The sequence below is a fragment of the Dreissena polymorpha genome, chromosome 14, assembly GCF_020536995.1.
Source record: "Dreissena polymorpha isolate Duluth1 chromosome 14, UMN_Dpol_1.0, whole genome shotgun sequence".
Classification (NCBI taxonomy): domain Eukaryota; kingdom Metazoa; phylum Mollusca; class Bivalvia; order Myida; family Dreissenidae; genus Dreissena; species Dreissena polymorpha.
Window position 1 is genome coordinate 48,117,237 of NC_068368.1, and position 72,089 is coordinate 48,189,325.

The 72,089-nt window shown below is 37.3% G+C and overlaps 4 protein-coding genes across 12 annotated transcripts in view; 3 read left to right on the forward strand and 1 right to left on the reverse strand.

Annotated features, from left to right (window-relative positions):
- Positions 1-539: 539 nt before the first annotated feature.
- On the reverse strand, positions 540-22,135 carry LOC127856984 (diphosphomevalonate decarboxylase-like). 7 transcript variants are annotated; one of them, XM_052393219.1, is made up of 15 exons: positions 21,879-21,948; positions 20,564-20,901; positions 18,860-18,958; positions 18,363-18,545; positions 17,773-17,832; positions 16,083-16,153; positions 15,742-15,809; positions 15,021-15,067; positions 14,483-14,614; positions 13,532-13,586; positions 12,934-13,078; positions 11,057-11,224; positions 10,311-10,433; positions 3,498-3,656; positions 540-2,728 (listed from the first exon to the last, which is right to left on the reverse strand). In XM_052393219.1, exons 2-15 carry the CDS (start codon positions 20,874-20,876, stop codon positions 2,543-2,545), a joined length of 1,809 nt encoding a protein of 602 aa, XP_052249179.1. In that variant the 5' UTR covers positions 20,877-20,901; positions 21,879-21,948; the 3' UTR covers positions 540-2,542. The 7 variants fall into 7 exon arrangements, with proteins under 7 accessions (XP_052249179.1, XP_052249180.1, XP_052249178.1 ...); XM_052393220.1 differs by having other exon boundaries at positions 21,909-21,947; XM_052393218.1 differs by having other exon boundaries at positions 21,753-21,886.
- LOC127856985 (methyltransferase-like protein 17, mitochondrial) lies at positions 21,776-48,514 on the forward strand. Of its 2 annotated transcripts, none has more exons than XM_052393224.1 (16): positions 21,776-22,062; positions 28,592-28,636; positions 28,947-29,154; positions 33,225-33,362; positions 34,075-34,204; positions 36,684-36,765; positions 37,560-37,633; positions 37,923-38,020; positions 38,550-38,617; positions 41,563-41,679; positions 42,847-42,915; positions 43,777-43,821; positions 44,652-44,744; positions 46,064-46,145; positions 47,018-47,132; positions 48,225-48,514. In XM_052393224.1, the coding sequence occupies exons 1-16, from the start codon at positions 21,988-21,990 to the stop codon at positions 48,433-48,435; spliced, it is 1,650 nt and encodes a 549-aa protein (XP_052249184.1). In that variant the 5' UTR covers positions 21,776-21,987; the 3' UTR covers positions 48,436-48,514. The 2 variants fall into 2 exon arrangements, with proteins under 2 accessions (XP_052249184.1, XP_052249185.1); XM_052393225.1 differs by having other exon boundaries at positions 21,776-22,011.
- LOC127856986 (uncharacterized) lies at positions 47,166-48,188 on the forward strand. 2 transcript variants are annotated; one of them, XR_008038273.1, is made up of 2 exons: positions 47,166-47,363; positions 47,444-47,523. XR_008038273.1 is itself a non-coding variant. In XM_052393226.1 (2 exons), exons 1-2 carry the CDS (start codon positions 47,183-47,185, stop codon positions 48,007-48,009), a joined length of 627 nt encoding a protein of 208 aa, XP_052249186.1. In that variant the 5' UTR covers positions 47,166-47,182; the 3' UTR covers positions 48,010-48,188. The 2 variants fall into 2 exon arrangements, 1 of the variants encoding a protein (XP_052249186.1); XM_052393226.1 differs by lacking the exon at positions 47,444-47,523 and adding an exon at positions 47,564-48,188.
- Positions 48,515-70,213: 21,699 nt separating the features above from the next.
- LOC127857346 (A disintegrin and metalloproteinase with thrombospondin motifs adt-2-like) overlaps positions 70,214-72,089 on the forward strand; it is a 41,127-nt gene continuing 39,251 nt past the window's right edge. Inside the window, exons 1-2 of the mRNA XM_052393746.1 lie at positions 70,214-70,268; positions 70,984-71,036. Of these exons, the coding sequence (XP_052249706.1) occupies positions 70,214-70,268; positions 70,984-71,036 (108 nt within the window). The remainder of the gene's footprint in view (positions 70,269-70,983; positions 71,037-72,089) is intronic.

Below are 72,089 nucleotides of genomic sequence, written 5' to 3' on the forward strand. Positions count from 1 at the left end.
ATATAGCATTTTTGTTGTTGTCTATAGTATACCTGTAATAATTGGTGAACTCATGTTCAACATTTCATTTATTAAAACTGTAAATGTAAACAAACTTAACCTTTTACAGTTGCATTGTTAGTACCCGTGAATACAAAAGATTGCCGCTTTGTGTTGAGAACAAAAGAATGTTTCCCAGGCATATCAAATTTAACCCCGATGTAGCAGCATGCACTATGAATGAGTTTACACAACATCCCACTATACTTGTTTATCGGCATCTACATGTATTAATAGCCTCAGATGGCAGATGCGGCGGTTATCGTTCTTAGGGTAGGATGCGGTGGTTATCATTCTTTGCGTAGTAAAAAGCAGGCTGACTTGCAAAACTTGCTCTGTAAAATTAGTTGTCCGCTAACGCGACCAACTAAAAGCAACAAAAAATATTTTAGTTTTTTTTTTATTGCAGAGACTGTTTTTTTTAATAAAATTCCCTGTACGAAAAATCACGATTACATAAATTTTATCTCATATTTGTACATTGTATGTACTTTTTAAAAATTAATTCGTAATAAACTGGTATTTGACCTCAACAAAGATGATGGGAACCTGCAAACTGTCATTCTTAAAATAAAACATGTATTCATCTTATTCCTCATATTAAAATGTCTGTTTAACAGGCAAACATAAAGCTCATATCAATTTTCTGTGCTTTAACCCTTTCCCCCATAAGAAGCAAAGTGAAAATGGCTTTTGCAATCAGCATAAAACCAGAACAGCCTGCGAGTAACTCGCAGTCTGTTCAGGTTTTATGCTGCTTGCTGCTCATCGGTAACTAAGGGTTAAAAATGAAGCCTTTAAAACTTGAATCTAGTAAGAGAGGTATTTAATTAAATGTTACTAAGGGACTACAAATGCGTCAAAATACGTGTCTAAGTTAAATTTCAAGTGTAACACTTAGAGGTCAGATCTATGTCTAGTCATAAATCATTTGATTGGATTGAATAGAGGATACCACACTGCTTTGCAAGCGTCGAATATTAACCCTTTACCACTTAGATACATATTTAACCCTTTACCACTTAGATATGTATTTAACCCTTTACCACTTAGATACATATTTTGAAACATTTGTGGTCCCTTTAAAAGTGTACTTTAATTTAAGACCTTCCTTGATAGATTCAAGTTTTAAAGATTTCATTTCCAACCTTTAGATACTAATGAGCAGCAAAAAATGTAAAACCTGAACAGACTGCGAGTTACTGGCAGGCTGTTCTGGTTTTATGCTGTTTGCAAATAGCCATTTTAATTTGCTTATGAGTGTGAAAGGTTTAATACATCAACTTACTGTCTCAAGGCCTGAAATTTTGGAAAACACTTGCTAGCACTAAATCCCATTGACTTAAAAATAGTCTTAAAATATCTTGTTTTCCAGACAAACTGGTTCATATGCACTTTTATTAAAAGTCTACTCAAGCATGCACTCCGTCCAGTAAGAAGTATGCCTTCTTGGTTATAAGTTTGGACCAATTAATAAAGGTAAACTGGTGTAAAGCAGCGAGCTTTGTTTATTGTAAGCATGCAAAGATTTTGAATGTCCACTAGTGAGAGGGCCAACTTCATTGGTCAGCATGTACATATTTTGAATGTGAGAGGGCCAACTTCATTTGTGAGAGGGCCAACTTCATTGGTCAGCATGTACATATTTTGAATGTGAACTAGTGAGAGGGCCAACTTTGGTCAGCATGTACATATTTTGAATGTCCACTAGTGAGAGGGCCAACTTCATTGGTCAGCATGTACATATTTTGAATGTGCACTAGTGAGAGGGCCAACTTCATTGGTCAGCATGTACATATTTTGAATGTCCACTAGTGAGAGGGCCAACTTCATTGGCCAGCATGTACATATTTTGAATGTCCACTAGTGAGAGGGCCAACTTCATTGGTCAGCATGTACATATTTTGAATGTGCACTAGTGGGAGGGCCAACTTCATTGGTCAGCATGTACATATTTTGAATGTCCACTAGTGAGAGGGCCAACTTCATTGGTCAGCATGTACATATTTTGAATTTCCACTAGTGAGAGGGCCAACTTCATTGGTCAGCATGTACATATTTTGAATGTCCACTAGTGAGAGGGCCAACTTCATTTTTCAGTATGTGCAGATTTTGGCTGTCCACTAGTAAGAGTACACACTTTATTGATCAGCTGGCATAGATTTTGGCTGTCCACTAGTAAGAGAACACACTTTATTGATCAGTTGTCATAGATTTTGGCTGTCCACTAGTAAGAGAACACACTTTATTGATCAGTTGTCATAGATTTTGGCTGTCCACTAGTAAGAGAACACACTTTATTGATCAGTTGTCATAGATTTTGGCTGTCCACTAGTAAGAGAACACACTTTATTGATCAGTTGGCGTAGATTTTGGCTGTCCACTAGTAAGAGAACACACTTTATTGATCAGTTGGCATAGATTTTGGCTGTCCACTAGTAACAGAACCAACTTTATTAGTCAGTTGTCACAGATTATCTGTCCACTAGTAAGAGAGACACATTTATTGGTCAGTTGTCACAGATTTTGGCTCTCCACGTGTGTCATATTTGGGGTGTCCACTAATGTCCAGAAGGGAGTCTACCTTCTTGGTCAGAACACATGGGCCAGGGCCTGGCTTGGTGTGGATCACATACTTGATGGCACCAGGCTGCTTGGGCAGATTGATTTGAGAGGCAATAACCTGAAACTGACCATAAATACTTGTCATTATGGCAAATGGTTCACAAGTAATTCAAATGGGCCACTCTCTGTGAAAGTTTTTTTTCCATAATATTTATGTACCAGGGGCGACATTTTGCGCCTAAACTTAATTTTTGCTAAGAAGAGACTTTCTTTAAAGGAAAAATATCACAAAAGCGGAAAGTGTCGTCCCTGATTACCTAGCCTGTGCGGATGTTTTACAGAGTACGGTCCATGTTAATGACAACAACGCTTCAACAAATGTTCACAGGATGAACAAACATTAATCCCTCATTTGTTTTGCAAGTCTGTTTAATCATGCAATCAAACTTGTGAAACATTAGTAATTTCTGCTTGAATTAATAATTATAGTATACCATAATTATTACATGTTTTAGTAAGTTCAGATATTTCCTGTATCCTAATTTACAGTGAACAATCAAAACAAAACACAGACTTGCAGGATGGCCGCATTGAGAACTTTATTCCAGTATACACCACTTCAAACTTTGTTTTGCGTGGGATATTATAAGAACTTGTTATGAAACGCAAATAGAACTCATCACACTTGTGACAAAAACACCATGATATTTTATGTTGTCATATGAAGGTGGAAGCAAGTTGTTGAAAACATTCAATTTTACAGAAAAACAAACAAACAGGTGTCATTCGACTCGATAGAAAATTCTGCAAACCCTCATATACATTATTGCTGGTTAACAAAGATAAGGAATCTTTTCCAAACATTAAAATATTGTGATTTAAAACATCAATACCTGATCCAGTGCTACTGAGCCGGTAGGCAATCCAGTGTAAAACTCTTCAGTAGGCCCAATAGGAGGGAAGAAATGTGTGACAAGGGAGACTACTTCAGCTACATCTTCCTCAATAAGGTAGAGACAAGCATTGGGACCAGCATCAAATGTGTAAGCCACCTAGGAAATACCAACAAAAATTCAACATATGGTTGATAAAGCCCTTAATAAATTAAGGCGTAATCAAACCACAATAAAACACCATGAAAATATGTTAACACAAATTTTTTTAAATAAAATTCATTTTAATTATTAAATACTTACCTGTTATCTCATGCTTATACTTTCCAAGGGGAAATAACTCATCCGGAATTTTAACTGGGAATCCGCCACCTCAATACCGTAATACAGGCCAGGTTAAACATAGTGCAATGCAACCTAGCCAAAAATCGGTAACCAACCCTCAATATTCTTTCAATATATATACAAAAATATTAATCGAATAGCGGGGTGGGAGGTGGGACTTACCGATAACAGGTAAGTATTTAATAATTAAAATGAATTTTATTTAAAAAAATTTGTTTTAATGTCATAAATACGGACCTGTTATCTCATGCTGATTTTGCAGCTGCGGTGGGAAGGTTCGTATATATTTTCCCAACACAGTAGAACCCATAAACAGGGTTATCAGCTAATGATATCAAGTAATCTTCGTTAAAACGGTATTAATTATGACTTCTCGGACAGAGTAATATGTCTATGTCGTAAAGAAGACACTACCGTTAGTGAAACCACAACAAGCCCAAACGTATACAAATTGTATTGTTGGCACTTCAGAAAACGAAGATAAAAAGATGACAAGGTGGTCGGATTCCTCCAGTAAACAGCTTAGAGCACGTCAAAAAGTGGGGTGTGATTAATATATGCCCACAAAACAGACAGAGCTCTTAATTCATGCGGTCAGATCCTAAAAAGGAATGAATCCTTAGATAGGATAAGATTAACTTTCCTTAGTCGAGGTCTAACCCCGAGAAATAGAAGCCGCAGACACATCTCCCCCCCCCTTTTTGGGGAAATGAAGAGTGTCTTTGAGAACCTCGAATGGACTTCTGACTAACACTGCTGAGATAGAACTTCAAAGCCCTGATTGCCCAAAGAAGTTTATCCTCATCTTCATGACTACCAGTTTAAGAAAACTTGGAAACTTGAAGGTAGAAGCCATATAGAGGACTTGATATTAAGCAAGGAATCCTGGCTGACACAACAAAGTGAAAATGACAATAGATCCAACTGGAATTGGTCGTATTCAACAGAAAAAGCATGAATTTCACTTCTCCGTATGGTAAAAGCCATAATAAGAAGGAAAACCGTCTTAAAATTATATTGGAACTGTTAATAAGCCTGATGAAAAAGGTTCATAGGGAGCTCATTAAGCATCCCAACATGTTACACAAGTCAAAACCGCTTAAGAAGGTAAAGGAACGAAAAACATAGTGTTGACGTTCCATAGTTTGGATCAGTTCCAAAATAGGTAAGACAGCACAGAGTTGCGATGACTTACACAAAGGTATACGAAAGCATAATCTCTATCCTTTGATGAAGAAAAGAACAAATTTCTTATCATCAAGAAAAAGATGAGAAAAACCTCTATGTATCTAGCAGAGTGATTAAGGTAATAACTATGCTCTCAATTACCCAGTAAAAAATGAATTTCCATAGAACCTTTATACAGTTCTGATGGAATTATCTTTGCACAAGTAACAAGGATTGAAACTCTAACAGAAAAACGTTCTTCTGTAGAGATAACTAAAAGTTATTAATGGCCAGACATGAAGTGGCACATGTTTGGATCAGTAAAAATATGTCTCAGTGAGATATGATATTTGACCTGTGAAGAAGTTTCCTGAAAATAATTGTACAGGAGACTTAAAAGGTCGTAGAACCATAATCCCATGGTTCATTAAGTATATTTCATGAAATTATGGCAAAAACTCAGTTATTGCAAAAACTCACCAAGAAGGCAAGATATTCCAGTTTATGTCAATGGACGAATGTATAACAATCGCACACCCTGCTGGATCGATTTCTGTGAACTGCATTGTTGACGTTGTTCAGCATACCGGTATACACTGCGATATACGATCGCATAACGCTAATAACTAGCGTTTGATGATAAACAACATTCTTTGATATACTATGTACACCATGCAACTCGTCTGCAACTTCACTGCCGCGCATGCGCAATTACATTATTGAACTCAACGGAAAAATAATTCGAAAGAAAGAACTGCAGGACAAAAGGTCCAACAGGGCGTTGAGACGAACTGGTATGAGAAAGACGATAGAGAAAATTTGTTGTTCTTGCAAAGAACGAATAAGTTCCTGATTTCCAGTTACAAGGAGTGATAATATGATCACCTCCGTGTCTGTAAGTAAACCACGACCGATGTGTGATAGTTGAAACCATCACAAAGGAATCGTGAAAATGTGTTGTAAATGAAAAACAGCTAAAAAGAATTTTCGCTTTTCAAGATGTAGATGTGCAGGTGATATTCGTTAGGATACCACATAATTGAGAAAATCAAGATACGTTGTTCTATGTGATCGTCCATAACCTTATCTGCTCACATCTGTATAAGATGTAAGGAAGGTTGTGGTAGAATAAACTATATTCTTGCCAAGATAATCTTCTAGTCTAGACACCACTGAATAGTGGTAAATAATGACAAAAAGATGGAAATCTGTGTCATTAAATAATCCCGAGATTAATACAATTATCTTAAAAATAAAGCTGAAACGGACGTAAGAAAAGACGTCTCAGCAGAAGGACCGGTGACCGGACCGGTAAATACCGACCGGTGACCGGAACCATTTGTCAAGGATGGGTGGGCAAAGAAACCACGGCAAGTCGAACTTTCCCACTCCAAATACACTTGAAAATTGGTAGAATAGGACAGTGTTTAACACTTATAAGTTAATGACCTATCTACAGAATATAGCCTCTTCTTGAACCAATAACAGGCGCCTTTAAAATCCTGGATAATACAGGTCGCGAAGTCATCGATTTGCGAAGTACGGAAATATGATTGATAGTGGTAGCTCCGGAATCGGAGGTGTGATGGCAGAAAAAGGTGAAAACCCTAGGGGTAACCTTAAGCGGGTCCACGCTTGCCGGTAGAATGCATGGAAGTCTTAAATTCTGACTTGATTAATCCATTTACTTCAAGACTTCTAACCTGGACGAATTCCGAAAGGAATACGACCAGTTATAGGAAGACGGCCTGTTATGGCCAGAAGTGTAATAGAAGAATAACTTTAAGATGAGGTCCCTCCAGATCATAGGATCTAAGATCTGAGTTCAATAGGTCCTAAGCCATCTACAAGACTGTAGCCGCTATGCGGTCAATCTGATAGGCAATCCTATGTATCAAAACTCTTGTTGATTCCAGTAGCTTGAAAATATGCACTGCCGTAGGAGCAATAGAAAAGCAGAAGTCGATACAAAAGTCGTCTTGCTAATCCTGCTAGCGTCATAAATGTGCCCCAACTGTTCCGTGACACTGACTGCAAAGTCTGTAGCCGACAGGTAAAGGCGGTTAAAACAATTCATCCTTCGGGTCTCGAACATAAATTAATAGAGGTCAAATAGTAATGTTCGACCTCAATGCTAGTCTCCGAGCCCACTTCAGCCGATCTATCTGCAAGACCAGTAGTCTGCATGTAGCCGGTTGAGATAGAAGTACAAATAACAGATATAGCATGATATGGTAACCGTCGCCAGTAGAAAATCAGTATTGAAAAACACAAAAAGTCATGTAGATTGTTGAATCCATAAAATATAGTATTCAATACAATCATAGCCAGGGGTATACAACTATGTAATGTAGACGATACCCGTGATACTAAAAATTGACCTATGAAAACACAGTGGAATACCGGTAATTGGTAAGTGGTGACCGAACCGGACCGGTCAATGACCGGTAACTGTAGCCCGGTGAACGGACCAGTCATAATATGACCGGTGACGTTACCAGATAAAGACCGAAAAATGGTGGAATCCATATGGTCTGTTATCAATGTCAAGCACTGCTCGGAAAAGAAGATCATGCCAAAAAAATCCAATCCGATGGCGATGAGACATCACTTATTCTGACCGGTGATCAGTGATCGGTGATATGACCGATGAATGGTGACCGATGTCCGGTGATCGGGACCGGTATAATACAACTGCGTCAGAATGGAAATATCTGGTGCAGAAGAATGACCATCCACGAAGTCATCTGATAATGTTAACCGGAAAACAACGGTAGATTATCAGTATTAATAGGCATAAGTGTCCTTGTAGTCGTAGTGGAGAAAAGAACAGCTTATCCCGAAGCCTGAATGTTAAACGAACTAGTGTTCGTATACAACTACGGCTCGGTGACTGCAACATGTGTGGATGCCATAAGAAGAACCATCACACGTGGAATGGAGACATGATATTCCTAAAGGAATAAAATGGAGAACGTCGATATGACCAGTAGGTTCATTAACGCCTACGTGAGAAGTGGCGACATCCATATAACTTCGATGCCGAAATATTGTTCGGCTACGCTGGAAATATTGTCTTCTACAATATTGTCTCCGTGAGCATTGACATGATCGCTTACGAGCGTATCAACGCCGAGAACTGCTCAATGAAGGAGAGGTATATTCGATAAATATCCAGTGGTGCTCAATGCAGTCCGCTGATGTCTACGTGAAGGTTGACGACGTCCTCGTTTCCTGCGATGTCGAGATCTGGATCGGCCGAGATGTGGATCGGCTGCGATGAGACCGAGATCTTCTAGAATAACGTCTCCGTGAGTGACGACGTGATCGCTTACGAGAGCCGCGACGATGAGAACTGCTCGACGAAGAAGAGCGTGTCCGATGTCTAATCCTTGATGAAGACGATGTATTCAACGAAGAATAGGAGAATAATTCAATGAAGAAGACCGAGTTCTTCTTCTTGACCGGTGACTGGTGTTATCGGTGGCAGGCCTAACTGATGACTGTTGACCGGTGACCGGAGCGGTGATCAATGACCGGACCGGTGACCGGACCGGACCGTTGACATGACCGGACCGGTGACATGACCGGACCGGTGACATGACCGGTGACCGGACCGGACCGGACCGGTGACATGACCGGTGACCGGACCGGTGACATGACCGGTGACCGGTCCGGTGACATGACCGATGACCGGACCGGACCGGTGACCGGACCGGACCGGTGATCAATGACCGGACCGGTGACCGGACCGGACCGGTGACCGGACCGGACCGGTGACCGGACCGGACCGGTGACCGGACCGGTGACATGACCGGTGACCGGACCGGTGACATGACCGGTGACCGGACCGGTGACCGGACCGGACCGGTGATCAATGACCGGACCGGTGATCGGACCGGACCGGTGACCGGACCGGACCGGTGACCGGACCGGACCGGTGACCGGACCGGTGACATGACCGGTGACCGGACCGGACCGGTGACCGGACCGGACCGGTGACCGGACCGGACCGGTGATCAATGACCGGACCGGACCGGTGACATGACCGGTGACCGGACCGGCCGGTCAGACGTCGATCAATGGTCCGTGATCAACGTCCCCGGTGACGTACCGGTCATATCATGACCAGTGTTGTCACCGTATAATGACCGTATGGCGGATGCCAAATGGTCCGGCATTGGTCGATGTCCTTGACCAATGCCATCGGGCAAAGACCGGCTGACGGGTGTCGCCATATGGTCTGATGTTGACCGACTGTCTAAGAGACTTAGCATAGTACGGTCGCGATCGTGCCCGATACCCGGTGACTGATACTGCAACTATCATCCATGATCTGCGAAGTCACCGGGTATTTATCCACTCTTGTTTCTGCGACCATCATGTAGTCGAATATATGAAAAACAAGAGCAAAGCATATTCAACCATAAACTGGTCACAGACCAGATTATCATACGGCACATAAAATCATTATTTGACCATAATGAAAATTATAATAATACTGCCGTAGATCATAAATTAAACAAAAGTTTAATTCAAAACAGATGAAAAATAAAATGACGATCAATTAGATTGTCATACGGAACGTTAAAATCATTATTGCACACAATGGCAAATGATAAACAATCTGTCAATAGAAGAACACGCTTTGCACGATCTCGTAACACATTAGAAGAACATGCTTTGCACGTTCTAGCAATGTTTAAGAAGAGCACGTTTTGCACGTGGTCATTCGCGCCTGAAAACACCCAGCATGGTAGAAATAAACCATTGTTCGATAAAAACAAGCATGGCTTACCTTTTACAAATGAAACAAAATCCATTAAATCCACACAAATTAATCCGAATGAGAAATAAAAAGATAAATAACACAATTTATCTATTCAAAACCCCAATCAACCAAGTGAAAAACAATATTTTAATTCAGAGCCGTAAAAGACACGTATACACCTGGTTGATCCGGAAAGAATATTGAGGGTTGGTTACCGATTTTTGGCTAGGTTGCATTGCACTATGTTTAACCTGGCCTGTATTACGGTATTGAGGTGGCGGATTCCCAGTTAAAATTCCGGATGAGTTATTTCCCCTTGGAAAGTATAAGCATGAGATAACAGGTCAGTATTTATGACATTAAAACTACTTGCTATTTTTTAAAATATTATTACTACCTATAGCTAAAAAGTAAACACATTCTGCAATTACAAATTATCAAAATATATATTGCCGATTCAAATTATTTGTAACTATTTTATCTAGTTAACTAAAACTGTTTCTTTTTACATCACAACAGTTTCAATTGACCTTGTTTTGTCCTTTTAGTTTGTTGTACTCGTGCACCATGTGTACAATTTGGCGGGAAACATCTGTCATGTAGGAAATGGGTGGATATGAGTCCAGACAAACTGCATGCAGCTGATTGCTGTCCTATAATGCAATATATTTATACTAGAATTATCAGCAACTGAGCATTACATGAACCCATAGCTATGGATGAATTGAAAACCAAATGGAATATTTTTAAATCTAACTTGATTTTGAAGTCCATCTTAATATGAATATTTGTATGACCATGCTAGATCTAGAGCTTAGAAACAAACAAAACCCCTGCACCACTTTATCATCATGTACAAGGGAAAATAACTCTTGTTAGTGGAGATTACTTAAGAATAAAAATGTGTCCTGCCGATCTACACTTCATGGTGAGGACATATTTTTGTAATCAATTTACAGATATATATATATATATATATATATATATATATATATATATATATATATATATACAGTTGATAAATTTGGAGTTGATGAACCAAACAGACTAAAAAACAGATTGACTCATTCTATTACCCCAGCAGGGCTGTAATAAAAATAAATATTCCAGTCTCATTGTTTATATAAATGGGTCAAAACTCATGTATTACGTATTTGATGACCAGCGAATAAGGAGTTAAACAAGGTATTAAGTAGCCATAAATCAAACATATTGACAGTTACTCTTTTTTCTTTTAAACAACAATAACTACATTTTTGTAGTAAATAACCCATACTTTCATGGTGAGCTCTGCAAACTTGTGGAAGTCCCTCTTCTCAATGGCACTGGTCATCTCCTTGATCCTGTCAGGCACCAGCCTGATACGCTGCTTCATGAGAGAGCTGGTCTCCACGGTAACCTCCATGCCCGCGGTGCTGCATGTGTGCTTCTTCTGATCACTCACCTGCAGGTTAACCCTTTACCCTTTATATACGTATTTTGATGTGTTTGTGGTACCTTAGAAAAATACATATAATTAAAGACCTTTCTTACTAGACCCAAGTTTTAAAGATTTCAGTTCCAACTCTTTGATACTGATGAGCAGCAAACAGCTGTTCTGGTTTTATGCTGTTTGCACATAGCCATTTTCACTTAGCTTCTCAGTGCGAAAGGGTTAAGGAAAGTCATTATTGATTGTCAAATTCAGCATCATAAACAATGTAAAAGGCCAGTTAACAATATTTGAACTTTTGATTGTGAACATTTGAAATTGAAAAAAGTATAAATAGTTGTGTAATTTCAGCAGGCAAAATGCGAGTGTCAAAGTTGATAAAGGACTGTCAACTCAACTAATTTAATTACCTTTCTTTTTGCTTTTAAAATACAACCATGTCCTTTACTTTATGACCTTGACAGTTTCAGTAAGCATAAGAATGGCATTTTTTGCGCGTAGAAGTTTGAAGAGACAACATTTAAACAAATTATTTAGAGATGTTTTTGGCCTGTGGCAAAGCCCCAAGGCCATAGTAATGATACAAATTTCTGAGCCTATCCGAATTGGCTGGCTGCAAAAAACCAAATTCCCAAAACTCTGATTTACCACTTTATTCATGCGCAATAAAAGTAGTTCTTCGCATATCTCAATAACTCGCCTTATAAATACAAAACATCACTATATAACATTTCAGAGTCATAAAAAGTGTAAAAAAATATTATTGAAGCACAATTGCTAAGCATTGGCTACAACATAGTTTACATAATTATTCATGCGAGAATAAGTTCCTTACTTGGTCTAAGTTGAAAAGATACGAGTGTTTACGGAGACAGTAAAAAGAGTTTTTTCTGAGACATTTTTTGAAGACCTTATATTTGGTATTTATAAACATATTTTTAAAATACTGTTTTTTTATTTTGCGTGAACAAGACATTTCAGAAAAAAGAAAATGAAAAAAACAACAAAAAATATTCACGATCATTAACAGAAATAGTTGAAGTAACCGAATATGGTATTTCACTGCGCAGATCGAGCGCGCAAATCGAGCGCAAATAGTTCTATGTGAGACAAAGTACACAATCTGTACACAGTTCTTTATCAGGGTAATTGGATTTTCTTTTGTATACACATTACAAAGGAAGTATGAGTGTTTTCCTGATCTGTTAATTATGTAATAAAAAGCTATTTTAGGCTATTGGAAGTGATTTATTTGACGCCAACAATAACAGTTTTTTGCGGCCATGTTGTTGTTGTTGTTGTTGTATACTTTCATGGCCTATGTAGACAAACCTCTACCAGATCTGTAGAGTTGAACAAAAGGTTATCGGTCCCACCACCAGTATCGTGTAGTCCTCCACCGTCTATGTATACTGTAGTATATACACAAATATTGTCTTTTCTTACAGTCTCTGAGCTTCTGCACTCAACCGCTAGGGTCAATCCGTATACATTCCGACAAAGAGAGAAATTCGGACAAAACTTCTTCCCAAGCACACTAAATCTATCCCCAGGCCTTTAGCGCCTACAGCGCTTTGATTCTTAAAAGGTACAAAACTAGGCTTGTTGTTAGAATATATGTCAGAATTTTTCCATTTAGGCAATGTTTATAGCTTTCCAGCTTTAAGCTACCAAGCAAATTGTTGCTATATGTAGCAATTACATAAAACAAAGCTAAATACCACTAGAATGAGGATGTGCAGCTCTGGCCAGTGTGTCTCTGGGTATAATTGCCTGGCTATGGAGTCAGTGCCATCTGCCTTGGTACCCTTGTCCCATATCACAAAACCTCCGTACATGCTGCGACATGCACTGCCTGAACCACGTCTGCAAAGTCAAATGGATCGGAAATATTGAAGAAAATGGGGTTTTCTTTGGTAGTTAGTTTTTAAGTAACTCAAAGCATTTATTGATTTCTTTTTTTCATTTATTTATGTTTATATTAGCTTTTATTCTTCACAAATTCTTAATGATTGTATGAATTAGAAAACTATCAAAGTCCATTCTAAGTTATTTTACTGCTATTATTATACCTCCCCTATTTAACTCAATAAATCTATATTTATAATGTTTTAATCTTAGAGTTAGATGTAGAAAAAACGACAAGGGATTCTGAAAGCTTCAGAATACCAGTGAATTAGCTGCCATACTACTGTCCTTTTCAGTAAAGGATGATTTGATCAAGTGATTTTGTATCACATTCCCCTGGAATAAACCCCAGTGTATAATGAAGTTTTTTTATTAAACACAATTTTTTAACTCGCAATGTCTCAGACCCACCTTGCAATGTCCGAGATATCTCCCCGCAGTCTATAAAGCACAGCTAAAGAAAATGCTGAAAATGAATGTAAGACATGAAATAATACTTTCCATGCCCATCAGAAAATGGTAGAATGTTTTATAATCTTGATTGAAGTACGTTTGTACCTTGTTCATGTGTAACTGGACAATATGTGAGCGCAAAACTAAGACCTGTATCTAAATACATGTAACCTGGAATACTGCAAAGGCCAACAATAGCAATATAATCAATAAGACATTAGTTATACATGAAGTACGTACATTAATTTTTTTTTCAGTACCTCCATATTGTGACTTTAATTTGTACAAGTTAACTGAAGGATTCATGTCATTGTATAATCTCTAAGTAGCATCAATTTTTTACCATAGAAAATGACACATACTTCTTAGCCGGCATACTCTAAGTTAATTGCATACCATTGTTGTACATGAAATGTTTTTTAATTGGCAGTATTTAAAATTGGTCATATTGGGGTTAACTGCCAATACAGGGAAAATTAAACCTGTGCCAAAAATAAAACTTATATGGTTGCTTTCATAAATGAGCAATAGTTTTCAGACAAACAAATGCTTTTACCCTTTTATTTTATTGTTCTATTGCCCATGTACTATTACATTTTATTGTGTTGGAAATAAACATTGTATGAATTTCAAGTAAATGAGCCTTGTTCTGGAAAAACAGGGCTTAATGCATGTGCGTAAAGTGTCTTCCCAGATAAGCCTCTGCAGTTTGCACAGAATGATCAGGGACGACACTTCTGCCTAAACTGGATTTGCACTATGTAAGAATATTCCTTACAACAAAAAATTCCATGAAAGCAGTTAGTTTCATCCCTGATTACACAGGCTAATCTGGGACAACACTTTACCCATAGGCATTAAGCTCAGATAAGAACAATTACTAAATATTGATCAACTACCAGCATTCACCTAGACAGGCATATCCTGCAGCAGACGAAGCCAGGCCTGCAGCAGTCGGGAAGTTGTTCTCTGAGCAGACGTGTAGTTTCCATGAAAACCATTCCTGTGGGCAGGACTGTTGCTCTATGGACCTCTGGCGCACTGTGAATAATTGTGAACATTTGTTAGGACTTGCATAAACAATTATTTATTAAGCCTAAATCTATTAGTTTCGATATGACTGCATTGAAAGCCTATAGATTATTTAGACACCATTGATGTTGTTTCTGGGTATAACCAGTACTTGGTGTCTTTAAGGAACAATTTTAACTGGAGATCAGACTAAGGACTTCTAGATTGGTAGACTTGTTTGATTATGGACATGTTTTAATTGTACTACAAATTTGAAACAAATCACATAAAGATACATGTAATGAGAACAGTTGTATATGCCTTCAACTTGAGAGCAAGTTTTGTACAACATCTACAGCAAATACTATATTTTTATATAAATGCATCTTTGTTCCAGAATATCTTAAAAATGTATGCGTTAATGATTGAATCTTACGTTCTGCTAGAAGATTCTGAATTCGGACAGTGTCCACTCTTTCTTCTCTGAAAAAGATATGGTAAGGCTTTACCCTTCACACACTCAGTTTTTGCAGTCATGAATTGTTGTAATGTGACACATTGCTAACGATGAAGTTACTACATCTCATGCTATGTAAAACTTCAGAGCAGATCATTATACTGCATGAACAAACATTGATGTAAAAATAAACATGGCCGGTAAATACAAATAGGAAAATGATCAACCGATGCCAAATATCTAATTATACTCTTTATCAAGTAAAATTGGATAATGCAGAGTGGCCTTGAATTTTGAGAATCTTTGGGGAAATGTTTACAATTAACAAGAGCACCTCAAAACGGGTGCCACGCTCGGCTACAGGTGCAGTTTTGAATAAATGAAAGCTTGTCAGATTTTTTAAATATATTTTTTATCTTTTTTAGAGGTCACAGTAACCTTGACCTTTGATCTAGTGACCCCAAAACGGGTGTGGCATGTAGAACTCATCAAGGTGCATCTACATATGAAGTTTCAAAGTTGTAGGTGGAAGCACTTCGATTTTAGAGCCAATGTTAAGGTTTAAGCACGACGCGGACAGCAGACAGCGGACGTCCGATGGCGAGCTGGCTATGACAATACCTCGCGTTTTCTCCGAAAACACCAAGCTAACAAGATTACAAAAGAGTTTATGTATTTGAGTACAAACAGGCATCATTACATTCCATTTAGCCAGAGCCTGTCATCTTCAAATGATGGTGATATAGCCACAGTGGTTTTTGTTCTAAGCTGAAATAAATAAATAGTTATTGTAATGAATGAGTCAGTATGAGTGACAAGAGCCCACACAAATAAATAAATAAATAAATGTCTGCTTTTCCAGTATCAAACTAAAAACATACACATACCGTCTATATATAGTAATCTATATATATTTATCCACAATAGATACTATGAGGGCAGTCTTTAAACAGAGAGGGGCAATTTTACAATTTATCATGTTTAGTCTTGCCCATGATAAGGTGGCTTTTTAATTGTATGGTAAAAAACTGTTAGGTATACCTGTTTCTGGTCTAAAGTGGCACTGATTGAAGAATTCAGTGGTAATACCAAGTCTTTGTGTCGTTTTCCCCCTATTACAAATAGTCGTAAATGTCTAAATAGTGAGCATTCAAATGACTCATCAATTAAGGATGCGTTATCTACACCTACCAATGTGTTACAAATCAAACAGGAACAAATATTTGGTAACGTTAATATGCAATTATCCTTTACAAATCTTTTTTTAAGGCTGTTAATAATTTAGATTGTAGGATTTTGTATGCAAAAATTAAACAAGGGCTGTTTGTAAAACATGCATGCCCCCCATATGGGCTGTCAGTTGTAGTGGCAGCCATTGCGTGAATCCGTTTTTTGTCACTGTGACCTTGACATTTGACCTAGTGACCTGAAAATCAATAGGGGTCATCTGCCAGTCATGATCAATGTACCTATGAAGTATCATGATCCTAGGCCTAATTATTCTTGAGTTATCACTAAACCATTTTACTGTTTCAAGTCACTGTGAACTTGACCTTTGACCTAGTGACCTGAAAATTGATAGGGGTCATCTGCCTGTCATGATCCATGTACCTATGAAGTTTTATGATCCTAGCCGTAAGTATTCTTGAGTCATCATCCGGAAACCATTTTACTGTTTCGAGTCAGTGGCCTTGACCTTTGCCCTTCTACCTGAAAATCAATAGGGGTCATCTGCCAGTCATGATCAATGTACCTATGAAATTTCATGATCCTATACGTAAGCATTCTTGAGTTATCATCTGGAAACCATTTTACTGTTTCGAGTCACTGTGACCTTGACCTTTGGCCTAGTGACCTGATAATCAATAGGGGTCATCTGCCGGTCATGCTCAATGTACCTATTAAATTTCATGATCCTAGGCCTAAGCATTCTTGAGTTATCATCCGGAAACCATTTTACTATTTCGAGTCACTGTGACCTTGACCTTTGACCAAGTGACCTGAAAATCGATAGGGGTCATCTGCCAGTCATGATCAATGTACCTATGAAGTTTCATGATCCTAAGCCTAAGCGTTCTTGAGTTATCATCCAGAAACCATCTGGTGGACGGACCGACAGACCGACGGACCGACATGTGCAAAATAATATACCCCCTCTTCTTCGAAGGGGGGCATAAAAATATATGACAAACATGTTTATGTATTGAGTTTGTCTACAATTAAGGATAACTGCTCAAGTTCTTATTTAATTAAAAAATATTTTCCAGAATTTAAACAGAATTTTCTGCAAAACTTTAAAGAGTTCAACAAAATGATCAAAAGAACTAGCAATATGGCACAAATGAAGTTAAACACTTAAGGTAATTATAGCATGTCTCTTAATGACAGCCATTCTAGCTTATGTTTTGGCTATCTTGAAAAGTGATTCCTTAGAATCAATTACATCCTTCACCACTCAGAAACGCACTTTGCCGCATTTGAAGTCCTTTCTTAATATATAAAAGTTTAAATGGCCTCATTTCCAGCCCTAAGATACTGATGAGCAGCAAACCGCATAAAACCTGAACAGACTGCGAGTTACTCTCAGGCTGTTCTGGTTTTATGCTGTTTGCACATAACAATTTTCAATTTGCTTCTGAGAGGGAAAGAGCTATAAAACTTATTGTCATTACAAGTAATTAACACAATACAGTCTCTATCCCCATACAGTATATTCTGTTAAAACACTTACAGTACTTGATGACTGCCATGTTCACTGGGGCAGTGCATGTGCAGGTCTCCATGACCACACCTGCAGCAAGCAGATACTAAATCATGGACGATGTCAGAAAAATTCACAAACATTCAATTCACACTGACCCTCATATTTTAAAACTGATTCAATCTCAAACGGATTCATTTGAAACATTAGTCTGACATTGACTTAAATGCATGCATTATATAATTGAAAAGAGCAAATGGATTCTTTTCATGTATGCACAATAGCAACAATAAATTGAATATAGAGAACTAAGAATTAAGACAGACACCAAGCCTCAAAGTTAAATTTAAATATAACATATTACAAAGTGTAAATTTACTCACTTAACTTTCAAAATATAATATGGTGCAATTAACATTTGTAGACTACATCATAACATTATTACAACATATTTTATATTCTATGCTATCTGCTTTTCAATGTTCCAGCTTAAAAGCAAGTAAAATTATTATATTTTTTTAAAGCAATCAAAATTAATATCAAGTCAGCAAAGAAAATGTATCTTTATATTACTACAACACTAATCAAAAAATGCTATACAGTCGAAGTGCTTTAATTACCTTGACTCATGACCGATGGGAGATTGATGTAAGTATGGTCAGTTGGAGCTGAGTACACTATTGGAACAGGTCCTAGAAACGGAAGTGGAAACCTATACTTGACGCTGAAGGGTGGTCGTCCTTTAGGGGCTAGTTCTGCCGTAGCTTTTTTTTGTTTCTTTGTCACCACTTGTACTGCTAAACCTGAATGTAAGAAAACATGACTGGTAAAGTCACAATAATGAGTAATCAGTTGATAAACAAGCATCATTCAATTCTTAAGTCACGTTCTGCAAATTCCCAATTTTTCAATTTAAAACCTTAACAGACAGTTTTTCATCTGTGCTTAACGTAAACCTTAAGAATAGTTTGTATTGCTCTCAGATTTTTCAAAGCAATATATTTTTACAGTACAATCAAAAAGCTCACAAGAAAAAATAACTGATACAACATCAAGAAAGGAGACAACTGATACAAATCAATGATTATACAAAAAGTGTAGGGCTGCAAATAATTACCTGCTTCAAGGGATCTTTTAGTTGTTCTTTTTCTTACAGCATTTCTTGGAAATTCACTTGGAACATAAGCTTCACTATTAGGGTGATCAACCTTTTTACCTGAAAACATGTACGGGGAAAATGAATGATAAGATTTCTACGCAAAATGAATTCACAAAACTATTATGCAATTAATTTATTTATAAAAAAACATTAAAGAATAAGACAATATGTATGATAAATACATTGATTACAAGAACTTCTGTGTTGGTCAGCACATTTGAATTGTTTGAAGTCTTACTTTGGTGCAGGTAAAAGAAGTTAAGTACTAATAGCAGACTGGAAATGGGTTTTATTCCTTTCCCACTCTGAAACAAAGTGAAAATGGCCATGTGCAAACAGCATAAAACCAAACAGCCTGCAAGTAACTTGCAGTCTGTTAAGGTTTTATGCTGTTCGCGGCTTTTCAGTATCTAAGGGTTGGAAATAAAGTCTTTAAAACTTGAATCTAGTAAGATTCTAGTAAGAATCTAACTTTCTAAGGGACAACAAATGCGTCAATATACATATCTAAGTGGTAAAGGGTTAATTAACAGTTATGAAGTAAGGGGTATTTAGGCAAGACATAACCATAGGATCTAGTTAACCATGAAATCAAAATATTGATGTATATGAGCAATGCTCTGTGAAAATGGGGTTTAAAGAATCGTCCCAGTCCGCACAGGCTAATCTGTGTGGACATTTTCCACCTAAACTAGAATTTTGCTATGAAACAAAAAATATCATTAAAGCGGAAAGTGTGTTTATGTAAAATTGGTGGATATGAACACATCATACTGAAATTGTGGAGGTATCAAAAGGACTTAGAACTAGACAAAGGGAAAATATGTTCAATGTTTCAAGGCCAGATAGTTTAAATAAGTAGGTCCACACTAGATGAAGGTAAAAGTGCAATTAGATGATATGGTAGAATGGGGATCAGCATAGAAACAATTGTGTAAGCAGCCAAGAGTTGTGAAAAACAACGTTGGCACTACATCACCCAATAGGTCAAGGAAGGACTAATGGCAGAACACATGGACTGGAAAATCACTATATCATGCCTTCCCCCCAAATAAATCACACCATTGAAGAGTTCAGTTTTATATGACTTATTATTGCCATGTTTATGTAAATACTTTTAAACATTAAATGTACATGAATCTAATCTAAAGGTCGCCTCGGTGTAGTGGATGAGGTGTCCGCCTAGCGATCTGGAGTCGTGGGTTCGCTTCCTACTCTGGGAGTGTTCTTATTATCTTCTCCATAGACACCAAGTACTGGTTCTTCCCAGGAAACGGACACGACAGTAATCATATCTGCCTATAATAGGCCTTCCTGTATTGGGAAGAGGACAACGACAACAAGCGAGGCATGGTATTAGGGGAGATAAGCCTTGGTTATGGTAAGTTAGGGTTAGGATTAGGGGTCAGGCTAGGTTTAAGGTTAGGGTTAATGCTAACCCTAACCCAAACCCTACCCCTTACCCTCTAACCCCCTATGCGCATTACAATACCATGCCTTGCTCGTTGTCGTTGTCCTCTTCCCTCCTGTAATAGTCAGCAATTGACTGTAGAAAGTACAAAGTAGTTCTAAGTAAACATGAATTTCCCACTGTAACCAAACGCGTTAATACATAAATAATTCCTTTATTCACATTCAAATGTATAACACAAAAACTTTTACCACCAACAAAGTGCTCCGAACACACTCTGTGATGATTTTTAGGTGTAAAAGGTACCAAATGTCCATCTTCAGAGAGCACATCTAAACGAATTCTGTCCAACCACATCTTAAGACGTTTGCTATCTCTTGGAAATGTGTAAAATGAAACTTGTTTGCCCATGCGGTTGCATTTTCCACGAGAGTTTGTGCAGCCAGGCACACAACAGAAATCTCCTGTTGGCCCCTTGTACCTGCCGTGTATCCGTGGAGACCTTGGAGCAGACGACACAGCTGGGGCCTCAGATTCAGATTTTATATCTGGTTTTACCTCCATCTATATATCTTAAGTTCAGTGATGCCTTCAAATAATAAAATATTTCAAGCTGGTGTGCAGACTGATACCCCTTTTAGTGGTAAACTGTTCTTTTGTAATTAAAAGAAGACTTCAAGTTGCCAGAGAACATTACAAAATGTATTATCATTATTATGCTAACTACCATGTATTCAAATGTTAGTAACTCTTAGATTATTTATGGGACCTTTGGCCTTGTAACACATTAAAGGGATTTTTTCACGGCTTGGTAAATTGACAAAATTGAAAAAAGTTGTTTCAGATTCACAAATTTTCAGTTTAGTTATGATATTTGTGAAGAAAAAGTATTACTGAACATTTGCCATGGTCTAATATAGCCATTATATGCATCTTTTGACGATTTACAAACCTAAAAATTGTAAAGCGTTGCAACGCGAAAAGATTAAATAATTAATTTGGAGAGAACGAGAGTTCTGTTGTTGTCGTTAAAATTTGTGAAACTACAAAGATTGCTTATATAAGGTATAAAATACGCATCTTATGTATGCTTGGCAGGATAGCTCAGTTAGTTAATGCATTTTAACTTCAGGATTCCGGGGGTCACTGGTTCCAGCCCTGCTGCAGGCTACTTTTTTTTCTTTTTTTTAATTTAATTTTTTATTTTTAACTGGAGCTTTTAAAATTTAATGTTTACCTTTATCAATATAAAGCATTTAATGACTAACTTCAAAACACGCCAAAATCTGTGAAAAGGCCCCTTTAATATCAGACAGGTCATATGAAATAATCAATAAAATGAGTAAATTGTGTTATGTCAACTTTAAGTATTCTATTTATTACCAAAGTTTGATGACAATGACCTTTCATCATCATGTATGAAATTCAGGCGACAATTACCTATAAACTGAACTACAATCACTATTCTTGTACTGAATGAGCTGATTCAAAAACAAGAACATATAAATGCTGAGTTCAAAAATCAGTGTAGTCTGCTGACATTGCCTTACAGAAGAATTATCTTACAAAGAATATAGGCTCAAAAATCAAGGTTACTCGTTCACAGTCCACACTTTCTTGAAACAGGAAATCATCGCTTAATAGGAATTGTGGGATTTCTGCAATTGCATTCAGCATGAAAGTTTTACGAGGAATGAAGGTTGTGTGCAGTTTCAGAAGATTATCAGTTCTTAGATTAACGCTGAGTAGAGTAAGTTTATTGTCAGTAATCTATATGTTTTGAGTTTATTATTCTTATACTTACTGATACGCTTGTCTGTATGTTTATATCATTGGCCAATATTCGGATGCTTTAAATTCGGATAAAATATTTATCCTGCGATTGCCGTGTATCAAGCGGTTAAGTAAACATTAATGCAAACATTGTATCTTATTCCCCTTAAAATGATCGGAAGCCTTCCAAACCTAGAAACGTAAGTCAGAGAATATCAGTTCTTAATATTAACTGTAGGTCAATTAAAAATAAGATCCCTGACTTACACCAGGTAATATATCAAACTAAACCTGATGTAATATGTTGCACCGAAACATGGCTCAAACCGGAGATGCACACTTCCGAGATCTTTCCTGACTCCCTCAATTATGATGTATTCAGAGATGACCGTACACACTCCCAGGGTGGAGGGGTCCTTATAGCCATTGCCAAATCCCTAGTATACCAAAGGCAAAGGTAACCATTCCTGGAGTAAGATCCATATACATAGGATCATACTACCATCCCCATGAGGGTGACAAAGAATCCCTTGATCAGCTATGGTCATCGTTAAAACTCATCCCCAAGAATAGCATCATCTGGCTCATAGGAGGCTTTAACTTACCTGACATTGACTAGACAGACGAATCCCTTAAGCCTACCTGCAAACACAAGGAATTGCATGAAGATTTTCTAGAAAACATGGTCACCTATAACCTTAAAAACGTAGTCAAAATCCCCACTAGAAAATCGAACATCCTCGACCTATTTCTAACCAATCTGCCATCAGCTATCTGTACCGTTAAAACCCTACCCAGTCTTGTCACTTCCAACCATGACATTGACATAGTCTTTTATGAAATACAAATCAACAAGGGTAGTAAACTCCAACCTGAAAGAAAAATCCCACTTTACAAACGTGCTAATTGGTCACAGCTGAAACAAGACATCAACAAATTTCGTATGGAGTTTCTACTAATTATACAAACCCCGACACTGCCTGGACGGACTTCAAAGTTAAACTTAACAATCTATGTGAAACCCATATCCTGACAAAAAACGACAAAGACCAGACAAGACTTACCATGGCTCACCCCATCAATTATTAGACTCATCAGGCGAAGAGACAGATTATACCAACAAATCAAAAATAAAAAGTCTTCAGACCAAAAGTTAACTTCCCAGGTCAAAACCATAAAGGCCTCCATCCAAAGCCAAATAAGAAAGTCCTATTGGCTTTACCTAGAAAGAGTTATCTTTGACGGTGACTCACAACCAGGTAGAAGCAAAAAAAATTATAGCTTTGTCAAACACAACAAGTCCGAAAACTTCGGAGTGTCACCACTCAAGTCAGAAGGTATCACCCACACAAAATCTACTGACAAGGCCAACATCCTAAATAGACAGTTTGAATCTGTATTCTCTCGGCCCCAGCCCCTCAGCCTAAAGCAGGCCTGCAGCACCCTTATAAACAAGGTGAAGTCTCAAATGCCCCCAATAACTATAACAGAAGAAGGTGTGGATCAACTCTTGAGTGGTCTCTGCCCCAGTAAAGCATCCGGCCCAGACCAGATTTCACCACGGATCCTAAAAGAACTTCACAAAGAGATTTCACCCATCATTTGTAGGATATTCCAATTATCTCTTAGCTCAGGTATTGTTCCATCAGACTGGAAGAAAGCAACCATAGCCCCTGTGTTCAAGAACGGATCAAGGTCAAAACCAAGTAATTACAGACCCATATCACTTACATGTATTGTCTCTAAACTGATGGAACACATTATTGTCTCAAACTTAATGTCCCACTTTGATAAGCACCAGCTCCTTTCCCCTTTTCAACATGGATTTAGGTCAAAACATAGCTGCGAGACACAGCTGATTAGTTTTTCCCAAGAACTATTTGACTCTCTAGAAAATGGTCAACAAACTGACGTAATCGTAATGGATTTCTCCAAAGCATTCGATAAGGTCGATCACCTCAAGCTCGTCCACAAATTATCCAAGCTTGGGGTGAACTTAGAGGTCACATCCTGGATTAGATCCTTCCTCAGTAACCGTACACAGAGAGTTGCGGTTGAGGGTCATATCTCGGATGAACTCCCAGTTATGTCTGGTGTCCCACAAGGGTCAGTCATAGGTCCCTGCCTCTTCCTGACATATATAAATGACCTCCCTGACAGCACAAAAAGTAATGCTAGGTTATTTGCTGACGACACTGTAGTCTACCTGACGATCAAGTCCCAGTCCGATTCAGTACAACTCCAAAATGACCTCTACCAACTAGAAGAATTGGAAAAAGATTGGGAAATGGAATTTAACCCTGATAAGTGCGAGGTGTTACGTGTAACTAGAAAAAGAAACCCCATCATATTCCCGTACACCCTCCATAATATCGAACTAAAGTCAACTGTAAATGCCAAGTACCTTGGGGTGACCCTAACTAAGGACTTAAACTGGTCAAAGCACATTAATAATATATCCCTTAAGGCCAAAAACTCCCTCCATTTCATTAAGAGAAACGTTAGGACCCAAAATATCAAGGTTAAGGAAGCTGCCTATACCACGTACATACGCCCACAACTTGAATATTGTTCAGTTGTGTGGCATCCCTGGCAAAACTTCTTGGCAAATAAACTAGGGGTCCAATGCGCAGCAGCCCGGTATGTCATGAATGACCATTCATACACCAGTAGTGTCACCCTTATGTTACAGACCCTTCACTGGAACACCCTTGCCCATCGCCGCATGACCAACTCCCTCACCATGTTATATAAAATCCAACACCAGCTAGTCAACGTGGATCACTATCACCTTACCCCTACAAGAAATTTAAACTTTTTAATCCCCCAATCACTCACCCAGTATTACCTGACCTCCTTCTTTCCCCAAACTATAAGGTATTGGAACAGTCTTCCATACATGGTCAAATCAAGCCCCAATCTTGAATCCTTCAAAACGAGACTCGGGGAGGTTAAATTCTAAGATTGTAGCCCCTGTTTTTCTTTTTTTAACCTAACACTGCACTTCTGGAATATTCTTACTTTACTGTATATATCTCAAATACTTTCTCTTTTAGATGCACTTTTTAACTGACTAACACTGGTTTCCCTGACAACGCACCTCCCAATTATAATCATGATTGATTGTTCGGGAGTATACCGTAGATGTAGATGTTAAATCCATCCCATCGCAAAGCCAATAGTTCCATAGGTTTATGAATGATTTATACCACTACCAGTTCGTGCCACTGATATTTGAGTTGAAAAGGGGTAGATTTTTCATCTCACTGATTATATACGTAGGTGGATAGGTGTGAGCAATACTGCATGGAGTGGATCATAACTGGATGTTTCCAGTTTGTAGTTCCTTACTTCCTTCCTTCATTCCGTCACACTTTTGTTACAGTTTCTCATAGCACCTTCAATATTTTACCTATCTCTTACATATTTGGCATGTAGGTACCTTGCATGAACCTCTACCTTTTGATGAGGTTTGACGTAACTGGGGTCAAGGTCACCGAGGCTAATAATAGATTTTCTGTCACACTTTTGTTACATTTTCTCATAGCCCCTTCAATATTTAACCGTTTTCTTAAATATTTGGCATGTATGCACCTTGGATGGACTTCTACCTTTTGAAGAGGTTTGACGTCACTGGGGTCAAGGTCACGGACGCTAATAATAGATTTTCCGTCACACTTTAGGTACAGTTTCTCATAGCACCTTCAATATTTAACTTATCTCTTCCATATTTGGCATGTAGGTACCTTGCATTGATCTCTACCTTTTCATGAGGTTTGAGATCACTGGGATCAAGGTCAAGGTCACCTAGGCTAATAATAGATTTTCTCAAGGTCACACTTTGGTTACAGTTTCTCATAGCGCTTTCAATATTTGACCGATCTCTTATATATTTGGGATGTAGGTACCTTGCATGGACCTCTACCTTTTTGATGAGGTTTGAGGTAACTGTCATGGTCAAGGTCACAGAGGCTAATAATAGATTTTCTCAAGGTCACACTTTTTTCCACACAAACCATATATATCGACAAAGCATCATTGGGGAGTATCCATCAGTTTTACTGATATCCTTTTTTTGTAAGCATGATGTGTATGTATTTTCTGTAAAATAAATCAAATACATGAAAGTGTTGTGTATACACTAGCGCAGTTGTCTGCCTCACTTTGCAATATATATATGTTTAAGTTTAATGAAGAGGACCAAACAATTTGAATAGAATAGGGATAGATTTCAGCGATTTTTTCCTTCTTTTAAGAGTACCGGAAAACGGCACTTTCCCAACAAGAAAAAAACAATAAATTTTCCAATTGCTGTCCAAAAATTTCCCAATTTAAGGTTTTGAAGCTTTTGAAAGTGTTTTTTTCATAAATAAAATGCAAAATTTAGTTTAGTTTCCCTATGCAGCTCTATGGCTTGAACTTAAGACAATAAAATATTGATATTTAGTTACCAATTTTAAAGTATTTTGGAGCCAAAAATCGAATACATCAAAATCCCAATATGAAGACATCACGACATGAATTTTTAGCTCACCTTAGCACAACGTGCTCATGGTGAGCTTTTGTGAGTGCTTTTTGTCCGTCGTCCGTTGTGTGGCATAAACATTTGCCTTGTTAACTCTCTAGAGTCCACATTTATTGTCAAATCTTCATGAAATTTGGTCAGAAGATTTGGTTTCAATGATATCTTGGATGAGTTTGAAAATGGTTACGTTTGCTTGAAAAACATGGCTGCCAAGGCGCGGGGCATTTTTCCTTATATGGCTATATAAATTGCTATAGTAAAATCTTGTTAAAATCTTGCACTCTAAAGGCCACAGGGATTGTCTGATTTTCATAAAACTTGGTCAGAAGATTCATCCCAATAATATCTTGGACGAGTTCGAAAATGATGCCGGTTGGTTGAAAAACATGGCCGCCAGGGGGCGGGGCATTTTTCCATTTATGGCTATAGTAAAACCTTGTTAACACTCTAGAGGCCACATTTATTTCCAATCTTGATGAAATATGGTCAGAAGATTTGTCTTAATGATATCTTGGATGAGTTCGAAAATGGTTACGTTTGCTTGATAAACATGGCCGCCAAGGGGCGGGGCATTTTTCCTTATATGGCTAAATAAGGCTTTAGTAAAATCTTGTTAACACTCTAGAGGCCACATTTATTGTCCGATCTTCATGAAACTCGGTCAGAAGATTCATCCCAGTAATATCTTGGACGAGCTAAAAAATGATGCCCGTTGGTTGAAAAACATGGCCACCACGGGGGCGGGGCTATATTCCTTATATGGCTATACTAAAATCTTGTTAACACTCTAGAGGTCATATTTATCTTCTGATCATCATGAAATTTGGTCAGAAGATTTGTCCCAATGATATCTTGGATGAGTTCGAAAATGATTTTGGTTTCTTTAAAAACATGGCCTCCAGGGCCGGGGCATTTTTCCTTATATGGCTATTTATGGCTATAGTAAAACCTTGTTAACACTCTAGAGGCCACATTTATTGTCCAATCTTCATGACATTTGGTCAGAAGATTGGTCTCAATGATATCTTGGATGAGGTCGAAAATAATTATGTTTGCTTGAAAAAAATGGCTTCCAAGGGGCGGGGCATTTTTCCTTATATGGCTATAGTAAAATCTTGTTAACACTCTAGAGGCCACATTTAATGTCCGATCTTCATGAAACTTGGTCAGAAGATTCATCCTGATAATATCTTGGAAGAGTTTTAAAATGATGCCGGTTGGTTGAAAAACATGGCTGCCGGGGGGCGGGGCATTTTTCCTTATATGGCTATAGTAAAACCTTGTTAACACTCTAGAGGCCACAATTATTTTCCAATCTTCGTGAAACTTGGTCAAAAGATTTGTGCAATAATATCTTGTTATCTCAGGTGAGCGACTTTGGGCCTTTCAGGCCCTCTTGTTTCAATTTCAGGGTTTTTCGCGCACAATTTTTCCGATTGGACTGGTACTGGTACTTTTCCCCATTTGGCTAAAAAAATTGTTGGATTTGGATTATTTCAGTTGAAGTAAGATTTTGAAATGCAATTTTACTTGTTTGTTCCTCATTTTTGTTGTGTCTGTATTTTTTTTTTCAAGCGATGTAATGTTAGTGAAACAAAATACTTTGAGCGCATGCAGTAATTCTGTTTTCCCAATTGGGAAAAGTACCTGTTTTATTTTTTTCAATGGGCAACTTTACGCAATGATTATAAATCTAAATCGTTACTTAAGAAATTCAATTCGTTCTTATGCCTTTACGCATGTTATCTGGTGCTCTGGGCAGGAGTGCACCTAGGTCAGCCTTAAGGTTACAGGGAGGAGGAGGGTAATGTGCAGGGGTTAGAACCAGCTTACATGAAAGTTATCTTGGTAGAGCACCAAGATGGTGTTCCAATAGTTGGGGATTTATGCCCTGCAAAGGGCACTCTTCCTCCTATACTTATTTGTTATTTATATGAAATTCACAATTTAAATTAGCAGACATTTGTGTTCCACTTTTCAGCACTTTGCGAATAAAGCACCTCATATTGAACTTCAGGATAACCAGGTGAAGTTGATGTTTTTAATTTTATTAGGTGCATTTTTTATATATATATATTTTTTAATTAACTCAATACACACCTGGTGTGGTTTTTTTTATTTGTGTCAGACATGTAATAAGTTTGGGCTGAAGTATTATTTTAACTATTTACTAAATTGTTTAAAACTTATTTGCTAATATGAATGTAATTATGAGCTCATGTTATATTTCATTTTTTAGGGTACAATTATTTTTGTAAGACTTGTTATGGACAAAGGCAATAACTTTCTTTACCTATTTTAAGTTTTGAGATTATTCATTAACATGCTTTTATCAGGATGAAACCACTGCAAACAAAAAAGCTTTTCCAGCTAATTGGGACACAAAACCATTACCTCAGAATTGGGTCATGGACCCAGAAGAGCTGAAGAAATGCCAGGAGGATCCTTTAGGCTATCCCAAACAGCACAGTGGTATCATGATGATGACGAAGACACCAAAATTGCCTGAACTGCTGGAGAAAAATGCTAGGGCTATTCTTGAAGGTAAGCATAGGGTTTTTGAGCTATCTCTTAGACCCGTGGGCAGATTTTCATGAAGCTTTGTGAGAAAGCCTAAGGTGACCCTCTTTCAATGATGTCCTTAGCATTCTGTTCCACAGCATATGTATATAGGTCACTAGGGCAAAAACTAGATTTCAAAAGTGGAGATTTTAACATCTAAGAAACTTCAATGCTGCGGATGTTTCATATTTTATATGTAACAGCATAGAGTGGTCCTCTGCAAAGTTTGCTCAGATCATGCTCCAGGGGTCATATGATATATGGTTATTACTGATGGAAGTTTTCAGACACTTAAAAGTATTCAGTAATTAAAATTATAACTCTTATTTTGTATCAGAAAATTTAGATGCTAAGAAATATTCCATTAAGACAGTGTCTGGAAATTTAGAGAAACCATGACAATGTGAGTCATGTTCTGAGAAAACTGGGCATAATGCAGTCCGCACTGGCTAATCAGGGACGACACTTTTCGCTGTTATGACATTTTTTGTTAAAATGAAGTCTCTTCTTAGCAAAAATCAAAATTTGGCGGAAAGTGTCGTCCCTGATGAGCCTGTGCAGACTGCACAGGCTAATCTGTGATGACACTTTATGCACAGTTTTGTCAGAACTCCACTCGTATTGTCGTTCAGATACATGTACTACGGTGTATAATGGTACTTGCATAATGTCATCGATTAATGACAGGGTGTGCTTGTGCTTGCCTTGCCATATTAATATAAACACGGTGAAACTTAAGTTGTATTAGCATGAGGTGATTCTAGTCATCACTTAAAGGTCCTTAAAGGCAAATGACCAATTGTCATACATTAAGATACATCACATATCACAAGACTTAAAAACACCAAACGATTCATCTGGGCCTAGGGCGAGGCAATGCAAACATAGCATTAAGGATTTACAACAGGTTTAAGGGGGCCAAAATCTCACATGTTGCAAAAATTCATTTATATAACAATTTAGTGTAAGTACAATTTAACTTTGTAACGTCGCAATTTGAAGCAAAATTTTCTGAAAGAGAATAGGAGAGAATTAGTATAAGATATTGTTGAAATGAATTTTAAATCATTTTAAAGGATTGATTTTGTTTTACAGAAGGATGTTCAAAGGATAAACTTTCACCACCAAGTGAAGATATTAGCATTTGATAAGGATAAACTTTCACCACCAAGTGAAGATATTAGCATTTGATAAGGATAAACTTTCACCACCAAGTGAAGATATTAGCATTTGATAAGGATAAACTTTCACCACCAAGTGAAGATATTAGCATTTGATAAGGATAAACTTTCACCACCAAGTGAAGATATTAGCATTTGATAAGGATAAACTTTCACCACCAAGTGAAGATATTAGCATTTGATAAGGATAAACTTTCACCACCAAGTGAAGATATTAGCATTTGATAAGGATAAACTTTCACCACCAAGTGAAGATATTAGCATTTGATAAGGATAAACTTTCACCACCAAGTGAAGATATTAGCATTTGATAAGGATAAACTTTCACCACCAAGTGAAGATATTAGCATTTGATATAATACTGTAGTATGAACCTATTATAATTGAACGTCAACAAAAACGAAATTAACTTATTATGATTGTGTTATTTGTTTTGATGCCCCCGGTAGGGTGGCATATAGCATTGGAACTGTCTGTCCGTCCGTCCGTCAGTCCGTCCAAAAACTTTAACATTGGCTATAACTTTTGCAATATTGAAGATAGCAACTTAATATTTGGCAAGCATGTGCATCTCATGGAGCTGCACATTTTGAGTGGTGAAAGGTCAAGGTAATCCTTTAAGGTCAAAAGTAAAAAAATACAATCCAAGGGAAGTAATAAGCTTTAAAAGGGTAATAATTTCTAAACCTGCCAAATGATATATTGAAATTTTATTTTAAAGTGGCACAATAGGGGGCATTGTGTTTCTGAAAAACACATCTCTTGTTTTTTTAGCCCGGCTGTTTTCAGAGAAAACCTGAGGTATTGTCATAGCCAGCTCGTCGTGTCGTGTCCGCGTCGTGCTAAAACCTTAACACTTATCAAGGTTTTGAACATTGGCTCTAAAATCAAAGTGCTTCAACCTACAACTTTGAAACTTCATATATACAGGTGCAGCTTGATGAGTTCTACATGCTTCACCCATTTTTGGGTCACTATTTCAAAGGTCAAGGTCACTGTGACCTCTATAAAAAAAAATAATCTTATAAGCTTTTATTTATTAAAAACTGCACCCGCAGCCGAGGGTGGCACCCGTTATGCGGTGCTCTAGTTAATTGTTGTGGTAAAGAGTCAATTAGAACCTTTAAATATGGCTCAATAAACTTGTTAACTATTAACTTTCTGAACAGGGGCAAATTGCCTTTGTTATCTGAACTTTTAATAAGCTCTAATTAGCAAAGCACCAATTTTAAAAGAAAATTGTTAAGCATAATTGGCACACATTGACATTTTTAGTAGTTTGGATAACACAGAACAACATTGTGTAATCCATACAATGATCATTTCAGCTTAATTACCTCTTTAAGCTATGGGTAAAATCATTTTCCATAACCAATACACATGCCTATCAATCCAAATAAATCTAATGTAACAGTCAACTGACTTCTCACTTTCATCTGCTCGTGTTTTTATTTGCCTACAAAGATATATCAACTGGTTAAAAAATTACAATGATATGTCAGCTTATTGATGCAATTTGGTATAAATCTGATTAAATGCAACTTCTTTAAATTTGATCTGATTTATTATAGCAGAAAATCTGGGTGTTTAAAAAATTTGAGTCACCAAAAATATTTATTTTGGCTAAAACTGAATGTCCGAAAACAGTGTCTGAAAACTTAAAAGAGTTATTATTGCATATAGACTTTTGAGCAACATGACTGAAAAAACCTTCTCTAAAACAACAAGACACAGAGGTTAAATATTTGGCAAGGAACAGAATTTAGTGGACCTCTGCTAAAATCATTCAAATCATGCCCCTGGGGTCATTATTTATTAAGACTTAATAATCAAACTTTTTATGCCCCGGCAGGGTGGCATATAACAGTTGAACTGTCAGTCTGTCTGTCAGTTAGTCCCTCTGTCCGAAAACTTTAATATTGACCTTAACTTTTGCAATATTGAAGATAGCAACTTGATATTTGGCATGCATGTGTATCTCATTGAGCTGCACATTTTGAGTGGTGAAACGTCAAAGTCATTCTTCAAGGTCAAAGGTTAAAAAAAAATCCAAGAGTAGTAACGACCTTTAAAGGGATAATGTCTATTTATCATTTTGCAGGTACAGATCATTTTTACAAGGGAGGTAATATTTTTTATTATATCCCTTTAAAAAATATTACTTCCCTTTGTAAAAATGATCTGTACCTACCAAATGATAAAAAAATAATTAAATAAATTAAAGCGGCGCAGTAGGGGGTATTGTGTTTCTGACAAACACATCTCTTGCTAATCCAATATTTATTCTCTGGAACAACATGGTTGATACGTTTTTGATTGTTAAGTATTTTACCAAGTTCATTCTAAACATTCCCCTTGGGTCACATTTTGCCATGTCTGGGACTTCAAATAGTTTATATAGACATATATAGCAAATGTTATCTTAAAAACTTATTCCTAAACCATTATTCAAGTAAACAATCAAGGGCATCTTGGCTTTCTTGTTTCTCTTGTTTCAGGGTAATAGTTTATAAACTTTATATGCATATGCTGTAAGGTTATCTGAATCCTTTTAATAACATATACTTTGTATTGTTAAGAATAATTAACCCTTTGCATGCTGGGAAATTTGTCATCTTCTTAAATGTTGTGTGCTGAATTTCTAAAATTAGCATTTTCTTCAATTATTTTCAAAGAATACTAACAGAAAAGCAAACAGTTTGGATCCTGATGAGACGCAACGTTTTGTGGCATCTCATCTGGATCCAAACTGTTTGCAAAGGCCTTCAAAATTCGGTTCCAGCACTGAAAGAGTAAATGATAACAATTTTTAAACTGCTTTTCTCAGAAATAGACACATCCATGTAATCATAAAATAATTTTATTTGACAGAAAAGGACTTGATAGCTAACTCTCAGTTTACGAAGGAAGTAACCCGTTTGCATGAAGTGTACGCTCGCCGCCAACCACCAGTAGAAGCACCTGCCAAAGCTGCTAAAATGACACGCATTGCACAAGAGGTTTACCAAGGTACCAGATTTTGTAATGAACCTTTTTTCAATGCCAAAGCATCCTAGATGTACATGGTATAATCAACTGGTTTTCTTACCATCTGATAACATGAACAACAGCCCTTCTATTGGATGGTGAATTCAGATAAGTTGAATTATTGTTTTTTATGCCTTATTTGGGATAACACTTTTGTAAAACTTTGAGATTTATTATCAGGGGTTAATAAGCTATTATGTTTAATGAGAAGCAATTATTTGTTAAATACTCAAAAATGTGTCCAAAGCCTTACCTTTGTTTTGTAAATGTTGATTCTGAAGCTATTCAATTTATTATTTCCTTTAATTAGAATGAAAGAGTTATTGTGTTTGTTTAAGTCAGCCTTGTGTGTTTTTTTAAAGCTCAAGTGTTGATCTTCATTAAACATGACTGCAATGTTTTCATTTTATCTAGACCATGTATGGTAATTAACTAAATCAGCACTGTAACTTCATCTCTTCCTTACTTTGAATTTTCCAAACGTGGCCGTTTTAGCCGAGTGCATTCTATGTGCCCTACAGTTTTCATCAGATCTTTTGAAAACTTATCTGGCATTGAAAGTGCATTGTTTGCATTCTCAGTTTCATACTATGACCTAACATGATGTTAAACCATTATTTACTTAAAAATTCATAAGTAATATTTGTGGTTTTGAAATTCCCTTTAAACACCACAATATCGTTTTTTGTTGTAGAAAAGCTGAGTAAACTTGGGAAGCCTTTAGAGGAAGTGACTGAGGAAGACATGAGGAAGATCGACGAGTTTGTGAAGACTGTCACTCACAAGATCTACAAACACAGCACTCACAATTATGTCCCCATAGAGTGAGTCATGCAGCTTGTTATTGGGGCACAGCACCCACAATTATGTCCCCATAGAGTGAGTCATGCAGCTTGTTATTGGGGCACCAGCACCCACAATAATGTCCCCATAGAGTGAGTCATGCAGCTTGTTATTGGGGCACAGCACCCACAATTATGTCCCCATAGAGTGAGTCATGCAGCTTGTAATTGGGGCACAGCACCCACAATTATGTCCCCATAGAGTGAGTCACGCAGCTTGTTATTGGGGCACAGTACCCACAATAATGTCCCCATAGAGTGAGTCATGCAGCTTGTTATTGGGGCACAGCACCCACAATTATGTCCCCATAGAGTGAGTCATGCAGCTTGTTATTGGGGCACCAGCACCCACAATAATGTCCCCATAGAGTGAGTCATGCAGCTTGTTATTGGGGCACAGCACCCACAATAATGTCCCCATAGAGTGAGTCATGCAGCTTGTTATTGGGGCACAGCACCCACAATTATGTCCCCATAGAGTGAGTCATGCAGCTTGTTATTGGGGCACAGTACCCACAATAATGTCCCCATAGAGTGAGTCATGCAGCTTGTTATTGGGGCACAGCACCCACAATTATGTCCCCATAGAGTGAGTCATGCAGCTTGTTATTGGGGCACCAGCACCCACAATTATGTCCCCATAGTATGTCATGCAGCTTGTCATTGGGGCACAGTATCCACAATTATGTCCCCATAGTATGTCATGCAGCTTGTCATTGGGGCACAGTATCCACAATTATGTCCCATAGTATGTCATGCAGCTTGTCATTGGGGCACAGCACCCACAATTATGTCCCCATAGAGTGAGTCATGCAGCTTGTTATTAGGGCACCAGCACCCACAATTATGTTCCCATAGAGTGAGTCATGCAGCTTGTCATTGGGGCACAGTACCCACAATTATGTCCCTATATATTGAGTCATGCAGCTTGTCATTGGGGCACAGTACCCACAATTATGTCCCTATATATTGAGTCATGCAGCTTGTTATTGGGGCACAGCACCCACAATTATGTCCCCATAGAGTGAGTCATGCAGCTTGTTATTGGGGTACAGCACCCACAATTATGTCCCCATAGAGTGAGTCATGCAGCTTGTCATTGGGGCACAGCACCCACACTTATGTCCCCATAGAGTGAGTCATGCAGCTTGTCATTGGGGCACAGCACCCACAATTATGTCCCCATAGAGTGAGTCATGCAGCTTGTAATTGGGGCAAAGCACCCACAATTATGTCCCCATAGAGTGAGTCATGCAGCTTGTAATTGGGGCACAGCAACCACAATTATGTCCCCATAGAGTGAGTCATGCAGCTTGTATTTGGGGCACATATTTTGTATCAGGCATTTTGAGAACTACAGGCATTAAGTAAGAAAACACGGTCTTTTTATGTAGACGCATAATAGTCTCTGACTGTTGCAAAGAATTATAGCCACAGACTCATTTAACGGTTTGTGTTGGCTCAAGTACCACAGTATGTGTGTTAACTTCAGAGTTCTTTTACTTACAATGTTACAACAAAGATGAGTCATGTTGGGTAGCACTATTTATTTATAGATTACTAGTATCTTTATGAGCCGTGCTCTATGAAAAGGGGGTTTAATGCATGTGCGTAAAGTGTTGTCCCTGAGTAGCATGTGCAGTCCGCACAGGCTAATCAGGGACAACACATTCCACCCAAACTAGATTGTTGCTAAGAAGAGACTATTAGCACTGTTCATTTAGCACTATTAATTTATAGATTATCTTTACACACATGCATTAAACCCCCTTTTCCCAGAGCACAGCCTATATATCTTTGTTTGACACTTCAGTTACAGTTCCCACAAGTGCTATGTTTCACACTTCAGTTTCAGTTCCCACAAGTGCTATGTTTCACACTTCAGTTACAGTACACACAAGTGCTATGTTTTACACTTCAGTTACAGTTCCCACAAGTGCTATGTTTTACACTTCAGTTACAATTCCCACAAGTGCTATGTTTTACACTTCAGTTACAGTTCCCACAAGTGAATTGTTTCACACTTCAGTTACAGTTCCCACAAGTGCTATGTTTCACACTTCAGTTACAGTTCCCACAAGTGCTATGTTTCACACTTCAGTTACAGTTCCCACTAGTGCTTTGTTTCACACTTCAGTAACAGTTCCCACAAGTGCTATGTTTCACACTTCAGTTACAGTTCCCACATGTTCTATGTTTCACACTTCAGTTACAGTTCCCACAAGTTCTATGTTTCACACTTCAGTTACAGTTCCCACATGTGCTATGTTTCACACTTCAGTTACAGTTCCCACAAGTGCTTTGTTTCACACTTCAGTTACAGTTCCCACAAGTGCTATGTTTCACACTTCAGTTACAGTTCCCACACGTTCTATGTTTCACACTTAAGTTACAGTTCCCACAAGTGCTATGTTTCACACTTCAGTTACAGTTCCCACACGTGCTATGTTTCACACTTTAGTTACAGTTCCCACAAGTGCTATGTGTACCTGGCTACAAGACTGGCAGTAAACTTTCGTGTCTTACATCAGATTTTCCATGAGGTAATATACTTCATACTATAAATAAATGAGCCTAGTTATAGGAAAATGGGGCTTAATGCATGTGCGTTCAGGGTCCTTGCAGATTAGACTGTTGAGTATTCAGTCTGCTCAGGCTTACCAGGGACAACAATTTCTTCTTTGAAGTTAATTTTTGTTAAAAGAACTATCTTCTTAGCAAAAATCCAATTAAGGCAGGAGGTTTTGTCCCAGATCAAACTGTGCAGACTTCACAGGCTAAACTGGGATGACAATGTGCTCATACATGAAGCCCAGTGTTCCAAGAATTAGGCTTAATTAGTACTGTGCCACACTTTTCTTAGTAAAGGGGATGTTATTATGTGTGTGTTACACATATGTGTTTAGACAAAGTCTTGTTTCAGCCATAAATTAGGACCCTCTGACCATTCTTTCTTAAGACTTGGTAATAAGTTTGTATATATAAGTCATAAGGTAGTCTAGTGACATAATCTTTTATTGAACAATGAAAGATCGTATTGGTAATTGGGTAATTGCATAATAAGTAAAAGTTCTACCACATTAGGTTGGTAGAGGCTGGGTTAAACTAAAAGTAGAAACTTTCTATATGATTCCTTATGATTTTGGGCACACTGATTTTTTTAATTTGGTTAGTAGGTTAATAATGCAACATGAAAATTCCCATCATGAAATGATTGTCAGTCAGTTTTGATTTGCAGTGAAAAAAATTCATTTCTTTCAGTGGAAGACTGCTTATTTCTCAATGAGCACATGTTTATGATGCTAACTAGTTCTTCACTTGTTTCTATTTCCTGTAGATGAAGAAGCTTGACACTAATTTTGCACCCAGTGCAGTCCTAAATGTCGGCTCTGGGGTAGGATCTGCTATATGGTAGGCACACGTCTGTGTGGTCAATACAAACTGAAATAAGTCTTTTACAAATGCATAATTTTATTTTACTACAGCTAGACATTTGATCAATGGTTAAATCATATAAATCAAGATGTGAGTTTACTTGTATATGTATATTTTATGTTAAAATTTGTAGTAAAAAATATCATGGAACATGCATTTTTAAGATTATTATGTTATGTTTGTGCATGCATATAAAAACTTAGAATGATATTGTGCTTGTTTTTTTGTATTCATTACTCTAGTCATTACCTGATTTCTGTTTAAGGGCTGGAAATACAATTTGGGGCGAGTCCGTACTTGAGTATTACTGTGTGGATCCATCCAACGCAATGAATGACATGGCAAGAGAGCTGCTGGCATATGGTATGATGACTCTTTGGTGGGTATTGAAGGTACAATTAATTATCCTGTTGATCTTACATGCAATTACACAAAACATAATACGGAATTCGATTGTTTAAAAAATCTTCATTCACTTTTGTACATGTTTTACATTTACAATGTGTTTAAAAGTAGAATTTCAACTTTAGATTTAGATCAATATCCCTTTGCATGCTGGGAAATTTGTCGTCTGCTAAAATGTCGTCTGCTGAATTTGTAAAATAAGCATTTTCTTCATTTTTTTTCAAAGAATACAATCAGAATAGCAAACAGTTTGGATCCAGATGAGACGCCACGTTCTGTGGCGTCTCATCTGGATTCAAACTGTTTGCAATGGCCTTTAAAATTCAGTTCCCGCACTGAAAGAGATATAATTATAGTACTTGTATACCAAGCATTATGTTAATAAAATGCCAATAATTACCCAGCTTAAACCCATATACATATTAATACATATACCATCATTAGCGTGCTTACTGCAATGATGTGTATGTGTTCTGTTTAATTTCAGACAGAAAGAACCCTCTTAAATTGGCAGTTAAAGGTGTCAACTTCCGTCAATTCATCCCTTCTGACAAGGTATTTTACTTGCAGACCTTGTAGAATTGATATTGTCTTCCACCCCAGTGAGGTTTCATGGAGTTATTGCTCCTTTAACAATAATTTGTTTCCATACAATAACACATACATATCATATCAAAAGTGTAGAATGTATATTGTGAAGCAACTATCATGTTAATTTACATTCTTGTTTGTTTAAATGAGCATACCATTTATAGACTGCACGAGTGAGTGACTATTTCTGTTTATAAGTGGTGTTGCCTGAGGCATTAATAGAGATAAACATTTGTTTACTTGAACCTTATAATGCCCCCCTTCAAAGAAGAGGGGGTATATTGTTTTGCACATGTCAGTCTGTCAACCAAATGGTTACTGGATGATAACTAAAGAACGCTTAGGCCTAGGATCATGAAACTTCATAGGTACATTGATCATGACTGGCAGATGACCCCTATTGATTTTCAGGTCACTAGGTCAAAGGTCAAGGTCTTAGTGACTCAAAACTGTAAAATGGTTTCCGGATGATAACTCAAGAACGCTTAAGCCTAGGATCATGAAACTTCATAGGTACATTGATCATGACTGACAGATGACCCCTATTGATTTTCAGGTCTCGAGGTCAAAGGTCAAGGTCACAGTGACTCGAAGCAGTAAAATGGTTTCTGGATGATAACTCAAGAACGCTTAAGCCTAGGATCAGGAAAGTTCATGGGGACATTGGTCATGACTGACAGATGACCCCTATTGATTTTCAGTTCTCTAGGTCAAAGGTCAAGGTCACAGTGACTTGAAACAGTAAAATTGTTTCTTGATGAAAACTCATGAATCATACAGGGTTCTGTTCCTGATGACCTCAAGTCAGCGAGAGTTATTCCCCTCTATAAGAAAAGTGTTAAGACTGAGGTTGAAAACTACAGACCGGTTTCGATCTTAAGTATCATTTCAAAGATTCTTGAAAGAGTAATTTATGACCAAGCTGAAGGTTACTTGAATGACAAAAAGCTTCTGTATAGCTATCAATCAGGATTTAGGCGTGGCTATTCTACAGACACCTGCCTTACCCATATATCTGATTATATTCGTTTTAAGATGGATGAAGGTAAGATGGTTGGTATGATATTGTTAGACCTACAGAAGGCCTTCGATACCGTCAATCATAGTATTTTAATCATGAAACTTGAGGCTATTGGTCTCCATAGTGACGCAGTCAGGTGGTTTACCTCCTATCTCTCCGATCGCCATCAGGTTGTTGACGTATCAGGTACTATGTCCTTCGAGGCCTCCATCTCATGTGGTGTTCCTCAGGGCTCCATTTTAGGTCCCCTTTTATTTTTAATTTATGTGAATGATATGGCCGCTGTGGTAAGAAATAAAATTTTACTTTATGCTGATGATACTGGCATCCTGGTAGCTGGTAAACACATTTCAGAAATTGAATCCATTCTTTCTAGCGATCTCGTACTTATAAGTGAGTGGTTAGTGGACAATAAACTTTCCCTACATCTTGGTAAAACAGAATCTATATTGTTTGGCTCAAAGCCCAAACTAAGGTCAAATTCTCAGTTAAATGTCTCTTGCAATGATGTGTCAATTACTCCATCAAGTTCTGTTAAGTACCTAGGTGCTGTATTGGACCAGTTCCTGTCTGGTAAAACCATTGCTAGATCAATTATTACAAAGGCAAACTCAAGGTTAAAGTTCCTATACAGAAATAGTAAGTTCTTAACATTGCACACCAGAAAACTCCTTGTCATGTCTCTTATACAGTGCCACTTTGACTATGCCTGCTCTTTTTGGTACCCTGGTCTTATTCAGTCACTTAAAAATAGGCTTCAAACTACACAAAACAAGATGATTAGGTTTGTTCTGAATATGGATAACAGATCACATGTTGGTCAAGAACAGTTTTCACATTTAGGTTGGCTGCCTGTTTCAAAAAGAGTAGAACAGATCATACTTTGTCATGTACATAAGATTAAAAATGGCCTTGCACCAGAGTATATGGGTGAGAATTTTAAGCCAGTGTCTGGCGTACATAATCGTTGTACTAGGTCTAATATGGTAGCTCAGCCAGAATCTGATCATTTTGCTGAAAATTTTACATTTGAAGACTCTGGTCGTTTTTCCAAACCAAGAGTAGGAAGTTTTGGTTCTAAAACATTTACATATAATGGTATCTGTTTATGGAACAATCTTCCTCAAAACATCAGGGATGTACCCAAACCTAACAATTTCAAGGGTGCCATCAAGAAACAGTTTTTAGAGTCTTTATAGCTTTTTATAGTATAATTTTTATTATGAATTTTATGTTCTGTTAAAATACTGTGATACATTTTTAAGTCTTATGATCAATAAGATGCAAGGATCTCATAATTATTCTTTAACTTATAGTATGCTACAAAGTGTGTTTATTAACTACCTATGCAGTGTGTAACTTTCTTATGCAACTTCTGTGATAATAATGAACATGTGATTATATTTATTCATTCTTAATCAGTAATATACTTTATTAAACAGTACATATTTGATACATATACCTTATTAAAATCTAATACATGACTGTTTCATGGTTACTGCCACCATTAACAAGGACCACAATGGAAAAAAGTGAAAATCATTTTTCTCTTTTTTGTGTTATCCTTGGTATTGTGTGTGCATTCCATGGTTTGCTATGTATATTGCTGTGATAATATATTTTATATTGTCTGCATTATGTAGTAACTATGTAATGTTCATATGTTTACCAAATAAAATCAATCAATCAATGAATGCTTAGGGTTAGGATCAGGAAAGTTCATGGGGACATTGGTCATGACCAACAGATGACCCCTATTGATTTTCAGGACTCTAGGTCAAAGTTCAAGGTCACAGTGACCTGAAGCCACTACAACTGACAGCCCATTTGGGGGGGGGGGGCATGCCTGTTTTACAAACAGCCGTTGTTAATATTCGCTTATTTACAGCATAAGCAAAATAAGTTTCCCCTGGTGGTTAGTGCCTACGCACTGCTGGAACAGACGAGCAGATCAAAGCGTCTGGAACTCGTGGAGGACTTGTGGAATCTCACTGACAAATATCTGGTATATACTTTTGACATGCCAGTACGTTAATGTAGTTTAAAATATAAATTACAGGTATCTGTGTCTCCATATTCTATTTTAAGCTCACTTGACCACGCAGCTTGTCTAGACTAATCAGGGATGACACTTTCTGCCTAGACTGAATCTTCATTTCAGAAAAGACTTCATTTATACCATAAATTCATTACAAGTGAAACGTGACGTCCCAGGGCCCGTATTCACCAAACAATTCTTAGACTTAAGTCTAGGAATAAAGAAAATTCTTTAAATTAGAATATTCCAGAATTTCTTTAATTTTGAGTCAAACTCTGCAGTAAAAATCTCTATCTATATTATTCTTCATATAGAACATGTTGTTAATGACATAATCACCAGTGGAGGCCTGAACACTGTCAAACACTGAACACATTTTTTTTGTTGGTTCTAAGTCTATTCTTTATTCTTAAGTCTAAGAATCGGTTGGTGAATACGGTCCCAGATTAGCCTGTGGTGATGACACACAGACTATTAGGGACAACACTTGTCTGTGTACATGCATTAAGCCTGTGGTGATGGCACACAGACTGTTAGGGACAACACTTGTCTGTGTACATGCATTTAGCCCTGTGGTGATGGCACACAGACTATTAGGGACAACACTTGTCTGTGTACATGCATTAAGCCCTGTGGTGATCATGATGGCACACAGACTATTAGGGACAACACTTGTCTGTGTACATGCATTAAGCCTGTGGTGATCATGATGGCACACAGACTATTAGGGACAACACTTGTCTGTGTACATGCATTTAGCCCTGTGGTGATGGCACACAGACTATTAGGGACAACACTTGTCTGTGTACATGCATTAAGCCCTGTGGTGATGGCACACAGACTATTAGGGACAACACTTGTCTGTGTACATGCATTAAGCCCTGTGGTGATGGCACACAGACTATTAGGGACAACACTTGTCTGTGTACATGCATTAAGCCCTGTGGTGATGGCACACAGACTATTAGGGACAACACTTGTCTGTGTACATGCATTAAGCCCTGTGGTGATGGCACACAGACTATTAGGGACAACACTTGTCTGTGTACTTGCATTAAGCCCTGTTTTCCCAGAGCAAGGCTATTAAAGATCCTGTTATGTGACGTGTGCTTTAGAAGATGTGTCGATCTGTAGGTGCTAGTGGAGCTGGGAACAAAAGCAGGCTACCATCTGATTATGGAGGCCAGGGATACAGTCCTTCAGGTGAAGTTTACAGAATTTTATGTCATCATTCTTATGGAATGATAAATATTTACATGTTGTTTTTCTGATGCTGATCGACTATTTTTATCCCCCGCCAAAGGCGAAGAATATACAATTGGCTTTGTCCGTCCATCCGTCTGTCATGCCATCAGTCCATCTGTCCGTCTGTCACAAAACTGTTCATGGCTATATCTCAGAAATATATAAGATAGTAACATAAAACTTCATGGGTGTAAAGATATTAATGAGGAGCAGTGCCATGCACATGAACCATAACCCTACCTTTTCTAAAATAAGAAATATTGCCCTTTGTTTTTTTTTATGATGTTACTTTTCAGGGCTGTATCTCAGATACCATACAAGACTTCAACATGAAAATCCATGGGTGTATTGATATCAATGAGTAGAAGTGCCTTGCACAAGAACCATAACCCTACACTTTCTTAAATAAGAGTTATTGCCCTTTGGTGTTTTTGTACTGTGGGACTTTTCAAGGCCATATCTCAGATACGCTACAAGATTTCAATATGAAACTGCATGGGTGTAAAGATATCAATTAGGAGAATTGCAATGCATAAAAAAACAATTACCCTACACTTAACTTTTTTTAATGATTATACCATATATCAAGGGATTTGCACATATCCATAAACAAACTTTATTTGGCAGGGTATATCAATTCAACAAATTTTCTTGTTGGAAATTATAAGGGACAGATATTACATTTTGCAGAATTTTTATGAATTAAAATATTAAAACTTTATTATTTTATACCATTTATTTAATATTATTGGTTGAGTGAACAGTGAAGATATGACTAGCAAGTCTATGTTAAACATGCTTTTCATTTTACCCTTCCAGTTTGGAACTTATGATTCAACTAAGGCTGGTCATGTTTTTGCCCCTGTAAGTATGTGTGTACACTGGCTGAACTGTAAGTATGTGTGTACACTGGCTGAACTGTAAGTATGCGTATACACTGGCTGAACTGTAAGTATGTGTGTACACTGGCTGAACTGTAGGTATGTGTGTACACTGGCTGAACTGAAGCAGCTGTTTTGGACTTGTGACACCACATTATTATGTCTAAATATTTGCATGTACTATTTGATCATTGTCTGATTCCATACAAGATTTACGTATTTATTCTTGTAAAAAAAATTCATGCCTCCATTGTTAATAGTTTTAGCAAGATTAAAAGTCAATTTTAATTTTAAAAAAAATGTTATGAATGTTTGGTTGTATAAGCCAAGGAGTTTATATTTGTCATTAAACTTTTCGTAACTTACCAGTATGAAAAATATGAAGAAAACATTTTGAAACTTAACCTTTTTTAGCGACATTTAACCATGAATAAATAAGTGTAATAAACTGTTTTATGACAACTATTTCTTTTGAAGTAATAAATGCCTGATAAACAATAGAAACCCATCAACATAAATCATTATATATGAGAAAACTGGGCTTAATGCATGTGCGTAAAGTGTCATCCCAGATTAGCCTGTGCAGTCCACACAGGCATATCAGGGATGACACTTTCCGTCTAAACTTGAATTTCAGTAAGGAACGACTTCCTTGAAACTAAAAATACCAAACTTACCACAAAAGCGGAAAGTGTTGTCCCTGATAAGGCTGTGCAGACTGCACAGGCTAATATGGGACGACACTTTACGCACAAGCATTATGCCCAGTTTTCTCAGAACGTGACTCGTATTGGTTTCCTTATTGTTCCACAGTGTATGCATGATGAGGCATGCCCCAAACTGACATACAACCTACTTCAGTGCAACTTCACGGTGGAGTACAAGGCCCTGCAGCTTGATGTGGATGTAAGGAATTTGTCAGCAATTGATAAGCCCTTTGCATGCTGGGAAATTTGTCATCTGCCAAATTTCTAAAATTAGCATTTTCTTCAAAAAATTTTAAGGAATAATATCAGAATAGCAAACAGTTTGGATCCTGATGAGACGCCACGTTTTGTGGCGTCTCATCTGGATCCAAACTGTTTGCAAAGGCCTTTAAACGACGTTTCAAGCGCTGAAAGGGTTAAAGACCTACTGTGGCTTTGCTGCATTTATGTTGATTCTGATGCAGTGTAAGATGTGTGGGTTAATTAAGAATCCTGACTGAAAATTTATATTATTAAGATCGATGTTCACAAAAATTGGCAGTAGTAGATGTTTATGGATGATCGTAGAGTAATACCAATTGTTAAAAAGTATTTTAATAAATTAATGTAATAAATAAAGATTAGTTAATAAAGTTTTAACATATGTGTTTTAAGTGGTTATCAGTTAATGTGTCATGAAAATCCAAAATGAAAAAGGAAATAAGTATCAGGGTCTTCATGTCTGTACATTAGTACTAGTGAGTGCTACAGTGTTACATTGACTATTTATTAGTGAGTGTAATTGATGCCCAATTGGCGGTTGTCGGCTCAGGTATTACTTAAATACCCTTGGTATACTACAAAGTACCTGAAGTGGGGGAAATATACTTAAAATTACCTCGTGGTATTGCCTTGTGCCTTTATGGGTATTTTCGCACCCTTGGTACAGTATTGTTTACTTAAGAGTACCTGCGGTATTTTTATGTTTTAGTAAATTGACAAAATTGAAAACAATTGTTTCAGGTATGCAAATTTTGTTGTGGATATGATATTTGTGAGGAAACAGTAGTACTGAACATTTATCATGCTCTAAAATATCTATTATATGCATCTTTTGACAATTTAAAAAACCAGAAAATTGTAAAGCGTTGCAACGCAAAACGAGGATACTGGGAGGATTGCTTATATAAAGAATAAAATGTATCGCTAATACTGTGATGGCCCAGTGGTTTAAGCGGTAGACTTTTACTAAAGGGCTCCAGGGGACAGTGGTTCGAGCCCAGTTTAGGGTTACCTTTTTTTTCTTTCTTTTATTTTATTCTTGTTTTTTTACTGGAGCTTTTTAATTCCAATTTTAATATTTATCTATATGAACATTTAATGTCAAACTTCAATACATGCCAAAATCTGTGAAAATGCCCCTTTAAGTAGTACCTGAGCCAACAACGATCAGTTGAGTGACCTCGTGCCCAGAAGACAATCAAGCAAAAACTTCCCGAAGCGTAAAGTTGACAGCTTGCATGTTTGTTTTGTTCCCAGAGAGGACAGGGCAGTAGTACTCAAAGTGAGAGGTACAGCTATGTGGTGCTGAAGAAAGGACCTAGACCTGAGGAACACAAGAGTACCTTAATGTTTTGATATTCGAGCTTTGTTCTGGGAAAACAGGGTTTAATGCATGTTTGAAAAGTGTCGTCCCAGATTAGCCTCTGCAGTCTGCACACGATTATCAGAGACGACACTTTCATTTTAATCTAAATTTTCGCTTTGTAGAGACCTTTAAATGAAAATTCAATATAAATGGAAAGTGTTATCCCTGATTAGCTTGTGCAAACTGCAAATGCAAATCTGTGACAACACTTTAGGCACATGCATTAAACCCCATTTTCCCAGAACAAGGCTCTTTTCTTCTGTGTCCATCTATATAACTACCTACTCAATATTAGTCATAGTCTCAACTTTACAAAAGTATGAAAAAGGATGATGTTGACATTTAAGCTATACAGTCATGTAGTTTTCTTGTGTAAATATTAATTTAAAAATACAATACAAATTTACATTGAAAAGGTTGATATTCACTGTCCTGGTTTCCAATGATTTGTGCTACGAATTCAAAAAATCACTGTTGTTTAAAATAGTCATTCATGTTTGAATAAGGCAACAGGTAATAATGGTTAGTATTTCAACAAGATGTTCTGTACAGAATCCTGCAATGTTGACAACAAGAGCACACTTTCTGCAAAGTACAGTTTAGTCCCGACATGATTAGCTCAGCCGTATATTCACAAGTATTCCTGATTGTTTCATATTGGTTCACCCTTTCCCACTAAGAAGCAAAGTGAAAATGGCTATGTGCAAACAGCAAAAAAAAACAGAACAGGTTTAATGCTTTTTGCTGCTGATCAGTATATATCTAAGGATTGGAAATGAAGCCTTTAAAATTTGAATCTTGTAAGAAAGGTCTTTAAAGAAATATAACTTTCTTGAATATTACAGATCAGTATCCTCGTATTGTGGAATCTAAGACGAAGTCGGACCATGTCCCCTGTATGGTGTGTCTGCCAGATGGTTCTCTACGGAGATTTACAGTCACAAAGTCCTTTCCGTCCATGTAAGAACACATGTACCAGTGTGGAGACCAGGTCATGTCTTGTGTTTCCAATGTACCAGTGTGGAGACCAGGTCATGTCTTGTGTTTCCAATGTACCAGTGTGGAGACCAGGTCATGTCTTGTGTTTCCAATGTACCAGTGTGGAGACCAGGTCATGTCTTGTGTTTCCAATGTACCAGTGTGGAGACCAGGTCATGTCTTGTGTTTCCAATGTACCAGTGTGGAGACCAGGTCATGTCTTGTGTTTCCTATGTACCAGTGTGGAGACCAGGTCATTTCTTGTGTTTCCAATGTACCAGTGTGGAGACCAGGTCATGTCTTGTGTTTCCAATGTACCAGTGTGGAGACCAGGTCATGTCTTGTGTTTCCAATGTACCAGTGTGGAGACCAGTTCATGTCTTGTGTTTCCAATGTACCAGTGTGGAGACCAGGTCATGTCTTGTGTTTCCAATGTACCAGTGTGGAGACCAGGTCATGTCTTGTGTTTCCAATGTACCAGTGTGGAGACCAGGTCATGTCTTGTGTTTCCAATGTACCAGTGTGGAGACCAGGTCATGTCTTGTGTTTCCAATGTACCAGTGTGGAGACCAGGTCATGTCTTGTGTTTCCAATGTACCAGTGTGGAGACCAGGTCATGTCTTGTGTTTCCAATGTACCAGTGTGGAGACCAGGTCATGTCTTGTGTTTCCAATGTACCAGTGTGGAGACCAGGTCATGTCTTGTGTTTCCAATGTACCAGTGTGGAGACCAGGTCATGTCTTGTGTTTCCAATGAATCTCCTGATCCATATTACCTATTAAGGATCACCTTCAAATTGAAACTTAAAGTGGATGTTGTTGGATATCATTACAAAATGTACTGCTGGTTCATTCTATGATATAGGAAAACTAGTTGTAACCCATATGTACATGGAATGAGAATATGAATGAATTAATATTTAATAGAAACTATGATAATTTGATGTTAGTTTATTTGCAATTACAGCACCGTGCCTCTTTGTTGAAATAAAATCTATTCTCATAGCTGCCAATTTTTCAATCTTCATATTATGTAGTGAACGACAGTCACATAATTTCCATGTCGCCATTTCAGCCACATGTTACGATGTGCCAAACATTGCCAGCCCGGTGACTTTTTACCATGCCACATCCCTACTCATATGACACAGAAGCCTATTTCTGACGATCTGAAACATTGTAACCCTCTGCAACCTACCAGGGATAATCACAGTGAAGAAGAATCTAGTCTTGAAAAAACAGGGCCTGTGACCTCAAATGTACCACAGAATGAAGCTACATCATAGTTGAACCGGATATAATGGCTAAAATGTAGCATATAGTGAAATATTTGTAGTTAATAAAAATCTATATAAATTGTTGAAAGATTTTTATCAGATAAAAATAATTATGTAAACTATGGCTTTGACTAACAAGAATAGCAAAAACTCTTGATTAAAACTGCTGAAATCAATCTTATTCATACATTGGATATATTATATAGGTCATATTAGATACGAGTTGACTGTAAACATGATTGTATGGTTTTCACTGTTATCTTGAACGTAAATGCCGATTCCAACACTTACTTCAGAATAGTCAAAACACACAAAATAGTGTTGTTATTTCTATTCAATGGAAAATAAGCATGAAATGCCAATCAGGTCACTTGACCTGCCTCTATTACCTTTGAGGGGAAATTTTAATATTTAGCCGAAGTACCAATAGGTCAAGTTTTCAACGGTCGCAAAAGACATAATTTTGATCCAAGTAATCTAGTGTATGGTTTCAAAGGAGATCTCAATGTGCACCAGTAGACATTTTCAAGACGATTTATATCTGGTTGCTTTGTCCTCGAGAGGACAAGGCTACTCTGCCAAGGGGGTGCTGACAATGCACAAATCAACTACCCCGTGCCTAGCGCGCTGCGCTGCATTTATGGCCGTTAACCTGAACTCCTGGGCTGTTTCCCCACGACACGTTGATCGTACTGATAAATGCCGTCCAGGGACACTGCCATAATACTCAAAAAGCCACCCACTCGAATTCCTCTGCGTCAGGTAAGCCCCGTCCGCTACCCTTTCTTCCTTTTTAAACGATATAGAGAAACTCCAATCCGCCTTGCGACAGTGAGTTTTAGGCTCGGCGATTCTTCCAAGTTATAGGAGTCGGTGGGAGAGGAGATCCATCTCGGGGGGGGGGGGGGGGGTAACAGTACTGGATTCGCAGAGCAACCTTCAGAAGTTCCCCATAAGTCTGATTACAAAAAGAGTATCAAATACAGTAAAACATGAATGATATTTTCAATTGTGGAATGAATGCGCGTGAGTTTTTTTCTCACGAAAAATCCGGCTGTAAATAGTTCTGAAAATATAAATGATGTACATCTTAAACAAATTAACAAGTCGCCATTCGCTGAAACATGTCATCACTTGTAAACAACAACACCACTTTGTACAATGCAGCCATTAAATGAACGGTTTTACTGTTCAAATAAACAAAATTAGTTGGACGTGGACAAATCAACAACTCGCAGATTTTTACGTGACCCTGATGGTATTTGAGAACATCCACGTGCTTATGAAACCAACAAAAGACCACCCGATCAGATTTGGGCCAACGTACTTTCAACAAACTTTAACAACAGAGGCGTTACAGACTCGACCTTTAAATGTTTTATGGAAAAGAAAACAATGTTGTTACAAGAGAGTTGCCTAGTGTGTATATTAATAAGAAGGTTCTCAAAATACACACAGAAGGGCATTTAGACACTCTGCGTATAATCAGAAGGCAAATTAGACACTAGCTTTTTTACTTCTAACCTAAATAGTCAGACACATCCTCCGGACAAGGGTGTTCTTAGATACTAAATTGATGTAAAGGTTAAGTTGGAAAAAATGAATACGCCCAACAATTTTGAGTTCAACTGGTCAAAAGTCAACTCACAAGGTTTTGTTGAGTTCAACTGGTCAAAAGTCAACTCACAAGGTTTTGTAACATGGAATTCTATAGAATGAGTTGACTTACGATCTTCTTAATTGGTATGTTGATTGCTTGTGAGAAAACGGACGAGTCCCTTGAATTTGCGGTCAAAATCACGTCGCGGAGTATTTTAACATGAAGTTACGCTATGCGCAATATTCCTCATTAAGCAAACTTCAAGTTTATCCATTTGCTTATTATTCAACAAAGAAATAAGTTCAAACTAGAAAGGCTGCGGCCGACGCGTATCCCCACGCCGCATGTTTGGTGAATAAATGAATAAGTTATATTAAAACACAATTTTGGGTGGGCGGGCAGCCCCAGCGTGGGTAATGGGCCATGCAGTTTTTTTTCGTACCCAAAAGTTTCGAACCCACATTTTTGTACGTACCCATATGTGAAAAATGTGGGTAGGTCTATGTTGGCGGGGCGCCCAAGGGTTGGTAATGGGACCATGCATAGTTTTTTTCGTAGCCATATGAGAAAAATGTGGGTACACACAATTTTGGTACGAAAACAAATTTGGGTACAAAAAATTTGGGTTCGACAAAATTATGCCAAAACAAAAATTTGGTACGAAAAAAAGAGGTGGGTACAAAAAAAGGTGGGTAAAAAATAGGGTACTAAAAATGTTGGGTACGAATAAAAAATTGAGTACAAATTGGTACGATTTTTTTTATTGAATCGGTGTAGAAATGAAGAAGTTATAGTAAAAGGCGATTCTGGGTGGGTGTGGCCTATGTGGGCGGGGCCCTGGGGTGGGTAATGTGGACATGGATGGTCGAGATAGACCGTGTTGTCATAAGGGATGTTCAGTATTAATTTGAAGTTAATTGGTGAATAAATGAAGTTATGTAAAAACAAAATTTTGGGTGGGCGGGGCGCCCCAGGGTTGGTAATGGGGCCATGCATAGTTGATATTGACCGTATTGTCATTAGATATGTTCAGTATCAATTTGGAGTAAATCGGTGTAGAAATGAAGAAGTTAATGTAAAATAACCTAAACTAGAGTGTTAACAAGGTTTTTACTATATCCATATAAGGAAAACTGCCCCGCCCCCATAACTTTTGACTCAGGGATCAGATCAAAAATCCAAAATAGTGCAGCGTCGCTCATATGCTCATAGTTACCATGCATGTAAGTTTCAAGGTTCTAGCGCTAATAGTGTAGGAGGAGATAGTGGCCAGGACAGACGGACAGAACGCAGAGATAGCCACAATATCCCCACGCTTTTAAATAATAAACTAAACCTTATCGGGTGAAAATATCGTTAGAAAAACACGTGAGTTTAAGGTATTTTGAAGTAATGGTATGAAGCAATAGATAAAGTATGATATGGATATACAATGACAAAACTAATTACCGGTAAGTGTGCTCCGTTTACATGTATTATCTTTCCAGAATTAGTGTGAGGATCGTAATAACTTTTAAGGGACGTGTGCACAGGTAACCACTTGAATTGTTAACCGATTTTTTTTTCGTAAGTACCTTTATTTAATAATAGTGAAAACTACGTGTAATACGCAAAATGCACAACTTAAATGATATTAAAATACCGTCTTTTATGAGGAATCATCAGTAAATACTGAGAAAACTATTTGACGTTAATGAAATACGGAGGAACATGTGGTATTTTAAAGTAACCGATTTCATTAAAAGTGAACGTTTCAGAATATCGAGCGGTAATATTGCTACTTTTGAGCACGAGGTTGGTCAAACTTTTTTCTTTCAGTTTTAAATATTAGTTTCCGATTTTCCTTGCATTTCCTGCTTCAAAAAAAAAACGATCGTAATACTTGTGGTCTTGTTATTTGTATTGTCATGTTCTGAACAGGCATTTGGAAACTTAATTGTCTTCAATAAATGAAATTCAGATGGTTATGAGAGTTGCTGTTTAAGACATTCAAATATTTATAGCGAACACAATATACATGGGCTTAGTGGTAAATGATAATAAAATTAAAACATTTACTGATCTGAAATTAAAATAACTTACATGTAACATACAGTACATACATGTATTGACCAGTATTTAACATTTGTACAAAAGCAACAAAACGTAGATAGCATAGCACTTACTCGTAGCTCTGTACATATGAAATTCGCGAGAGCTTCAAATGGTATTTATCATTTTATGTATTGGTCAATCGACATACATTTAAGAACATTAAACAAATTTATAATTGATTTGATTTACACTTTCCTAAGTCAATCGAACAAAATATTATGGTAACGCAATATAAACTACAAATACTGGTCACATTTTAGACCAAACAACCACAAAGTCGTATAAAAGGCAAATTTCAACATCCTCTATCGGTACACGATTTCATATTCTCACATGTGAACGTGTTAACATTCAGTATTTTTTTTTCAATGTCTTATTTACTTTTTGTGATGTCTTAAAGTCTGGTTTCGGCATTTTAAGTTATGCGCTGTTATACAATAAACATAGTATGCTCATCTATGCAAACGTGCTTTTATTTTGTTTCACAGGTGTGTGTCTTCATCATGACTTTTTGTGCACTGTAAAATGTTGTTGTTTTCAATGTATAGGCTTGTATACAGGGAGTAAACGATATGAAAATGCAATTATAATAAATTGAATAATGTTATTGCAGTTTTACTGTAATTGTCGTCCAACATATAACAATTCTAATAAAAGAAGAGGATTCGGTATATAAAACATGTTTCTTTGAATTAACAAAGAATACACACGGTACACAGACATATTTATACATTTAATAAGAATACATAGAATGACATGATAAACTCATGCCATTGCATACGTAAACTTTACTTTGAGTTAACAAGTGGAATATGCCCTATAGGTGTTGCATTAAAAACAAGACTTCCCGACACGTAATTTGATCACGTTTTAATGGGCAATGTTTCGCGTTTTTTTAATCGTGCACTTTTAATTTTTGAGAGTTCTAAAAAGACGAGTGCGAGTTTTTTCTACAGTATTTGGACAAAGTGGACATACTTCTCGCCGAACTGATATTTATAGTTTAGTAAGAAATATATAACGCTGGCGATGGATAAGCCACACCCTTAGCAAGCCTCCTTCCAATACGACAAGGCAATATCTCAGTTTGAACCATGGAGGTGGAAGGAAATAAGTATACAACGCAGGCTTCTACAGCGCGTTGTAAACGCTATTTATGTATAAAAAAAAACGCGTTATTAAGAAAATGCATTTTTGACATTACCCGTAATGCTTACAGCCTCTGCAACCTGGAATATGACAACATTATGACAACATTGAAGATAAGTATGGGGATACGTTCTACTGCACCCAGCATAAATCAGATTGTTGTAGTATTACATATAGCAAACTTTAGAAACTGTATCGGGTAAGAAATTCTTGTTCATATCCATTACTTTATTTACAGAACTTAAAAAATAAGCACAAAGTGATTACAACTGGGATAAACGCATTGGAACTGTGAATGGAAAGCATTTTTTACACTGGTAAATCAGAAGAACAAAAAAACATATATAAAACATTGCTGACGGGGTAATTCGCGGAGTAAGCTTCGCGGAGAAATTACACTTAGGTTGATATAAATCCCAACCAATGCGGTGGTGCATATTGGAATGGTATTTAGTTTGTTCATGTGTGGGGTGCATTATTATTCGTGGTTGGTTAGGGTTTCTGTTATAAAACTAAACCTTTTGAAAAAAAAGAGAATCAATGGACCCTTCTCGTACTAATATAGAACGCGTGGCACAAACTACAAAAATGTCGGAAATGATTGGTGTTTTGCATTTAGCATAGGCTAATCTGGGACGACACTTTACATTTTGCCCAGTTTTCTCAGAACAAGTCGCATATATTCATGTAGTTCCTACAGTCTCAATCGTCTTCATAATGAGAAACTTCCATCGGGACCAATCGCATCGTATGAATGACCGCTTGATGTGCGCGATCCATGTTTGACCGTACGCCACGAACACTATTGTGGACATTTCAATCGGGTACAATATATTGGCACTGTCGTAGACTGTCTGGGAGTGTCTGGCACCATCTGGGACTGTCTGGGAGATCTCTTGGCACCGTCGTAGACTGTCTGGTAGTGTCTGGCACCGTCTGAGGCTGTCTGGGGAGACCACTTGGTACCATCATACACTGTCTGGAAGTGACAAGCACCGTCAGAAGCGGTCTAGGAGACCTCTTGGCAACATCGTCCACTGTTTGGCAGTGTCTGGCACAGTCGGACACTGTCTGGGAGACCCAGTGGCACCGTCGTCCACGGTCTGGGAGTGTCAAGCACCGTCAGGGACTGTCTAGGAGAGCTATTGGAAACGTCGCCCACTGTTTGGGAGTGTTTGGCACAGTCGGACACTGTCTAGGAGACCTATTGGCAACGTCGTCCACTGTCTGGGAGTGTCTGGAACCGTCTGAGACTGTCTGGGAGACCTCTTGGTACCGTCGTAGACGTTTTGGATTGAGTGGCTACGTCCGAGACTGTCTGGGAGACCTTTTGGCACCGTCGTAGACTTTCTGGGAGTGTCTTGCACCGTTTGAGACTGACTGGGATCCCTCTTGGTACCGTCAGGGACTGTCTAGGAGTGTCTGGAACCATCTGAGACTGTCTGGGAGACCTCTTGGCACCGTCATAGACTGTCTGGGAGTGTCTATCACCATCGGAGACTGTATGGTAGACCTCTTGGCACCGTCGTAGACTGTCTGGGAGTGTCTGGCACCATCGGGGACTGTCTGGGAGACCTCTTGGCACCGTCGTAGACTGTCTGGGAGTGTCTGGCACCGTCTGAGACTGTCTGGGAGCCCTCTTGGTACCGTCATAGACTGTTTGAGAGTGTCTGGCACCATCAGAGACTGTCTGGGAGACCTCTTGGCACCGTCGTAGACTGTCTGGAAGTATCTGGCACCATCGGAGACTGTCTAGGAGACCTCTTGGCATCGTCGTAGACTGTCTGGGAGTGTCTGGCACCATCGGAGACTCTCTTGGAGACCTCTTGTCACCGTCGTAGACTGTCTGGGAGTGTCTGGCACCATCGGAGACTGTCTGGGAGACCTCTTGGCACCATCGTAGACTGTCTGGGAGTGTCTGGCACCGTCGGACACTGTCTGGGAGACCTCTTGGCACCGTCGTAGACTGTCTGGGAGTGTCTGGCACTGTCTGAGACTGTCTGGGAGCCCTCTTGGTACCGTTGTAGAATGTCTGAGAGTGTCTTTCACCATCGGAAACTGCCTGGGAAACCTCTTGGCACCGTCGTAGACTGTTTGGATGTGTTATTGACGTTGAGAGTGTTTACGTTCAGTTGTTCGTGGGTACGACCACATGCATTTATCCATTTCTTACACTTCTCAAAATCCTTTTTCGGCTTTGAAAACGGTATAAATGCAATGTCAACAACTAATTATTCTGGATATCGATTGCCCAAATTACACAATCCCAATTGACACCGTTTAGCTATATTTAATATACGTTTTAAAAGAGGAAAACAAACGAAACGCGTTGAAAATTTTGAATATCTACAATCAGCTTGTCTAGACAATGGCGGACAGCTCGTTGGTAACTGAAGCGCCCGATAAATCGTGGCTGATTGGTCGATCGATATTAAGATAAGGATTTGATTGACAGTTGGCGAGATGTCAATTGTATCGGCTACCGGCACGTGTTAACTCCGCTAGTACGTGTAAAGATTTTACGTTACTGCAGTGTATGAATCACCATCATGAAAACAAGCAATCAGTTTGATCACAATAGAGGTAAGAATACTTGCGTACAATAAATTAAATACGAAGATTTATGGTATCATAAAATGCTAGATTTTTATCACTCATTATCACAACTGAAGAGATTTCAATATACATGCAAAGACAGTTCAATTTGCATAAAATATGATTTTTTTTTATATTTGTATGCACAACTTTATTTATATTGTCTTTCAATATAAATGAAACTAAAATTCATTCAATATAAAATAAAATAACCACATCAATTAAAGAATGTAATATCTTCCGCTTTTTAGAGCTTTGTTTTAGAATTAATTCAATGCAACTCGTACATTTTCGATCACTGAAAAATCAATGGACGAGTTTCCGTGTCAAGCGCGTGGGATTAAGTTGAGGTCCAATCGTGATACATCGGCTATCTCGGATTCCTCCGTATGAAATAAATCGTCTGCTGATCCAGAGTGAGTTGAGGTCATCACCGAAATAGGTGGCGGAAATAGCCGAGCGGATTACGGAAACTAAAATACCCTTTTTAGTATCAAAATCTTTGTTTGCATTTTTTCTTGATGATTCCAAGCGTTTTAGAATATATTTATTTATAAGATAGCATTTTTCGTTATGAAATTAACATTTCACCTTTAAATAATACCATTTATGATATGATTCATAGAGTATTTTTTTTCAGTTTAAGAGCCCCCGACAATGAAGAGTTTGGATGGAATTTTTTGTTTGGCTTAAAGCATGCATCCGAAAAGTGGGATAAATACAATCTGATGTAATTTTCTAAGACACAGTCTACGACGGTGACAAGAGGTCTCCAAGAGTGTCTCCGATGGTGCCAGACACTCCAAGACAGTTTACGACGGTGCCAAGAGGTCTCCCAGAGAGTCTCAGACGCTGCCAGACACTCCCAAACAGTCTACGACGGTGCCAAGAGGTTTCCCAGGCAGTTTCCGATGGTGACAGACACTCTCAGACATTCTACGACGGTACCAAGAGGGCTCCCAGACAGTCTCAGACAGTGCCAGACACTCCCAGACAGTCTACGACGGTGCCAAGAGGTCTTCCAGAGAGTCTCAGACGGTGCCAGACACTCGCACATTGAAATAATATCAGTAATGATATGATGCATTGCACCCTTTTTTAGCTTTGGTCACTTGAAATATGCAATGTTTTTGTGGGAAACCAATATGGCCGAAAGCAATTAAGTGAACAAACTTGGTAAATTAAAACTTGCACTTTTTCTTTATTTAGAGGAATTTTACAATGAAAATATGGGCAACCATAAAACTCAATCTGCACTGTAAAATAATACCATTTATGATATGATCCATCGAGTATTTTTTCAGTTTAAGAGCCCCAGACTATGAAGAGTTTGGATGGAATTTTTTGTTTGGTTTAAAGCATGCACCCGCAAAGTGGGATAAATACAATCTGATGTAATTTTCTTATGTAAAGTAATATCATTATGAAAATATGGGAATAAATCAAGTACAATCAGCACGTTCAAATAATATCAGTTATGATATGATGCATTGCATCCTTTTTAGCTTTGGTCACTTGAACTATGCAATGCTTTTGTGGAAAACCAAAATGGCCGAAAGCAATTATGTGAACAAACTTGGTAAATTAAAACTTGCATTCTTTCTTTATTAAAAGGAATTTTACAATGAAAATATGGGCAACCATAAAACTCAATCTTCACTTCAAAACAATACCATTTATGATATGATCCGTTGAGCATTTTTTCAGTTTTAGAGCCCCAGACTATGAAGAGTTTGGAAGGATTTTTTGTTTGGCTTAAAGCATGCACCCGCAAAATGGCGTAAATAAAATCTGCTGTTAGTGTCTTATACAAAAGAATATCACTATGAAAATGAAGGCACACATTAAACGCAATCCGCACTTCTAAATAATGTCAAAATTTATAATATCCAGAGAATATTTTCTTCGTTAACGTTTGTCACAAGTTGACTAAAATTGGAGCAAATCACAAGTCGCATCAAATAAAAGCGGAACATTGCAGTCATGTTTGTAACGATTCTTACCTTTATCTCCTATGTTGCCGCTTGGTAACTGATCTGTTCCGGTGAAAACACAAATCATCAATTGAAAAAAAATGTATACAAATGTAGTCAAATTCAACGAAGTACTCGCTCTAAATTCGCTATTAAGTGCGATGTTTTTTCTCGGTTCGGATTAAAAATGGCGTCGACTCAATTTTTCTACAGGTCTCGCGAGAATCCCGTGATGGGCGAGATATCGGAGAGACGCGATATATCGCAGGAAGAAGCTGCCAATCTCTGTTAAATACGTCTCTGCCTATACAAACATATATGTCCCTGTTTTTTTTTCTTCAGTACCGTTTTTGAGGCGCGCGCGAGTATTCAGGGGCGGTAATCCGGGAGTTATCAATTTCTGGGACTGTCATATATATAGGTCACATAACCCCAAACCGGAACTCCTGTTTACAGGGTTACATGCAGTCAATTTGATATATAGCACACATTGTTCAGTGAATGCTGCCTAGGATATGTAAAATAGAATGCAAATGGTTGTTTTGGGTATAAATTTGAAGGTATATTTGTAAGCAATAAGAAAAAAAAGCCATTTTTGTGCTCTACTTTTTCTGTTGATGGTTCCCGGCTTTGAAAGAAGGTCATACTATTTGAATAAAAATGGTCGCCTCCACATGTGTCAAAACTGGTGTGCCTATTCTAAGGTAAATATTTTGAGTTACAACACATAGAATTCGATGGCATGCATTTTTTTTTCAAAAGATTAGGTATTTATTTTTCCAATGGTGTATGATGATATAGTGTTGAAACGCTTGGTCATGGTAAAAATTGATATCGAACATCAACTATTTTATATGTAATATAGATGGAAATTAATTGTGCATGCGTAACCTTTAAGAACTTCCGACCAAGTTAGTCGTCTGCCAGAATTTTGACAATTGACCGTCAAAAACTATCTGTATTGCAAAACATAACTGCCAGATGTCATTTTGACCCAAATTAGGGCTGTTTGCAATTGGGCTGTAGCACTTGGGGTAATAAGGGGGGTAAATACTGGAAAATCACACCGAAACCTGTTCCGGAGACATATTCTAAGACTACTTTAACACTCGGTATTGTGTTTGCAGTGACATTTTGACATTAATTTGCATCAATCTCAAAAATGAACCTAATGCATGTCTTCATTTCATCTGTATCTATTATTATTGTTTACTTTTTGAACCTTTTACTGTTAAAAATGCCTGCCAATTTTTGACCGACACTGTTATTTGCCTTCGCTTTCAACCCCGTCAGGCAATTCTACTCAGAATAAGATTTAATAACACTACTTCGCCTTATTTTTCCTGTTTGGATATCTTGCTGAGTTCAAGCAAAATCAAGTGTTCAGCTGAAAACACAAAAATGATAACAATATTTATGCTTTCTTTACTGGAGGAATGTTGTTGTTATAGACCCCGCATGAAAAACACCAGGGAATCTGTATTTAAGTGACCTCGTTATCACTATTATTATGCGTAAACCTAAGCGTGCATTTGTAGGCGGTGTCGAAATGGGTCTATAGCTCTGTCTGAACTGTCGTCCAATTGGTTTACAGGTCCGACTGAAGTGACAGGCCATCAAAAACTGTTCAGCATGACTGATTCGGAGACAGCCCTCAACACTCGCCCAGTCGTGTCGAGAGGATCGGTGTCTTTGTAGTTAAGTACACTGTTGTTTTCAATTAAATATATTGTAAAATGATTTCTTTGATATCTTGGCACACGTTTGTCCCCAAAATTAGGAAAATTGGGTGTTTTACATTTACTGCAGCTCTGAAACAACATTTTAAGGCGATAACTTTACCAGTGTGCCCGACAATGTGATTCCGGCGTGGTGACTTATCCCTTTGCAGCAAATAAAGCAACAAAGACTATTGAAAGCTTACTCTAATTGTATCCCATTTACATTAAAGCACCGTTATTGGTAAATGTGCACAAAAAACCTTTTTGTTTCCTCAGATTACACGGAATTGAGCACCCGGGCCAGACTGACACTTTCCGGAGCCTGTCCGAGACGGAACTCGAGCCTAGGAATCATAGGTCCAGGTGTGGCAAAAGACTTAAAGCTCATGTCTGACGATCACTTTTTTTGAGTTAGGAATGTGTTGTTTTTCCATGCAAGCAATCCCTTTTGTTGGGGGAAATGACATCAGAAATGCAGCTTCTACATGGATTTTACCTAAAATGTGCCCCAAAAAAAAGTTTGTTCGAAACCTGTTCAAAACCTGCTTTGATGCACAAATATTTCCATTGATGATTTTTGTCACTTATTCAGTCATCTGTTACATCAACTTGGCCTATTAGAATCGAAAGTGATGACTTGTATGAAGTCTAAGAGCTGCATGTATGATAAAACCAAGATTGGCTTTTTTACCATAATTCTTGACGCGAAACGCTGTTACGCATGACGCTTTCAACGGCGACTTTTATGAATAAATCTGTGTGTCATTGTACCGGAACTTTGTGATCTTTCTCAAAACAGATTAAACCTGTAGGAAAAGTGCCTTTTATATAAATTTGAAGGGGTTGGGTTCTCTTAAAGGTCACATAACCCCAAACCGGAACTCCTGTTTACAGGGTTACATGCAGTCAATTTGATATATAGCACACATTGTTCAGTGAATGCTGCCTAGGATATGTAAAATACAATGCAAATGGTTGTTTTGGGTATAAATTTGAAGGTATATTTGTAAGCAATAAGAAAAAAAGCCATTTTTGTGCTCTACTTTTTCTGTTGATGGTTCCCGGCTTTGAAAGTAGGTCATACTATTTGAATAAAAATGGTCGCCTCCACATGTGTCAAAACTGGTGTGCCTATTCTAAGGTAAATATTTTGAGTTACAACACATAGAATTCGATGGCATGCATTTTTTTCAAAAGATTATGCATTCATCTTTCCAATGGTGTATGATGATATAGTGTTGAAACGCTTGGTCATGGTAAAAATTGATATCGAACATCAACTATTTTATATGTTATATAGAAGGAGATTAATTGCGCATGCGTAACCTATAGACAATCCCAGAATCGATAATATGGGCGCCGCCATATTAGCTTTTACGTAACCCGCGATTGAAAACGGTACTGAAGAATTTGACAGATTACAACGTTATCATAGTGTACACTCGCTTTATTCCAATAAACAGTACTTTATGACTTCGCACAGTAGGATTGAAAACAAGTGAAACATGAAACCAAGTGTCGATATGCATCACATCGTAAATCAATATAATTGAAATAAAAAATATACACGATAGATTCATAAAATATGCGTCTCTGCAACAATATTCAGTGACCACACGTAATGTTTAAGGCCGAGTTGGCATTTTTAAGCATACCTTTCAGTAATGCATTTGTATAAAATTTAATTATTTCTTTATGGAATAAAATTATTCAAGCATAATTATAAAGGTATAGAAATATCTAAAGTCTGAAGTAAACGTTGTTATTTTAGCGTAAATAGTGACGGAGATATTAACAAAGGTCTATCAATATATAAAGAATGGAAACATCCATTCAGACCAATTTTTTTTTTATAGATCTTTGATATTAATTAGATAGATTTAAGGTCGATGTAGACAATTATATTGATATCTGCCTTTGTTTCAGCCTATATTATTTCTTATTAAATGTCGTACTTTCTATACTTTCCGGAGATATTCATAAAGAAACGTTGTAAGATTAAAGACTGAGGACGACTTCTTTTATTGAATAATACATATCTTTGTTTGTCTAAACAGTTACCATTTCGCTTTTAATATTTCGCTTGTAAGTGTCATTTTAAAGGTAATATACAAATCTATAGCCGAAATGAAGTTTGCGGTTCTAAAATTGTTCCGGAAATCTTTATTATCGAAACTCTGTAAAATTTCAGGCAGAGATTTGTTTTAAATTAAAATTATGTATCTAGTTTAGTCTAAAACTAAAGTGGTTTTTAACAATCTTTTATTTTAAAATCGCTCTCAAGCTAATACAAAAATATCTAGCTGGAAATGAATTTTGTGATTTAAATGAACAGTATCGGAGTTATTCGCTTGCAAAACTGTGTAAGATGTCAGGATATGTCATACTTTTTTTATTGAAAAGGAGATATCAGCTTTTGTCTACAACTTTCTTATATTATTATTTAAATAACGTTTTACATGTTACCTGAAATATTATGAACTTTACTTAATAACATCTCAATTCACGATTGAAATGTTCAACATTATAAATAATGAGCCTTAAATAAACTTAAATAGTTCCAATTGTGTTCTCTAGATTTCCTAAACGTATATCTTTATTAAATATCCGTAAAACGGTCTGAATTTACGCTTAAAAAATAAAAACACGAACAAAATAAGTGATTTATTTTTCTTTAACTACGGATTATTAATGACAGCAACATACATCTCTTGAAAAAAACATCAGCGATAAAGGCGCGAACGAATTCGCTCAATGGGAGGCGATGTTCAAAGTGTAGATTAAAAGCGTTTATGGGTTTGCCCGTGACACCTCATGTCTGCACATGTTAAGACACCGAAATTAAGATAAGATATCACGCGTCACCTTTAAATAACATGTTAAATGACACTCAAGACCTTATTCATGCCAGGGACCTACACAAATAGGTCCATGTCCATGCTGTGTTTTATTACTCTTAAACGAATGCAGATGAACCTTATTTCTACTAATTACGTAATTTATATTTTTTTTAACACGAACCATTATGTGGTTGTCAGATCGATAACAGAAACTCTTTAAATCCTCAAATATATTTGATAAAACCGTTTTGCTTCCTTGTTTTGCGTAGGGACCTATACACACACACACACACACACACACACACACACACACACACACACACACACACACACACACACACACACACACACACACACACACACACACACACACACACACACACACACACACACACACACACACACACACACACACACACACACACACACACACACACACACACACACACACACACACACACACACACACACACACACACACACACACACACACACACACACACATATATACATATATATATGTCCATGTTTATTTCTTCAGTACCGTTTTGGAGGCGCGCTTGAGTATTCAGGGACGGGTAATCCAGGAGGTATCGATTTCTGGGATTGTCCTTGCTTGGCATATGCATGATGGTACTGTGCGAGTAAATGATGCGCTTATAGAAAGCACCGTCTGTTTATTAAATGAGCTTTCATCTAAAATTAATATGATTATAGGTGCTACCTAATGTACGGGCAAAAGCTTTTTTGATAACCATGTATTATTAATAAATAATATTGTTCATTACTGTGTTCAAAATAGTATAATTGTTTCAAAAAATAAAGTAATGCATCCAAAAAATTCAATCTTCAAACGAGTAATATGTTCCTAGCTTTAAGATCTAGCATCTTATAATTTTGTGTATTTTCTAGCCGCAGGAATTTAAAGCTAGTTCGGTGGCTGCGGTGTAGTGGATATGGTGTCTGCTTAGTAACAGGGAGGTCTCTGTATTGATCCCTTAAGTGGGAGCGTTCTTAAGATCACCCTTAAGACACTAAGTACTGCTCATTGTCGGTTCTGGTACTACTTAAATGAACCCGGGGTACTCTTAAGTATTCTTAGATGTACACCTGGTACAGAAAATTTACTGAAAGGTACCCCGGAATTCTTACGCTAAATAAGTTATTGTCTTTCTTGGGTAAGCCGCTAGCAGAAGCATGTAAATGATGTTAGTATATATATTCAGTACATATATAAAAAAGGTGTGTGGTATTGTATGGAGATACAAAACGCTTCACATCGTTTATTTGCAAATAAAGTCATAGTTACACAATCAGTAATACTAAAACACTGTCATCAACTTACAAGAATATTTTCGTATATGAAGTTCCAAAGTGATGTTATATTTTGAAAAAACTGTGGAATCAATGAAGTAACATTTTATTACCTTTTACAAAATTAACAAGAAATGGCGATGCAGAGGCCGGCGCGTATCCCCACGCCACATGTTTGACCCTGACCCAGGGGCGCCCCAGGGTTGGTAATGGGGCCATGCATAAAAGAGATTGACCATATTGTCATAAGAGAAGTTCAGTATCACTTTGAAGCGAATCGGTGTAGAAATGAAGAAATTATAATAAAAGGAAATTTTGGGTGGGCGTGGTCTATGTGGGCGGGGCGCCCCAGAGTTAGTAATGGGGCCATGTATAGTTGAGAATTACCGTATTGTCATAAGAGAGGTTCAGTATAAATTTGAAGTAAAACGATGTAGAAATGAAGAAATTATAGTAAAAGGCCATTTTTGGTTGGTGTGGTCTATGTTTGCGGGGCGCACCAGGGTTGGTAATGGAGCCATGCATATTTGAGATTGACCGTATTGCCATAAGAGAAGTTCAGTATCAATTAGAAGTAAATCGGTGTAGAAATGAATAAATTATACATAAATTATAGTAAAAGACAATTTTGGGTGGACGTGGTCTATGTGGTCGGGTGCCCCAGGATTGGTAATGGGCCATGCATAATTGAGATTGACCGTATTGTCATAAGAGATGTTCAATATCAATTTGAAGTAAATCGGTGTAGAAATGATAGCTAGGATAATTAGCATTAAAATCTTGCAAATCTGTAAGCAAGCATGAAATTTTGCATGAACACTCAGTTTGATATGCACTTTTGATAGAAATCGTAAGCCACCCAAAAATTCAAAATGGCGGCCATTTTCAATATGGCCGCCATTTCCGATTCAATCTTTACAGCCATGTTGGGTATATCTTAAGCAACTGTGCGTAAAAATTGTGCAAATCTTCAATTTAGCATGACATTTGGTATAAACACTAAGTTTGATACACACTTTTGATAAAATTCTTTAGTAAGTCAAAAATTCAAGATGGCGTCCAGATGGTCACTATTTCTGGTCTCAAGTTATGTGAACAAGTTGGGCAGCTTACATAATTATAGAAAATAATCTAGAAAATCAGTAAGGAAACATGCAATTTGGTATGCAAACTCAGTTTGATGTGCGTTTTTAATAAAACCTTTGAGCCACCAGAAGATAGAAGATGGCGTCGATTTGTTTTCAAGATGGCAGCCATTTCCGGTCTCAATTTTATATGTCCAAGTTGGATTTATCTTAAACTAGTAGTATTTTGGTAGTTTAGAAATAAGTATTAGTATATGAGACAATAAAAGCTATATAATTAAAGTACCGAATGCTTACATTTGTGTGCATATATTTCCGTACAACACCACATAGGACACATTGTTTTACTAATAAACACACACGAACACATTTTTTACAATCGGTTAGAGTACGCTAGCTTCTACATAATGTTTGTATGCAATACATTTTCAATGTTGTACTATTTTAATAATTAAGAAAGGTTTACGTAAGTTTACATTAAAAACATGAACCTTACCCGAAAAACACACGAACGAACGATCGCAATTTCCTAAATTTCTTTGATAATCAGATGATCATACGGAACACACCCGGTATTGTATGTGTCAGTATGGTCTAATGAAACATACAAATAATAGTTTCTGAATCGGTTTTCATATTATAAGTTTTACATACCCGTGTGTAACAGCAGTTAACATAGTGTCGAACAAAGTAATTATTAACAGATAGTTGTTTAAGCTGTTACTGCAAACGATTATATGAGTCAAATAAAGTTTTTACTCAGCTTGAATAAACATATTATTGACTAATGGTAGGAAATTGAATGTTACCAAAACTCCTACAAAACAAACACACAAACCATACCAAATACTAATACACAGGTATAATTAAGCATAGCCGAGTAATATTCTTTTGATAAATAACTTTCTTTAACAACAATTTGGCATACCTACATTTACATAACCGTTTTGAAACGTCACTATGAAATGACAAATGACGAATACGAAATTCTGCTAACCAATGGCGATTTTCAGCTTACATTATATTTTGAAATCAATTAATTGTATTTTTTGAAAATCCTTGTTAACCTTTTGCGTAGTTCGTGAAAAAATATGCTTGCTTTTTAAATGTATAACTTAGTGAAAGGTTACGTAAGTTGAATAACTCGCATAGTGAACGAATTGAAAAGTATATGTCTCTTAGGAATGTTGTCATTCAAAAATGGAACATTAACCATGAAAACATCTAATTGATTGAGTCGGAAAACAATTCTTTGCTGTGGCAAATATGTATCCTGCTGAATAGTTAACATTTGAGATGTCACAGTATTAGTCAGTAATATTGCTACAGCCATACAGGTGCATTTGGATTTTTGAAATCCTTTTACGCACATCCTGCTCTTATTACATTTATCACTTCTAGATTACGGAATAAAAAACACAACAGGTAAAGTTATACATTGATACTGTTAATATATGGATGTTTGGTGACACGTAATGCAACATGATACACATAATTAAACGGATGCAACTCCTTGACTTGTTATTTAATTTCAGTCATGACGATGTTTCAAATGATTATGTACCTTAGCGCTCTTTCCCACTCTATCTGAGTCATTTCATCACTCTGTTAAGTCCCAATGGTTCAGTGTGGCATGATAGCTATATGTTATCTTATTTTATACGCTGGTATGGACAATTTTAGTGTTATGATAACCCTCTGAACAGTGCAGAAGACTGTTTTAATAGAAATTGCAGAAGGGGGCAATATCAAGGTGAAACATAATAGAGTATTACATGAAAGACCAAAGTCCCATGTTCATGGTCACAATACAGGTTGGGGAAAGCTCTTCCTTTTTTAAGTATTCCCTTGCAATGTGTATTCTTTATATGCAAATTTTAAGCAAGTTATTACATTATTTCCCCACAATCATTGTTCTGATGAATGGAAAGGGTATTTACATATACATTATATTATGTTTCATGTCATTGAATTTACATATTCTGAATATATTACACTAAGTATTGAATGTATGTGAAATACATTACCCAATTTAAGAGATTAAGCATGCAAATAAAACAATATTCATATTGTCATAAATAGAAACAAGATGAAACTAAAGCTTCTCGAGCTGAAGACAACCTTCTTGTATCTTGTTGACGTAACTCTCATCGCTGAAAGCCTCTGCAGGCTTAAGGCAAAACCATATTGATTACATGTACGGGGTATGACTTACTGCATCTACACAGACAAAATTCTCTTTTTAAATCATATTGGTTATCAACTTTTCTCTGTTGAATATAATATACGAAAGAGGAAAACGATATGTCGAATGCAAATAATATGATGAGTTACTGTCGTTACGTTTACATGTAACAAACAATTCAGATGTGTTAATGGTCTTTTGTATATAAGCAATTGTAAAGGAGAATGATACATGTCATGTTTGCTTTATATCGAACGCAGGTGTTCTGTAGACAACAAGGCGCCTTGCATGTAATTAAACATCTTAACATCCTAGTTTTCAATTACAAGGGAATATTCAGTTACCAAACCTCTGTTTAACAGTGTAAAGGATATGACGGTATTTGGTAGGTATTTGTCGACGTGCTATTTAATGGCTATGATCACTTATAGTAATAGCGCTAGTCCATTTGTATGTAAGAAATAGTATTCAATTAAAAGCACGTGTTATACGATTTAACAGACACGTAATACGTAATACCAATAAGTCCATACTAAGCGCACCCCTGAGTGTAAAATAGTTTTCTTTTTAAATGCTATATATATTTATGTATTCAACATGTTTTAAAACAGTTGTTTATGCGTGTCAAACATGTGTGTGTATTGTCTTTATATTACCGTTATGATAACTTTATTGTGATATATACGTACATATGTGGTTCACAATTATTGTGCAAATTGCCACAATTTCGATACAAATGTACAATATTTCACATCTAAATGTCAAAGAAGAATAAATTGTATCTTTTAAACATTATTAACATCAAAACAACCTAAATGATGTTTGTTTTCATTTGTCTCCGAGTACGAATACCTTGATTTTCAAGAAAAATTGTATAAAAAAATATGCGGCCGCCATTTTGGAAACAAATGGCCGCCATGTTGTTGCTTTTTTGGTGGCTAACGGGTTTTTTGGAAAGAGCACATATAAAGGTACATTCATGGAAAGTTCGTTGCTTGCTTACAAGTTTGCAAGATTTTGCTGATAAATGGACCTAAATCCCAAAGCTATGAAGAAGTTAATGTAAAAAAAACATAAAAAATGAGTGAAAATCTCTGAACCGGCCCCACCCCATAACTTCTGACCAAGGGGTCAGATGAAAATTCCAAATAGTGCAGGGTCTCACATATGCCCATAGCTACCATGTGTGTTAGTTTCAAGGTTCTAGTGCTTATAGTGTAGGAGGAGATAGTGGCCAGGACGGACAGACGGACGGAAGACGGAGATAACCACAATATCCCCACTTTTTCTCCGTAAAGCGTGGGGATAACAATGATGATTTTGTTCTAGCGCATAAAACATTTTTCATGGAACAACACGTAACAACAAATCTATTAATTTCACAATAGAAAGGTAATCATATTAATGGCATTATGCACTAACTAAACAAGCTATTTGCTACTGTTTAGAATTACACTATCTTACTAAAAATGATCACAACAGGTACTTAGTTCTTTTACATACTTGTGGTAAGTTTTGTATTACTAGTTTGACATTTACTGGCAGACACCTGTCAATATACAGACTAAATTTGCAAGGGAACCTTCATATTTCTTCAGTATCATTGCCTTCAAATTGTTAATTTAACAACCCTTTGACAATATTAGCACAGCTGATCTTATAATGCCATGTCTTTTTTTGTTTATAGATAGACATATATAGACTTTTCAAAGTTCTATAAAAGTTAACACAAGTAAACCAACAGAACCAATGAAAAATAAGATCGCCACAGCAAATAACTGTGTGTATAGCTTGGAAACATCGATAGTTCAGGATTCCCTTCTTTGTTTATTTCTGGAAACCAAAACTGTCAGTTTTGCTCAATATAATGGCTGGAGTTGTGTGATGCCCAGCTCTTGCCTTGGCAAACAGCTTCTAAAAACGGAAAACCAACACATATCTTAAAATTTGATAAATGATGCAGACAATTTCTAAATGTCATGTTGTTGTTGTGTTTTTTCATTTCGAATCTGGAAGATTTGTAACAAAAAAATTCGGCACGAAAATCCAACGGGATTAGATTTTGTGGTTTTAGGCCTAATCTTCATATAGTGATAAGTAACCTTTCGGGATATCGGCCAAGTGCGAGCAGACGAGGTGTAAATACGTTTAAAATAAGCTAAAAGACTTAAAAGTTAAATAGGAATATCGTAAATTTTTGTGAATAAATGTATTTCTGATGAATAACAACCACAACTTACCAGAATACTGCTCATGATCACACGTAAAACTGCTGTCTGAGAGCGAATGGAAAATGCGTCACGAATTCTGACAAGTTAACAGTAGGGTGTCGTTATTGAAATACCGCGAGAATACTTCTAGAATATAGATGCCAACTATAATGTGTTAAACAAATTATTTTTGAACAAGCGTCTGTGATTTTTCAGGATAATAATAACAATAAGATATCGAAAAGATCAAAGCAAATAAATTCGAAAGAAATCGGAGATTCAGGTAAAACATTCTAGACGGGTTATATGTACCAAAATTGTGTTTGGTAAAGACTGTCAGTATATGTAGTAAACCAGTCTATGAGACAGAACATGAAGAAGAAGAGTATTCAGGGGAGATAATTGTGTAATCTTAATTCTGAGACGGTCTCATGTAGCGGACAAAAACATATAATGCGAGAATATTTAGTGCGATTCGCTACACAATAATGATGTCATTGATATATTTTTTCCTGAGGTATGTATTGACATGTAGCATATGTCAAAGTGATTTGGATTGTTCAAGTTCATAAATAGCATCGAAAAATATATGTCGCGTGGCATTTTTTTTTAGATGCATCCCTTTTTGTATTTTTTATGTCTAAATTTCCATATGTATGAACGGTCCACGCCCGCTTCGCGGGCTTTTACCCGTATTAAAGGTGAAAATATGTTTCATGTACGTGTAATTGCACGACTGATAGGTCAGCTGATATTAATGCAAAGCGCTATGGGGCCGATTGTACGTTTAAGGTCAAGGTCTCTTTATCAGTGCGTATTGTCCAGAGCGAGTTGGGACGCTCCTGTCTTGGTGACAAGCAAGGCTTTTGATGAGATATTATTTTGGAAATGTAACATACTTCGCTGAATTGTGGAAAATTAGAGGAATTTGATGGGTTTTGCGAAAATGAGCAAACCGTTGTCTTTTGTGACGCCAGTGGAGCTGGATTTGGAGGTTAAGTAGAGAATCACAACAATTGCGATGTTGTGGGTTGTTGGTCCGAGTCTGAAACAGGACTCAGTTCTACCTGGAGGAAGTTAGAGGCTGTTCGCAGAGTGCTGAATCGTTCATTGGAACAAGTAAAAAGTTCTGTAGTGAAATTAAATTCCGATAACAGGAATGTAACAAGTATTTTAAAAACCAGGAAGTAGAAAGTCATATCTGCAAGATATTGCAGTACATGTTGATGATGTCTGTAGAAGTAATGGTATAAAATTGGTACCAAATTGGGTTCCACGAAAAATCAACGATCAAGCCGATTTTTTTAGTAGGGCCACTGATAGTGCCGATTGGTCAATTGAAAATGATATTTTTGAAAGTTTAGAAACAACTTGGGGTCCACATACATGTGATCGTTTTGCATATAATTACAATGCTAAATGCAACCAATTTAATTCTAGATATTGGTGCCCTGGTACTTCCGCTGTAGACGCATTTAGTGTACAGTGAAAAGGCGAGAACAACTGGATTGTTCCCCCGCCTCGATTGGCATGTGATTGTATTCTTAAGATAAAACACGAAAAGTGTAATGCAATGGGGTTGCTGCTTATTTGGAAGTCGGCTCATTTTTGGCCGTTGTGTTTTCCTGGAGGGAATGATAAAGCATACTTTGTGCATGATTTTACTTTATTTGCAGCGGGTCATATTACTAAAAGAGGTAGAGGAAGGAACGGTATATTTGATGGGAGACCGTTCAATTTTGGAATAATTGCATTACGATTTGTTGAGTGACGTATCATTTATTTCTGCAGGTTTAAATCTCAAGACGGCTATTGACACGGAGATTCAGGACAGCGGGATTAGCGTGAGCGAGTTTGGAGATTTGGCGGGAAAGATATCGGGACAATTTGTGTATTCAAAAAGTGACAATACAAACATTAAGTATTTCAGTTATTTCAATAAGTGGAAATCGTTTATATCTTCTAAGGGCGGTTCAGCGGTTCCAGCTTCGCCTATCCATGTGGCGTTGTATTTGACTGATCTTATTGACAAGCAAGTATCGAGTTCTGTTATAAGTGCTTCTTTATATAGCATTAAGTGGCTCATTCTCTCAGAAATCTTCCTGATCCCGCGGCTAACGCATTTGTTATGAATTTGCTGGAATCTGCAAAAAGAACATTGTCAAAACCTGTTTCTCGCAAGGAACCGATTTCTTTAGAATCGTTGAAAGAGCTTTTCGAAAAATATTCTGACAATACAGATTTGCTTGTATTGAGGGATTTATGCATGATTTTTTTTAGCATATAATGTTTTTTTTGCGATTTAACGAGCTAGTTAATTTAAGATGTGATGATATTCAACTGTTTAACGGATATTTTACAATTACCATAAGAAAAAGTAAGACTGACCAATATCGTAACGGCGAAAAAATCGATATCGCTAAGGGCGAAACTGCGGCTTGTCCGTATTTTATTTTAAATACATAGATATTTAGAAATTCCTGGATTGTTGACGAGTGACAATTGTTTCTTGTTTACACCTATTAATAATTCAAAAGGCAATTCAAAATTGATTCAGAAAGACAAACCGTTGGGTTATACCCGAACTCGCGAGTGTATTACGGCTAGATTGAGAGAAGTAGTAGGTTATGCAAATATTGGTTTGCATTCATTGCGCGCCGGGGGCGCAATGTGCGCGGCGAACGCGGGAGTTTATGACCGTTGTTGGAAACGGCATGGTCGCTGGAAGAGCGAAAATAGTAAGGATAGATATATCTGTGACTCCTTGGAGAGGAGATTGAGCGTGTCTAAGGCTCTGGCGTTATAAATAGAGGCATTTTCATTCTCAAATAGTATTGTGATTTTAAATATTTTAATTTGTTCTCACCAGCCCGCTCTTTTCGTTTTCTAAACGTCTC

What these genes read in the sequence shown, in the direction of transcription:
- LOC127856984 (XM_052393219.1), bottom strand. Translation starts at nt 20,876, where the DNA reads ATGGAGGTAAAACCAGATATAAAATCTGAATCTGAGGCCCCAGCTGTG. An exon ending in TCAGAATCTTCTAGCAGAAC is followed by an intron (nt 14,615 to 15,020) that starts GTAAGATTCAAT and finishes AATTATTCACAG; the next exon opens with TGCGCCAGAGGTCCATAGAG. An exon ending in TGCAGGATATGCCTGTCTAG is followed by an intron (nt 13,587 to 14,482) that starts GTGAATGCTGGT and finishes ATTCATTTTCAG; the next exon opens with CATTTTCTTTAGCTGTGCTT.
- LOC127856986 (XM_052393226.1), top strand. Translation starts at nt 47,183, where the DNA reads ATGTACCAGTGTGGAGACCAGGTCATGTCTTGTGTTTCCAATGTACCA. An exon ending in TGTACCAGTGTGGAGACCAG is followed by an intron (nt 47,364 to 47,563) that starts GTCATGTCTTGT and finishes TGTGGAGACCAG; the next exon opens with GTCATGTCTTGTGTTTCCAA.
- LOC127856985 (XM_052393224.1), top strand. Translation starts at nt 21,988, where the DNA reads ATGAAAGTTTTACGAGGAATGAAGGTTGTGTGCAGTTTCAGAAGATTA. An exon ending in TTAGATTAACGCTGAGTAGA is followed by an intron (nt 22,063 to 28,591) that starts GTAAGTTTATTG and finishes TCCACTTTTCAG; the next exon opens with CACTTTGCGAATAAAGCACC. An exon ending in CCCTGCAGCTTGATGTGGAT is followed by an intron (nt 44,745 to 46,063) that starts GTAAGGAATTTG and finishes TTTTGTTCCCAG; the next exon opens with AGAGGACAGGGCAGTAGTAC.